At 34.1% G+C, this 72089-nt stretch overlaps 1 long non-coding RNA gene across 1 annotated transcript; it reads right to left on the bottom strand.

The window, feature by feature from the left end:
* Positions 1-6731: 6731 nt before the first annotated feature.
* On the bottom strand, positions 6732-30712 carry LOC102133505 (uncharacterized). Its single transcript, XR_006696636.3, has 3 exons — positions 30497-30712; positions 17813-17929; positions 6732-7102 (listed from the first exon to the last, which is right to left on the bottom strand). It is a non-coding gene; the product is annotated as an uncharacterized lncRNA (long non-coding RNA).
* Positions 30713-72089: the final 41377 nt, after the last annotated feature.

A 72089-nucleotide genomic window follows, 5' to 3' on the forward strand; every position in this document is an offset into this window, starting at 1 on the left:
TACACAGTAGAGGAAGCACTTGGCAGTAAGTCAACTCATCCTCTGAGGATCTGTGGCAGCTTTTACCAAACATTCTGTATTCATGGTGCCCTAAGTGTTTCATCTTTCACAGCACTCCTAGAGTAAAAGAATTACCTGAGTTGCTGGCTGTGGTGGCTCACTCCTGTAATCCTAGCACATTGGGAGGCTGAGGTGGGTGGATCACTTGAGGTCAGGAGTTCAAGACTAACCTGGTCAACAGGGTGAAAACCTGACTCTACTAAAAATACAAAAATTAGCAGGGCGTAGTGGCGCACACCTGTAATCCTAGCTACTTGGGAGGCTGAGGAAGGAGAATTACTCGAACCCAGGAGGCAGAGGTTGCTGTGAGCCAAGATCATGCCACACTGCACTCTAGCCTGGGTGACAGAGTGCGACTCCGGAAATAAAAAAAAAAAGAAAAGAAAAAAAACCCGATTTACCTGAGTTATGTTTATTAAGTACTTAGTTTCAAATAACTTAAGAATGTATACATCAACAATTTTGTAGCCTTTTGAAAAAAAAAAAAAACTTCACATTAATGGAAAGAAAACTAAATATTTTTATTTCATTGCCAAAAAAATCACAATTACTTACTAATGGGATATGTGTTCTTGAAGCCAAGAAATGAATTCACAAAAATGTGTCATCTGCTAAAGAAACGTAGTATGAGATAATGTTGAAACTGTGAGTTACCTGGAATAGGTAGTGTCCATGATATTTGGACATGTCAGATATTGCTATGATTCCCTTGAAACTTTCAGACATTCCATGATGTCCCTGTGACTGCCTTGACACACAGTTTGAGAACTGGAGGCATATGGAACGCAATATATTAATACCAAAGGGTATACTGGCAAAAATATAAATGGATACAGAAAGAGTCTAGAGAAATGTATCAGTGACTAAGCCATAAGAAGGAAAAATGCTGATTTTTAGAAAAAAAAAAATTCACTTTGGAAATAGAAGGTCATTAGTTAGCAAAACAATTGAAGTATTATGTAGAAGGGAAGGGAAAGACCCAATTTTACCTATTTACAACATGCGGAATCCTTGTTCTTAAATCTACATTCTATTATTACTAGGTCAAAGTACATTAATAACAGTCTTATTACAAAAAGCAAAAGAAAATGAAAGTATATTAGTATATTTAGAAAATATAATAAGGAAAGATAAAGTTTATTTAAAAAATAGCTAAATGTCAGCTTAGAAATCCTTAAAAGGAATTATAAATACAAAATAAATAAATTAAATAATAGTCAACACTATATTTAAATATTAAGCAATTGGAGATATATTAAAACTGTTTAAAGAAACAAAATTATGTAAAAGAAACAAAATAATTTAGAACATTTGAGGATTAGGAATATGAAACAAATGGTCTAGGAAAAAAAATTAAACAATGTAGCCAAAAAAGAAGCAATGAAATAAAACAATCCAAGGCATAAAAAATAATTCTAAGAGCAATGGGTACCCGTATGTAATGAACTGCTATTCCAAATGATCTCCTATACCTCTAAGCAGACTGCTTAGTGTCTGAAACTACAAAGAGTAGAACTAATTATCTTTTGCCTTTTGTCTTGCCTGACTAAAGATCATTCTGCTTGAAACACTTTGTATCTGAGGAGACAAACTCTCTTAGTAAGTACTTTGGATAGCTCAAATTATCAACATTCTAGCAGTGCTGGATATTTAAGTACAATCACTACTTAGTTGTTTTCTTCATTTATTAGAGAGAACAATATTTTCCTTCATGACTTTTGTTGTAAAAATAACTGTATTTGGGCCAGGTGCGGTGGCTCACGCCTGTAATCCCAGCACACTGGGAGGCCGAGGCAGGTGGATCACTTGAGGCCAGGAATTAGAGACCAACCTGGGCAACATGGTAAAATCCTGTCTTTACTAAAAATTCAAAAATTATCCAGGAGTGGTGCTGGGTGCTTGTAATCTCAGCTACTCAGGAAGCTGAAGCACAAAAATTGCTTGAACTCGTGTGGTGGAGGTTACCATGAGTTGAGATCATGCCACTGCACTCCAGCCTAGCCAACAGAGCACGACTCTGTCTTAAAAATAAATAAATAAATAATAAGTCATAAAGAAACTTTATTTGGTTATTTATATAGATTGAGGTTTAGTATATATGCAAATAGATGTGTATATATATTTGTGTATATAAGTTTTTGTATATATCTATGCACACACACCTTTACACAATCATCCATATTTGATCATTAAACTATACAAGGGAATAGAAGAAAGAAAATTTCTTAATTTCTTTCCAATAATATAATTAAGCTATTCAGTCTTATTCAAGGATGAATGTGTAGGTGTTTGTGATATCTTTTATGACGTAGAAGAGAAAAAAAATCTGGTGTTCCGAGTTCTGAAACACAAAGTGAGCTTAAGTAGTTATATCATTGAATCTCAGTTGCTTCAGTTTCGTTAGTGTTAGGCAAATTATTACCCCATCTTGAAATATAACCAGTGGGGGATTTCTCAACAAATAAAAATATTGTTTTGATATTAGGAAGGCAAAAATGAAAAATATATCAATCACAGTTTGTTTTGTCTGCCAAACATTCATCTATCTGTAGTCCCAACCATCCATCCATCCATCCATCCATCCATCCATCCGTCCATCCATTAAATCTTTAATGAAAACAAAACAAATGCCACCTAACATAAAGTGTTTATATCCAGAATTACTGGAAGTGAACTCACTTTCATCTCCAAGGGGAATGAGTGTACGTCTTATCAATGAGGCGTCAGGCCCTCAGTTTAGAATCTATGACTCACATCCAATACTAGTCAAAATATTTTACTACAAAATATGATTCTCCATATTATTAAGCCTATGTGTAAGCTTTTAAAATTAAGAACTATCAACATGATGCATCTACATGAAGGGAATGTAGAAGAGTTTAATGAGAAAATTAATGACATGCATAAATATACTTAGAACTAGCAAGGAAAAATACAGATCAGGTCTACAGTCCTCATTTTTGCAACCCTTCACAATCCTGTATCTCCTATTTATTCTCTGCAATATTACCTAGTCTCTGTTATCTTCACCTTCCATCCTTGGGTAAAATTATTTATCTGGTGGGGTGATGTTGGCCATCATAAAGCCGCCTTCTTTTAACGTTTTCTTTTGGACGTGTTACTATTAGAAGACATGTCAGAGAATTTTCTGGGCATCATGTTTCCTGATTCTGTTTAAAAGCAGCACTTCTATTATTTTGCACAGTCATAATCAGTAACTGAAGATAGTACGTTGTCCTGTTTTACCTGTTTTTTTTTTTTTTTTTTTTGTAAGATAGAGATACTGAAATGGTAAAGTATCTGCCTGATTTTAAATGGAACTGATTTTGTAGCATTTGGCAGGAGCATTTCTCTATTACACACCAAATGCTCTAAAACAAAGAACCTAGAGCCATGAGCTAGGTTTGAGAAGGCAGTATCTGCAAACAAGTTACCTAAGTACAATCATAAGAGAGGAACTCTTCCCAGGGCATGTATTATGGTGTTGCAGGACTTTTCCATTGTTCAACTACAGATGGGATCCTTGTCACATGGCCATGAAAATTTAGGTTTGCAGATTATTTGAAGGATGAGTAAAGCAGCGTTTTATTGGGTGAAAAGGGAAAAACAGGGTAACGTGCACCCTCCCCATAGCCAGAGGCTCTGCTGGTGTGCTTCCCGTCTTGCAGTTTGAATTCTAGGCTCCACCCAGGAAGAGGAGGAGCCAGGCTCCTCCCTGCTGCAAATGAAGTGAACTTCTGTGACTCCCTTCCAATGTGAGCTTCCCGGTGCACAGGTGGGTCAGAGACTCTGCAGGGAGCCCTTCCCACCCGGCTGTCTCAATGGTAATAAGAGAACAAGAAGCACCATATGGTTGTTATTCAGTGCATAGAGAACATTTTGTCAGGCAACCACCCCTATTGCATGCTGTCTCTCCTCTTTGGTATTGTAATTGAAATATCTGTAGGTTATTCCATGTAAGACCACCTTCCTTTGTGGGATGGAGAATATTTTTGCAGTAAAGGTATTTATCTTGATTAGAAAAAATGCTTGATGGAATACTGTGGAAATATATATGGTATTAAAAAGACCATGCATAGCTGTAGAGGAAGAAACCTGTAAACTAATTTTTTAAATATCAGATCTACATTATGTTTGCCCATTGAGAACAACTTGCATTCATCTATACAGTGGAAAATTGATTTACAATGAAATTACCACTAGATATAATTTATTCTTGTTGTATTGGTTTCTGCCGAAGGAAAATTAGGCTTGTGCCAATGAGCATGACTCCACGAGTAAGATACTCATGTAGCTGCCCTCCATCCAAGTGTTAAGAGACCCAGTGACCAATCACAGGGGACAATTGGAAAGATAGTGTTTAGATCCATATGGCAAGTCATCCTGACCGTTCTACTATTATGTCTCACCCACAGAAAAAATTTTTGATGAGCACTAATATAAGAAAAAGCATTATTATGCTCTAGGACTATAACGAAAGAATTATCCACACATGTCTTCTCCGAACCCCCTCATAATAAAATTCCCAGTGGACTCTCTACGTTAAGTGCTGTTATCCACCCAAAACATTAGCTATTGCCACAAATAAGTCTCAATCAACAAGACCAGGCTATTTTTTTTTCCAAGCAATGTATCATGGTACTTAAATTCTGTCCTTGTGATTTATTTTCTCCACGCCAAAAGACATTAATAATCAATGAACCAGTAAATAGTCTCTCCTTCTTCTGAATAACAAAAATTCAATTTTAACTAGACATATTTCTTCCCAGAATATGGCCTTACATCCAGACATGTCACATTTTGGGGGGCTTTCGTTTCTTGTAGCATTCTCTATTTGCCTGTAGACAAGGTGGATAGTCTACTTCTGTGCCAAGTCTTTAGAGCAGCAATTGGAGTTTTCTGGGTAGAATTGCTCTTTCCTGGTACCTAGCATTACGTGGAATCCAATTCTCACCTTTGTATGCAGATGTCTGCGCAATCATATTCTGTCCCCTGGGGATTCAAAATCACAGGTACCAAGGTGCTTAGTGAATCTAGCAGAGTTATCTCCAGGAAGTAAACAGGTTTAGTTTTATCTGTCTCCTGTGGGTATTCTTTATATTTGTCTCCTCGATAATTTTTTTGGCTTTTGATATCAGCAATGTGCTTATTGTTTTAAAATTATTATACTTCCTTTTAGTTTCATTATTTTGGATTATTATTTGTGGTGTAATTTTTGGCTCTTTCCAGCAAATCTCTCAATTTTCAGTGTAAATTTAAACTCCATTTATGTCATGATTTAAATTATTGTCTTTTTTTGGTTATAGAATTTTTTTCTTTCTCTCTCTGCTTCTTTCTCCTTCCTTCCTTCCTTCCTTCCTTCCTTCCTTCCTTCCTTCCTTCCTTCCTTCCTTCCTTCCTTCTTTCCTTCTTTCCTTCCTTCTTGCTTTCTTTCTTTCTTCTCAAGATGTATAGTCTTCTCTAAGAACCAGAGCTCTTTCTGACTCTGTACAAAAAAAGGAGGTATGTAGAGGATGCTATAATTCCATAAATTTTAGACGAAACTAAAAAAATTCATAGCTTTTATAAAGGGCTATGTTCTATATAAAATTTAAACAATTGACCAGCTGGTAGGAAGTGGAACTTCTCAAATTCCTTTCCCCAGCTTTTATTACAGAAATTTTTGGGAAGTTGGAATTATTTTGATTATCCTAAGAGGAGTGATAAATGTTCTTAAGATTTAATTTTCAAGGAATTGAAATTGTTAGATTCACATTTGAAGTTATGTTTGTCTTCTTTTTCAAAGGTAGAATCCATGGCCTATTTCTCTGTATGGGTGCTAGGATGTGGGTGTGGCTTATCTTTCACCTGCTGATGAGTAAATAAAAAATGCATGAGAAATGATTGTTGCCTCCTCCTCTCTTTTCCCTTCCCTTTTGAAAATTCTAGTTAGAAGTCACATGAGTTTTCTGCTTGCCTGTTCATTCTTTCACTTCATTTCAAATTTAGTACTTGAAACTAACCACACTTATTAAAGCAAAACCACCGGTCAGATAATGTCATTCTCTCCAGACTGTCTCAATCTGTTGTAAAGGAAAGAGTTAAGGCAGAAAAGCACATGAAATAGCCTTGTGAAAACTCAGCAATCTTTGGATAAAATCTTAATAAATGTGAAGTCTACAAATTTTAAAGTTTGTTTTATTCAAAAACATTTTTTACAGTGTTTTCTTTCTATACATTTTTTATTTAGAAGTTTAAAGCTTTTGGAAATGAATAGTATTTCTGAGAATTATGCAAGTGTCACAGTTTTGTTCTTTTTGTTAAGAGTCTTTTAATAAGGAGGTTGAGTTTACTGAGAATATAAATTTTGTTCAACTCTAACTCATTCATTAATTCAACACATATTTGTTCAGTGCTTGGTAATTTTAGGGGCCTGGGAGTAGAACCATGGTGAAATCAAAGTCTCCTTTCCTTCATGGATCTAACTCCACAGAGATTGGATTTGGGTGTTAGTGATGTCACTGGGGGGATGAGAAGGTGCAGATTCATTACCACCTTTTACTTCCAGCTCTTTGGGCTCACACACTACATAGTTTCGACGATCATGTGATTATCCATGTCATAATATTATTAGTTTGTCTACACATACATATACTCACACAATAATATTAAATGAGTGCCGAAACCAAATATCATTTATCTATCATCTTTATTTTTGGAGGTAAGATGGTGGCTAGTACATGATAAGTACTTAATGAACGTTCATTGAAAATTAATGGGCTAGAACCAAAAAACTTCATTGGAAAGATTAATCACTACTATTTAAATTTTGTTTTGCACACCATTTGCCCTCTACATTTTAGTTTAAGCTTCATTTCAGTTCAGGTTTAAAGACCAAAGGTGTGTGGCAGCAATGCTCAGTGCAGAGAACCACTGCCAGAGCATCAGCTGAGCTGAGACAGATGTAATGGATCATGGCCTTGAGGAAGCAGATGAACACAGAAGAACTCGGTGTAATGAGAATCTGCAGAGCATAACGTCAGCAACATGCATTGGATACAAGCTGCAAGAAATGAAGAAGCAGTAAGAGATGCTGGGAAAAATCCCTCTTTATAGCAGTTTTATGATAACTTCGCTCTTGATTTAAGTTTTAAATTTTGAAAGGAATATTTTTAAAGGGACTAATTGCAAACAATTCTGCCTGTTGACATTTATCTTTAAGAATTATTTCTACTTAGAATTCTTTTAAAAAATTATTCTGTCTATGCAGGTTACAAAGCCTGCTATTGTTACTTGCACTTTATTTACAGATAGCTTCAGAAATTCATCTTGTAAAACATTAAGAGATAGAAGAACATAGACAATAAATATACATTTTCCAATACTTTAAGGCCAAAACAGATGAAATATGTTCGGAATTATTTGTATTTGCTCTCTTCTTTTGTTGAAGAAGATATATTTCTAATTGTGGCTAAGGTTGAATAGAATTTACATTTTATTTCCTAAATGTGTAGTTTTAAAAATTATTAATTTACCATTGTTTGTTAAAGAAAGTACTTTCTGTCTCTTGGTAGATAAATTTTCTTCACACTAACAATAAAAACCACTTCAAATTATGTAAGAATTATGTAATTTTTTACATAATTCTTACAGAGTTTTTCTTTAAATACAAATGTTAAACACAAATTATTTAAGAAACCTTGAATGAAAAGTACTGTTAAATTTCTCCATCAACAAAAATGTCCTTTTTATATATATTTATATACAATATATATTTATATGAAATTTATATATATTTATATGTACATTATATATTTATATAAAATTATATATTATACATAAATTATATAAAATATATAAAAATTACATATATAATTGTATATAAATATATATGATTTATATGTAAAGATATATAATTTATATATAAATATATAAACAATATATATTTTTATATTATATATAAATATGTATATATTTTTTCAAGTAAGGAGAAAATAAAGAGGAAAATAGATATGAAGAGGAAAGGCCAGCTAACGAATGTATATAGAAAACCCAACAAGAGGCCGGGCGCGGTGGCTCAAGCCTGTAATCCCAGCACTTTGGGAGGCCGAGGCGGGTGGATCACGAGGTCAGGAGATCGAGACTATCCTGGCTAACATGGTGAAACCCCGTCTCTACTAAAAATACAAAAAACTAGCCGGGTGTGGTGGCGGGCGCCTGTAGTCTCAGCTACTTGGGAGGCTGAGGCGGGAGAATGGCGTGAACCCGGGAGGCGGAGCTTGCAGTGAGCCGAGATCACGCCACTGCACTCCAGCCTGGGAGACACAGCTAGACTCCGTCTCAAAAAAAAAAGAAAAGAAAAGAAAACCCAACAAGCAAGATAACACAACATTTAATAACTAGAAAGAAGGATTAATATAAGAAGAGCATATAGGAATTTAACAATGAACAAAGGAAAGGAAGGAAGGAAGGAAGGAAAAGAAAGGAAGAAAGGAAGAAAGGAAGAAAGGAAGAAAGGAAGAAAGAAAGAAAGAAAGAAAGAAAGAAAGGAAGGAAGGAAGGAAGGAAGGAAGGAAGGAAGGAAGGAAGGAAGGAAGGAAGGAAGGAGGGGGAGAGAGAGAGAAAGAAAAGAAAAGAGAAAAGAAAAGAAAGAAAGAAAGGAAAGAAAGAAATGAAAGGAAGGAAGGAAGGAGAGGGGAAAGGGAGAAAATCTTTGCTACAATTATTCATAACCTCAATAATTTTCAGGATGCAGTACGTTCCTTATTTGAAACGGTCCTATTTGAATCTGTGGATCATTCCATCTCTTAAAACTTTAAAATTGGCTTAGCTAACACAAAGTCATTGAGTTACGTCTAAAAAGACTTTCCCTTTCTGGGTTCTGATGTGTCTGACATGTTTATCACATCAGTTTTCTTCAATAACTCTTCTTCTCTGCTCACTCTGTATAATTTATGGTCATATGGTCTTGGTATCCCATTACAAATAAATCCAGTGACAATCCTTAAATTCATGTCTGCCACTGTGGCATCACAAAAGTAGTTCTTTTTGGCCATGATCATCAAAATATTACATGCAGGTGCAGTTTAACTCCACTACACACATTTTCACAGGTACCATTTCGATTCAGGTACTCACCTTTCCTGATCTGGAATCCCTCCTTATGATTCTCCTCATTTTCATGTTTTCCAATCAAAAAAATATTTTTAAGATCCGTCCAATTTATCCTACAACCACTTTCAGTCTTTTGGTGTATTGTCATTATTTCCAGAATAAACTCAATTTTTGTAGCATAGTATATAAAATCTCCATTAAAAATTTGTGACTCTTTTTCTAATCTTAGTTCCTATAATTTCTTGCACTATTCTACTCTTTCATTCTCTAACTTTATCGGACAAGTTACAGTTCTGTGAAAGAAAAAAATGCAAAAGAAAAAACTAATGATCTTTTTCATAATGAAGAAATTAACCTCCTTAGAACTTCCACATGATAGTTTATGTAACCATGGATGTTCAACAATTTGTCATTTTAAGAATTGTAAATTAATTAAATCCTGCACTTTGAACCTATTTAATGATTCAGAACCTATTTAATGATTTGAACCTATTTAATGAGAAAGCATACTCAGAAACAATAGTGTGTCAGGGGAATTAAGTAAATTCGTATGTCTCTGTTAACATAGCTGAGTAATACTATTTCCTCTTATTGGGAACTGCAGAGAATACAAATCATGACCTCTCTTTCAGGGTTTATTCTGATTCTAGCGATTAATATGTTAGAACATAGAATAAAAGGGAATTCTTTATATTAGTAAGAGTTTCCACTGAATTATTTGCAAAATTGTAAATAGAGGTATTATATATTATTGTATAAACATTTAATTATAAAATATAGGTCACTGTTTATGCTGTACTTTCCTAAAATAACATCCATTAAAAATACAATACTGATTCTATAATAAAACTTGCTTCCGTTAATGAGTTGACCAACTTTGTAATCGCAAAATTGTCAAAGAAATTGAGTAAAAATTCCCAGAAGAGATTATGAAAACATGAATGTTTTTTCATCTCCCATAGCATTTTAAATATTACAAGCCATTTCTCTTTCAAATAAAAGTGAAAATATTATGAAATGCTTAAAGAAAGTATGGCAAAGTATAATCTAAAAGATGTGCTTACCTCATGCTGAGGGAATGCTGAGGTAACTATAAAAACTTTTGCTTTTTTTAAAAATAATTTTTTTAGGTTATCAATCTACTCCTGGTTTGAGTATTGTAGAATTATTTCATCATTTGATATGATTTTTCACACTTACACTGTTATTTAACTAAGTATAAGGGCGTGAGTCCTATTCTTTTGCCTTTACATCCATGACAAACTAAATTGGTTTACTAATGTTCCCTGGAGAAGGCAAAAAAGAAGGGACTTGTTTTACTCATAACATCCCAACAATACATAACTCAAGGCAACTATTAATTTCATTTTTTATTTTGATTTTTCTTCCTTTTCCAATGCCAACTTCCAAGGTAATCATATGCATAAATAATACTTGTTACAAATATTAAGATTCTCAAAAAATTATTATCCATAAAATTATGAATGCTAAATATTCAAAAAATAAATCTAGAATAGCCATAATCAGAGATATCTGCTTGAAAAGATCTCCACTTTCAAATGTTGATCCAAAATATTCATTGAATGCCAGCATAGAATATGTTAGAATATTTAATGTAGCAATCATATTGCATTCAAAGAAACTTCTGACCTTTAGAATTTAGCTGGCCAGAACTTGAAGACTGCTTTTACACTCAAGCTAATAAAAGTTTTTGAAGAAAACATTGTGAATTTTATATTTTTATAGCTGAGAAAAAAATTCTGGAAATAATGTGATTTATTTTAATAACTAAAAACATTGAAAGATTTTAATATTGAGTATTCTTATTAACACAAATGACTTATTATCCTCTGGGTATATCCCCAGTAATGGGATGGCTGGGTCAAATGGTATTTCTGGTTCTAGATCCTTGAGGAATCACCACACTGTCTTCCGCAGTTGTTGACCTAGTTTACAGTCCCACCAACAGTATAAAAGTGTTCCTATTTCTCCACATCCTCTCCAACACCTGTTATTTCCTGACTTTTTAATGATCACCATTCTAACTGGTGTGAGATGGTATCTCATTGTTGTTTTGATTGCATTTCTCTGATGGCCAGTGATGATGAGCATTTTTTCATGTGTCTGTTGGCTGCACAAATATCTTCTTTTGAGAAGTGTCTGTTCATATATTTGCCCACTTTTTGATGGGGTTGTTTATTTTTTTCTTGTAAATTTGTTTGTGTTCTTTGTAGGTTCTGGATGTTAGCCCTTTGTCAGATGAGTAGATTGCAAAAATTTTCTCCCATTCTGTAGGTTGCCTGTTCACTCTGATGGTAGTTTCTTTTGCTGTGCAGAAGCTCTTTAGTTTAATTAGATCTCATTTGTCAATTTTGGGTTTTGTTTACATTGCTTTTGGTGTTTTAGACATGAAGTCCTTGCCCATGCCTATGTCCTGAATGGTATTGCCTAGGTTTTCTTCTAGGGTTTTATGGTTTTAGGTCTAACATTTAAGTCTCTAATTCGTCTTAAATTAATTTTCGTATAAGGAGTAAGGAAGGGATCCAGTTTCAGCTTTCTACTTATGGCTAGCCAGTTTTCCGGCACCATTTATTAAATAGGGAATCCTTTCACCATTTCTTGTTTTTGTCAGGTTTGACAAAGATCAGATGATTACAGATGTGTGTTATTATTTCTGAGGGCTCTGTTCTGTTCCATTGGTCTATATCTCTGTGTTGATACCAGTACCATGTTTTTTGGTTACTGTAGCCTTGTAGCATAGTTTGAAGTCAGGTAGCATGATGTCTCCAGCTTTGTTCTTTTGACTTCGGTTTGTCTTGGCAATGCAGGCTCTTTTTTGATTCCATATGAAATTTAAAGTAGTTTTTTTCCAGTTCTGTGAAGAAAACCATTGGTAGCTTAATGGGGATGGCATTGAATTTATAAATTACCTTGGGCAGTATGGCCATTTTCACAATATTGATTCTTCCTATCCATGAGCAAGGAATGTTTTTCCATTTGTTTGTGTCCTCTTTTATTTCACTGAGCAGTGGTTTGTAGTTTTCCTTGAAGAAGTCTTTCACATCAATGGTAAGTTGGATTCCTAGTTATTTTATTCTCTTCGAAGCAATTGTGAATGGAAGTTCATTCATGATTTGGCTCTCTGTTTGTCTGTTATTGGTGCATAAGAATGCTTGCGATTTTTGAACACTGATTTTGTATCCTGAGACTTTGCTGAAGTTGCTTATCAGCTTGAGGAGATTTTGGGTTGAGATGATGGGGTTTTCTAAATAGTCAATCACGTCATCTGCAAACAGGGACAATTTGACTTCTTCTTTTCCCAATTGAATACCCTTTATTTCTTTCTCTTGCCTGATTGCCCTAGCCAGAACTTCCAACACTATGTTGAATAGGAGTGGTGGGAGAGGGCATCCCTGTCTTGTGCCAGTTTTCAAAGGGAATTTTTCCAGTTTTTGCCCATTCAGTATGATATTGGCTGTGGGTTTGTCATAAGTAGCTCTTATTATTTTGAGATACGTTCCATCAATACCGAATTTATTGAGAGTTTTTAGCATGAAGGGCTGTTGAATTTTGTGAAAGGCCTTTTCTGCATCTATTGAGATAATCATGTGGTTTTTGTCTTTGGTTCTGTTTATATGCTGGATTACGTTTATTGATTTGCATATATTGAACCAGCCTTCCATCTCAGGGATGAAACCCATTTGATCATGGTGGATAAGCTTTTTGATGTGCTGCTGGATTCAGTTTGCCAGTATGTTATTGAGGATTTTTGCATTGATGTTCATCAGGGATATTGGTCTAAAATTCTGTTTTTTCTATTTATAAAATAGTTTTGTGAAAAACTAAAGTATAAGTTGTAGATAAAATAGGGGTCCTTTCAGAATTACAAATCAAGAATAATGAAAAAAATTAAAGTTGAAATTTTATATTCACTTATTTATTTTGCTGGTATGTTTTTTAAAGCAACTGTTTATGTGTCGATATGCCCAGATTTGGTGAGTGAATATTTCTTTAAGCTGGTTTTTGTGCCTTTATACAAAAATATTGATAGTAAAATGTTTTGTTTTGTTTTGTTTTTCCTGGTATGACAAGAAGTCCTGGGCTTACTATGTAACATTCATGTCCACAACTGCTATCAGCCACTTCCCCAAAGAGCCCTGGCTTATTTTCATACAGGAGCAATACTTGGAAGCCAAATTCTGGCCCGTTTGAGTGCCTGTTCATTGCTCACTAGGTGGACAGACAAGAGTTAAAATTATACAGACATGCACATTTATCCACAAACCCAGACACCTAGATCTGGTCAAAGATTTGGAGTATGAAAACGAGCTGATGAGTAATATTTAAATTTTGACTTTTTATCAGCATTTTCTAGCATGGCTACTTCTTATAATTTTTATGTAAGAAAGGCACATTTTGTATTGTAATGTAATCATCTGTGATGATTACATTTACATTATCTATCTCTAATCATTTTGTATTTAAATACCTATAAACACAAGGAAAGCTGAAATTCATTTTTTTAGTTACATTAAATCTCATAAACAATTCACAACTACCTTTTAAGATTGATGTTACTTCAGTTCAAGAGTAAAATACAATCTATTATTCAAATAGAAACCATGTGTAACATAAAAGGCTAAAAAATCTGATTAATCGCTAGCGCTGAATTCATAGGTTAATATTTATGGCTTAGGCCTGAACTAGTTCTTAGATATGAGGTATCGATTGAGTGATAAATGATAAACTAAAAACTTTAGGAGAAATTTGGGAGTATAGCCAAGACTTTCAAGCACAAATATTTGCTAGGCACTGTGCTTCTATATATCACTTAAATGTACTCTTAAGAATTCCAGCTGCTAAGCATTTTGCTGTTTTACAGGAAAAGAAACAGTATTCAGCAGATTAAAATCTATTTAAATATTAGCATGGTAGCTTAATGGAGATGTCATTGAATCTATAAATTACCTTGGGTGGTGTGGCCATTTTCATGATATTGATTCTTCCTATCCATGAGCATGGAATGTTCTTCCATTTGTTTGTGTCCTCTTTTATTTCCTTGAGCAGTGGTTTGTAGTTATCCTTGAAGAGGTCCTTCACATCCCTTGTAAGTTGTATTCCTAGGTATTTTATTCTCTTTGAAGCAATTGTGAATGGGAGTTCACTCATGATTTGGCTCTCTGTTTGTCTATTATTGGTGTATAAGAATGCTTGTGATTTTTGCACATTGATTTTATATCCTGAGACTGCTGAAGTTGCTTATCAGCTTAAGGAGATTTTGGGCTGAGACGATGGGGTTTTCTAAATATACAATCATGTCATCTGCAAACAGGGACAATTTGACTTCCTCTTTTCCTAACTGAATACCCTTTATTTCTTTCTCTTGCCTGATTGCCCCGGCCAGAACTTCCAACACTATGTTGAATAGGAGTGGTGAGAGAGGGCATCCCTGTCTTGTGCCAGTTTTCAAAGGGAATGCTTCCAGTTTTTGCCCATTCAGTATGATATTGGCTGTGGGTTTGTCATAAACAGATTGGATTAAGAAAATGTGGCACATATACACCATGGAATACTAAATACTATGCAGCCATAAAAAAGGATGAGTTAATATCCTTTGTAGGGACGTGGATGCAGCTGGAAACCATCATTCTCTGCAAACTATCACAAGAACGGAAAACCAAACACCACATGTTCTCACTCATAGATGGGATTGAACAGTGAGAACACTTGGACACAGGAAGGGGAACATCACACACTGGGGCCTGTGGTGAGGTGCGGGGAGAGGGGAGGGATAGCATTAGGAGATATACTTAATGTAAATGACGAGTTAACGGGTGCAGTACACCAACATGGCACATGTATACATAGGTAACAAACCTGCACATTGTGCACATGTACCCTAGAACATAAAGTATAATAAAAAAATCCCAAAAAAAAAAAAAAAGAATCCAACCCACCCTCAAAGTCATATTGAAATAGTGTTTACTTCCTGTTAAAAAATAAAATAAATAAATAATTATTAGTATGACCTGAAAACTTCCCACGTCTATTTAATTGAGATTTAATATGTAAACTTTAAAAAATTGTTATTGATAATACATAAACACAAATAAATAGTATTGATTTGTTACTAAGTGTTTTTACAATAATTTTCTGAAACTATTTTTTTTAATTTTTATTTTATTTTAAGCTTCCAGGTACATGTGCGGGATATGCAAGTTTCTTACATGGGTAAATGCGTGCCATGGTGATTTGCTACACTTGTTGACCCCTCACCTAAGTATTAAGCCCCCCATGCATTAGCTATTTTTCCTGATTTTCTCTTTCCCCCCAAGAATCCCCTTCCCTTTACAGGACCCAATGTGTGTTGTTCCCTTCCCTGGGTCCATGTGTTCTCATTGTTCAGCTCCCTCTTATGAATGAGAACATGTGGCATTTGGTTTTCTGTTCCTGTGTTAGTTTGCTGAGGATAATTACTTGCAGTTCCATGTCCTTGCATGTCCCTGCAAAGGACATTATCTCATTCTGGTACAATAAGAAGTCCCGGGCTCACTATATAATGTTAGTGTTCCGTAAATGAAATCAGACACTTCTGATGTGTGCATAGTATCCCATGGTGTATATGTACTCCATTTTCTTTATCCAGTCTATCATTGGTGGGCATTTGGGTTGATTCCATGTCTTTGCTATTATGCATAGTGCTGCAATGAACATACCGTGCATGTGTCTCCATAATAGAATGATTTATATTCCTTTGGGTATATACCCAGTAATATGATTGCTGGGTCAAACAGTACTACTCTAGTTGCATCATAGAGATTCTTTGTTCTCATTAGTTTCAAAGAACTTCTTGATTTTTGCCTTAATCTCACTATATACTCAGGAGTCATTCAGGAGCAGGTTGTTCAATTACTGTGTGATTGTGTGGTTTTGAGTGAGTTTCTTAATCTTGAGTTCTGATTTAACTGTGCTGTGGTCTGAGAGGTTGTTTGTTATGATTTCAGTTCTTTTGCATTTGCTGAGTGTTTTTACTTCCAGTTATGTGATCAATTTTAGAATAAGTGCCATGTGGTGCCAAGAAGAAGGTGTATTTTGTTGTTTTTGGGTGGAGAGTTCTGTAGATACCTGTCAGGCCCACTTGATGCAGAGCTGAGTTCAAGTCCTGAATATCTTGCTAATATTCTGTCTCATTGATCTGTCTAATATTGACAGTGGGATGTTAAAGTCACCGACTATTATTGTTTAGAACTCTCAGTCTCTTTGTAGCTCTGTAAGATACTTGTTTTATGAATCTGGGTGTTCTTGTATTGGATGCTTACATATTGAGGATAGTTAGCTCTTGTTGAATTGAATCTTTTACCATTATGTAATGCCCTTCTTTTTCTTGTTTAATCTTTGTTGGTTTAAAATCTGTTTTGCCAGAAACTAGGATTGCAACCCCTTTTTTCTGCTTTCCATTTGCTTGATACAGTTTCCTGCATCCCTATATTTGGAACCTGTGTGTGTCTTTGCACATGAGTTGGGTCTCTCTTGAATATAGCACATTGATTGGTCTTGACTCTATCCAGCTTGCCACGTGTCTTCTAATTTGGGCATTTAGCCCATTTATATTTAAGGTTAATATTGTGTGTGAATTTGATCCTGTCATCATGATACTGGCTGGTTATTTGGAAGACTTGTTGATGTAGTTGCTTTATAGTGTCATTTGTCTGTGTGCATCAGTGTGCTTTTGTAGTGGCTGATAAAGGATTTTCCTTTCTATATTCAGTGCTTCCTTTAGGAGCTCTTGCAAGGTAGGCTTGGTGGTGGCAAATTCTCAGCATTTGCTTGTGTGAAAAGGATTTTATTTCTCCTTTGTTCATAAATCTTAGTTTTGCCAGATATGAAATTCTGGGTTGGGAATTATTTTCTTTAGGAATGTTGAATATTGGCCCTGATCTCTTCTGGATTGTAGGGTTTTTGCTGATAGGTTCACTGTTAGTCTGATGGGCTTCCTTCTGTAGGTGACCTGGCTTTACTCTCTAGCTGCCCTTAACATTTTTCCCTTGGTTTTGACCTTGGAAAATCTGATGATTGTGTGTCTTGGGGTTGATTTTTCCATGATTTCTACTGTTTCTCTGGATTTCCTGAATTTGAATGTTGCCCTGCCTTGCCAGGTTGGGGAAGTTCTCCTGGATGATATCCTGAAGTATGTTTTCCAAATTGGTTCCATTTTCTCCATCTCTTTCAGGTACCCCAATCAGTCATATGTTCAGTCTTTTTACATAATCCCACAGTTCTTGGAGGTTTTATTCATACATTTTCATTCTATTTTTCTCAAATTTTGTCTCCCTGTCTTATTTCATCAAGATAGTCTTCAAGCTCTGAAATTCTTTCCTCTGATTGGTCTATTCAGCTATTGATACTTGTGATTACATTGTGAAGTTCTTATGTTGCGTTTTTCAGCTCCATTTAGGTTATGTTCCTCTCTAAACTGGTCATTCTGGCTAACAACTCCTATAATATTTTATCATCGTTCTTAGCTTCTCTATAGAGAAGATTGGGAAGAGTTCTGATTTGTATGTTTTTAACTTGAATATGCACATGTGACATTCAAATGAAATTACCATGAAGGCAATTGGCAATATGTGTAGAGTATATAGACATTAAGAATACTCACATGTAAATCTTCAGCCAGCATAGATGTATAAATATGTAAACTCGATTCACGAACTTCTTGTCATTATGGCACAAATAATTAACATTTGGTTGCACCTCTCCCTCCAAACAAATAACACTGTCAGATAAACAGAAAGATAGAAAAGAACAACTAAGCAAATATTGATGAGTCCTGAAGCAATACAAATATTTCCATGCTCAACAAATGGAATAGAAACACAGAGTGGGAGAGATGGCTGAAAAATGAATATTGGCATGTGCTGGATTACAGTTTCTAAAGCAAGACATGGATAAAGAGGAATAAAAATAAGCCCAAAGAGACAATGACCTGATCCTGTATTATCAACTGAAACCAGACTTCCTGGTCTTGAAATGGGACTGAAAAAAAGATACTGACAAACTTTCTAAGGATCAAGGAATAGTGAGTTTACGGCACACCTTTGCGAAGCAGAATGTAGCCACATGATCTGCTATATTTGTCCTTGGATGTGAAGAAAATAAACCTCACACACACACAAGAAGAAAAAGAAAGAGGAAGGAATGAAGGAAAGCTGTGACATGATCTCAGCTCACTGAAACCTCTACCTCTCGAGTTCAAGCAATTCTCCTGCCTCAGCCTCCGAGTAGCTGGGACTACAGGCATCTGCCACCATGCCTGGCTAATTTTTGTATTTTTAGTGGAACAGGGTTTCACCATGTTGGCCAGGCTGGTCTCGAACTCCTGACCTCGTGATCCACCTGCCTAGGCTTCCCAAAGTGCTAGGATTACAGGCGTGAGCCACCGCGCCTGGCCCTATTCAATTTCTTTAACACAATCCTTGGGGATTTTTGGCACCACTCTCTCTAGGAGGTGTTTTCATTTTTATCTACCCATTCCCTTGAGAGGTCTATGAATAGCTACAGGGGCCATAACATTTGCCTCATCAAATTCTGAATCACTTTACCATTTGTGAGATGGGAAATACTCTTCATGATACTAATGAAATCACAAAAATGATTCATTAATAGAAATATATTTCTATTAATTATAAAATTAAATGTGAATTCAAAAAAAGTGTCTCACATTTTAAATCTCATTTATTTATTTCAGTGTCACCTAAGGATCTTTTCTGTATACAACATGCCTTTGCAGGTTATGTCTTCTTGTTATTGAGAAAAATTCTCATCAAGTCCCATGTTAAGAATAAACATGTATGGTTTTGCTTTCCTGTCTACAGAGTTGAAATGGACACTACACAATTCAAGACGAGTTTTGTCTATGGCCATACCACCCTGAATGCATCCAATCTTGTCAAAACAGAGTTTTTCTGCTATCTCTATTTTATCCTAAGAATTGTATGCATTTCCTGTACACCTTACACCAATTTTTTTTTTTTTTTTTTTTTTTTTTTTTTGAGATGGAGTCTCCCTCTGTAGCCCAAGCTGGAGTGCAGTGGCGCAGTCTCGACTCACAGCAACCCCCGCCTCCCAGGTTCAAGTGATTCTCCTGCCTCAGCCTCCCCAGTAGTTGGGATTACAGGCATGTACCACCACACCCAGCTAATATTTTTGTATTTTTAGTAGAGATGGGGTTTCACCAAGTTGGCCAGGCTGGTCTCAAACTCCTGACCTCAGGTAGATCCACCCACCTCGGCGTCCCAAAGTGCTGGGATTACAGGTGTGAGCCACCATGCCCAGCCCCTTACATCAAATTTTAAAAAATTTTTAGTAGGATAAGAAAGTAAAAGAAAAAGAAAGTAGTATCTATCTCACTGAAACAGATATTAGTTAGGTTGAGAAACAGGATGGCTTTTCATGTGGAGTTTAAAATGCTCTTTTCCTATTAAGTTCATATTGTTTTGAAATATCTACGTCTTCAGTTTTCTTTTCTAATTACAAAGCAATATCACCCTTCAAATATCTATTTAAAAATAGGTTAATTTCTAAAATGTTAAATTTATCATCTCTATTATCTTTTAAATAAATAACTCTTTAAGTCATTGATTCAATACTTTAAAACAGAGAAAAATACACACACGATCTTGATCAGAATTGGACTTAACAACCATTTCATAAAGGCATATTAATAAAATATTTATGAATATGAAATCTACTCTTCAATAATTAACATTGGTCTCTTTTAAAATATCAGAGCATTGGATCCAGGTTGATTCATAAATGAATGAATTGTTGCTTTTTACAAGTGAGTCACTGGTATATTTGAATGAGAATATTCCTCAAATGGACTCTAGTGACCTTAAATGCTCACTAAAAATATGAGTAATTTAATCATTTCTAAGAGAAAGTCCATTACAATGCCAAGATAGAAGCCACAAAGAAGTTTATGTCAGGATAATACATGTCTTAAATTGAACATGAACATCCTGAAAGTTAATACAGTCAATGGAGCAATTATGTAATGTTCTCGGTTGGAATGATAATCAGGTCTCCATTTACATTTTTCTAAAAGCTAGCATAAAATATGCACGGTATTTACCAGTGTCCTTAATTGGTTCCAGAAAGTCTCTTGGAAGTCTCCCTCCATCTGGATCACTTGTTTTTAGGCAGATACTTTCCGTAGTTTATTGTAATAGTATCAATTAATATATGAATGAATAGGAGATACATTATACATTGATAATTATATGGCATATTCAAAAAAATAAGTGAAGTCTTTAAGCATGTTATTCTCTCCAAGGGAATAAAGAAAAATTAAAATTAATTAACATCAATTTTTAGGCATATTATGAACTTTTATATTTTTTTTATAAAAATATAAAAAAATAAGCTTAGTTTCATATTGTAAATAATTTGGACTTTTATCCCACTAATCATCAAGACGGCAATTTCTTCTTCCTAACTAGGAATCTTCTATCCAACATTTGAAAAGGGTGATAGTAATAGAATAAGGATAATAGTAATATCTAGATCATAGGATTTTCATGGGGATTAAATGAGAGAATGAACACACAGCGCTCAATTAAGTTTTTCTTTTAGATTCAGAAGTTTTTCAACTTTTTGCACTTAAGACTAAATTCACAATTATAGTCCCATTTGCCCAGATGAGACTCAGTTTAATCCTCTTGTTCTGGAATTCTCTCTAATAAGAGAGAATGGATCTTTATACTTCCCAACAGTAACAGCAGCCAACACTGCACAAGGTAATACTAAGAACCAAATGGTTACACCTGTGTATACAATGCAGTGATATTACAAGGAGTGGAACTCTGAAATTATTAATCTCAGAGTTTATATAGGTATGGAAATAACTGCCACTCTTCCCCTCTGAAAAAAAGACAGAGCAATTATTTTTACTATGGAATGTAAGCAAATCCTTTCTTAGGGATTGGAAGACTTGTCTCTATCCCGGGACATGGGCATTTGGCAACAGAAGAGATGAGAAAGTAGCATTACTCTTTGAATGAGATCAGTATTGGCCCTATCATAATATATTGGCTCCAAGTTTAATACGTGCAAAATATAAAGAGCAAATGTTTCAAGCAGAAAGGGGTATTTTCAAAAGAGTTCCAATTGGTATGATAAGTGAACAAATAAAAGCTTTAGGATAACCGGAGTAGCTTTTTTATTTTATTTTTCTGCACAGTGCATATACAGATGTACTGTATATGTGGCTCTGGATCTGGATGTCACATATAAGGATCTGGATATCACATATAAATCGATATGGACATGGATATCACATGGATAATGGTTGTTTTTGCTCAGTTATTGTTTTTCCACTAATTTTCAGTGCCACCTGTGTCATATATCTGGTTGTCATATATTTGGACTTCTTTCAATACACCATATATTCTGTTTACAAGATCAATTGCTTGTTTCACACTCATATTATACTTTTTAATTACTATAAATTTATTGTATATCCACAACTAGATTATCTCACCCAACTTTTGTTCCTTAAAATATTTTGGCTATTGTTTTCCATTCACTTTTCAAAACACATTTTTGAATTAATTAAGAAGCTTCATCCTGCTGAGCCTTATCTAAAATCTCATAAATTTTATAAATTAATTTAAAAAATGTATTTTCTTCTTTTGAACATATTAATCTCAATTATGATCATCTTTAAACATCTATAAATAATTTTTAAATTATTTTCTCACCAGTAGTCTTACACATATTATTTACTTGTATTGCTGGGTATTCTATGGTCTTAGTCCATATTATAAATAGTCCTATTTAAAATACTTGTTTTCTAATTGCTTCTGGCATACAAAAGTGTAATTAAATTTTTCATATTAATTTTACATTGAAATAAATTAATAAACTTTCTTATTTATTCTAACATTTTATTTGTAGGTTAAATGAAATCATCTAAGGAGAGATTTACATTATTCGTAATAATGACAAGTTTGCTGTTTTCTTTTGTATTCTCACACCTTTACCTCTTTTGAATAAGACCACCAGTATATTGTTGCATAGAAGCATTGATTTTGTTCCCATTTAAGAATTATCCTAATGTTCCAACATTTAGAATTAGATTATTGTAGAATTTGGTGTATACATTTCATCCATTCCAGAATTTGACCTCTATTTATGGTTTGACAATAATTTTTATTATAGCTGGTTGAATTGTATCAAATGTTTTCTCTGCCTGGGCTCAGGAGTTCGAGACCAGCCTGGGTAACACGGTGAAACCTTGTCTCTACTAAAATACAAAAGAAATTAGCCAGGCATGGTGGCTGGCATGTGCCTGTATCCCTGGTGCTCTGGAGACTGAGGCAGGAGAATTGCTTGAACCCGGGAGGCGGAGGTTGCAGCGAGCCGAGATCGCACCACTGCACTCCAGCCTTGTGACAGAGCAAGACTCTGTCAAGGAAGGAAAGAAGGAAGGAAGGAAGGAAGGAAGGAAGGAAGGAAGGAAGGAAGGAAGGAAGGAAGGAAGGAAGGAAGGAGGGAGGGAGGGAGGGAGGGAGGGAGGGAGGGAGGGAGGGAGGGAGGGAGGGAAGGAAGGAAGGAGGGAGGGAAGGAAGGAAGGACTTTTTAATAATTTCTCCTAATTTGAGAAATGTTCTAGTTATGAAACTAAAATTGTTCAGTCAGAAATTGAGAAGCATCTGAGATGTTACCCATTTGATATATATCCTCTGAATCAGGTTGGATCTTTATACCTCTCAACAGTAACAGCAGCCAACACTGCACAGGATAATACTAAGAACCAAATGGTTACACCTGTGTTTACAATGCAGTGACATCACAAAGAGTGGAACTCTGAAATTATTAATCTCAGAGTTTATATAGGTATGGAAATATCTGCCCCTCTCCCCTCTGAAAAAAAGAGAGAGCAATTATTTTTTTTATTTTTTATTTTTATTTCTTTTTTCTTTTTTTTAAAATTTATTTATTATTATTATACTTTAAGTTGTAGGGTACATGTGCATAACGTGCAGGTTTGTTACATATGTATACTTGTGCCATGTTGCTGTGCTGCACCCATCAACTCATCATTTACATCAGGTATAACTCCCAATGCAATCCCTCCCCCCTCCCCCCTCCCCATGATAGGCCCCGGTGTGTGATGTTCCCCTTCCTGAGTCCGAGTGATCTCATTGTTCAGTTCCCACTATTTTTACTATGGAATGTAAGCAAATCCTTCCTTAGGGATTGGGAGACTTGTCTCTATCCCGGGACATGGGCATTTGGCAACAGAAGAGATGAGAAAGTAGCATTACTCTTTGAATGAGATCAGTATTGGCCCTATCATAAAATATTAGCTCCAAGTTTAATACGTGCAAAATATAAAGAGCAAATGTTTCAGGCAGAAAGGGGTATTTTCTGCCTTTATAGGATGCTGATTTGTGTTGCTTAGAATGTTACGACCCTGTGGGAACAGTAGAAAAATATAGATAGGTAGGTAGGTAGATAGATAGATAGATAGATAGATAGATAGATAGATAGATAGATACATGGATGGATAGATAGATAGATGATTGATAGATAGATAGATAGATAGATAGACAGACAGATAGATAGATAGATAGATAGATAGATAGATAGATAGATAGATATAGATAGATAGATAGACAGACAGACAGATAGATCCAAGAAGAATCATCTTCTAATAGAAATCTGCCTCCTAAAGGCAGAAAGTAGAACCTAATTTGGACCAAGGCAGGGACATGCAACTTAAACTCTGCCATCAGAGGCATCCAGATTGTATTTTATCTAGGATAAAAAACATGTAGAATTAGATGCTACTCATAATCGACTCCTGGCATAGCAGGTAGAGCTTTGTAGAGGAACGTCCGACTTTTAGAGGCTCTTTACAGGTACAGAGCTCCTATTGTTAGTGGTCCACACTCAGAATTTCACTGTACACTGGGATCACAGCAGCAGGCAGTCTTATTGTTGAATCCAATTTTCTAACTTGGTTGCAGACTCTATACTTTAAAAGATTAACAGTTTGAGTACAAAGTTTTAGCTGTATACATCCTATCAAGTTGTAAATTTTGTTTCCTAAATAATGTATTTTTTCTCATTTTGTTTACTGAATATATAAATGACTGACCAACTATGTTTAAATATCCAAGAAATGTAGTAGCTTAGCCAATTACATTAATATGTAAATTAATATTTGACAATTATGTTTTAAAAATATCTTTGAGATCTATTATTAGGTTCCTTAGTATTTGGGATATGTTCTTGATAAATTGTTGTTCCAGTGCAGAAATCTTTATCCTTTAAAATTTTTGAAGTGCTTCTAATTGTGTCTGATAGTTATTAACATTCCCCAGCTTTCTTTTGACTTAGGTTTATCCTTTTCAATATTGTCATAAAAACTTGCTATGCCATGTTTATATATATATATAGTGTGTGTGTGTGTATGTGTGTGTGTATATATATGGTGTATATATATGTGTGTGTGTGTGTGTGTGTATATGTGTGTATGTGTGTCTATATAAATGTGTGTGTGTGTATATATATTTTTTCTTTTTGGGGGGATATGGAGTCTTGCTCTGTTGCCCAGGCTGGACTGCAGTGGCATAATCTTGGCTCACTGCAACCTCTGCCTCCTGTGTTCAAGCGATTCTCATACCTCAGCCTTCCAAGTAGCAGGGATTACAAGCATCCACCACGACTCCTGGCTAAGTTTTCATAGTTTTGGTAGAGACAGGGTTTCACTATGTCAGCCAGGCTGGTCTCGAACTCCTGACCTCAGGTGATCTGCCCACCTTGGCCTCCCAAAGTGTTGGGACTACAGGCATGAGCCACCACGCCTGACCCCAATTCATTTTTTATTCCATGATCTTCATGATCTTGTTGAGAATCTATCTTTCTGTCTATGTATTATCTTTTAATAATTATGTCTTTTACCTCTGGTGAATTTTTTATTTATTTTTATTTATTTTTATTTTTATTTTTATTGAGACGGAGTCTCGCTCTGTCGCCCAGGCTGGAGTGCAGTGGCCGGATCTCAGCTCACTGCAAGCTCCGCCTCCCGGGTTCACGCCATTCTCCTGCCTCAGCCTCCTGAGTAGCTGGGACTACAGGTGCCCGCCACCACGCTCGGTTAATTTTTTGTATTTTTAGTAGAGACGGGGTTTCACCGTGTTAGCCAGGATGGTCTCGATCTCCTGACCTCGTGATCCGCCCGCCTTGGACCCCCAAAGTGCTGGGATTACAGGCGTGAGCCACTGCGCCCGGCCAATTTTGTTATATGAATATTTTGGATATAATTGTGCAATTTATGTTTCTTCTTATTCTTATAGTTAATTGCTAATCCCATGTCTTTCAATATGTTTATGTTATATGGCTTTGTTTGTGGGAATGTTTCGAAGCCTGTATTTTGGGTGTTTACACCAAAGAGGTTTTGCTTCTACTGCTGTCAGATGCTTCAGGCTATGTACCATCTTACCATAAATGTCTACGCTGGAGTTACCCTGTCTTTGAAGGCAATGTAAATTTGAACACTGGGTTATGATAGGCCAAAGTTCATTAATTATCAGAGAGCCTTATTGTTGTTGTTATCATTAGTTCATTTTCAATCAAGTTTGAAGGAGACATATTCCTTTATTTTTTATACTTGCTGGTGAATGGAATCATTCTAGCTACTTTTTCCTGTGTGCAGTTTAGTACTGTGTTTATTCAGGAGTCTTATTTATAGCCCATCATCTTGCAGAGTCCAGAGTCTTATTTCCTGTCACATAGGTGCTAATACATAAGTCTCTTTGTTCCTACTGTGTCCACAGCAGGTAAAACGTCATCATCTGCATACCATTCTGTTTGTCAGGTTATTTTTTTCTATTAAGTTCTTGAGTAATGTCTCCTTTATTTTTGAAGACTGGGTTTATATATGCATAGCTAGCAATAGTCAAATTTTGTTATTTGCAGTATTTATGCTCTATAACGGTGTGGCAAACAAGACATTAGCAAACACTAAATCATTGCTTGCAAAGGAAATTTGGGGTTAATTTGTTGTGAGCCTCTGGTCACAAGATTTTCGTCAGCTGATCACTATGTAATCTTGTTTGATGTGTGTTTCTGTGTTGAGACACCCTACTTAAGATGTGTTGCTGATTTATTAACATCGAACTCTCATGAGCCAACAGCACCAAAACGCATGCCTGAACAAACCTTACCTAACACACATAACATCAAACGTTTGCAGGTCCCACATCTGTGAATTCAACCTACTGTGTATTGAAAATATTAGGGTAAAAACAATAATACAAGAAAAATAATGCAATTAAAAATATGGTATAACAACTACTTTCATAGCATTTGCACTATATTACTTATTGTAAGTAACCTAGAGATGATTTGAAGTATATAGGAGGATATGCCTAGCTTGTATACAAATACTACGCCATTTTATGTAAGAAACTTGAGCATCCCCAGATTTGGGTATTCCAAGGGGTCCTGGAACCAATCTCCTGTGTCAAATGAGATTGACTATATTTTTCTCTGTAAGACACATCATAGCCTTCTTGTTCTTGGGAACAATAGACAGAGCTTTTAGCAATATTCTGGGGTGTGGGAGGCATTTTAAGCAGCCATATCACCAACAAAGAGCACCAAATAGACTGTGAAAAAGATCCTTGTTTATAGCATGAAAAATGAAATAACAAAGTAGAGCATTACTTTGTTTAACCTCAACTGGGAGCATGCACATTGAGAGAATGAATTTTTTTTATTCTGTGCATCTTAAAAAAAAAAACCAGGAAAGCATGAGTGAGTATGGGTTTTCGAGATTACATATAAATTTAATGCATCTTGGAGAAGTTGCAAATATGGAATTCACAAATAATGGGGTTTGATGTAGACATACAGATGTAGGTATGTAATATACTGGTATTTTAAATTAGTAGTAATGAATGCCACAGTGTCAGAAATAATTAAACATGTGGTTTGTATTTTCAATAAAATATATCCAGTCCTGATAAAGACATTATAACTCTCATATATTGCTGTTAGAGTAAGTTGGTGTAATTTTCTGGAAAGTAATTTGGCAACATATGATAACAACTTTTAAAGATTTATAAAGATTAATTTAGTAATTATCCTCCTGGTAAGCCAATCTTACCAAATTCCAAGAAATGAAAATAAAATTTATATACAGCTGACCCTTGAACAACACAGATTTGAACTTCAAGGGTCCACTTATCCATGAATTTTCTTCAGCTTCTGCCACCCCAGCTACAGCAAAACCAGCCCTTCCTCTCTCCCTTTCTCCTACTTAGCTCACTCAATGTGAAGCTATGTCCAACAAGGATGATGACCTTTATGATGATCCACTTCAAGTTAATGAAGAGTAAATGTATTTTCTCCTTCTTATGATTTTCTTAGTGACAATTTCTTTTCTCTAGTTTATTTACGAATACAGTATATTATGCATATAACATACAAAGTATGTATTAATCAATTGTTAATATTATCAGTAGGGCTTCTGGTCATAACTTGACTATTACTAGTTTAGTGTTTGGAGATTTAAAATGTATACACAGATTTTCAACTTTGTTGGGTTAAGCATCCCAAACCTTTGCATTTTTCAAGGGTCAACTGTATGTAAATCATTACTGTAGCACTAAAATTACGCTATGAAGTTTGGGAAGCAATAAAATGTCCATCTGTAAGATAATGCTTACATAAATCATATTTATTCATGTAAACATTGTTGAGTAGGTATCACAGATTCTTTGAAAGTAGTTTAAATTTATTAATATGGGAAGCTTTTTCTGATATAAAGTTAGGACATAAAGTAACATGAGTATAATGTTATATATAATTGATCTCAGTTGTGTATATACTTTATAGGAACTAAATAAAATATTTGTAATAATTGTATACAGGAGTATGTTTTCTGTACTATTAATTTGTTTTTACCATAAGTATTTCTTTACTAATTAGACAAAGTTAATGGATAAAATGGAGTATAGAATTGCTACCAGGATAATAATGTTTAGATATTTCTTAAAGTCCTTGTTGATAATGATAGTTTTTGTGATAATAGAAATTGAGGTATGTGCTCAATATCAATCAGTGTAAAATAAAAACACTTGTGAGATCGATGTGGGAAATAAATGTAGAAAGAATCGCACATGGGGAATATTTTCTCTCCCATTTTATCTCATTTATACTATAACTGCAAAATCTCAAAGTACCTTCAGAGATACACAATGTGTTGAAGTTGTACAAAGTATTTTTAAATGAATTCTTTATACAAATAAAGAAATCCAATGTTCTTGCTTTCTGTGCATGCTAAAATTCTGAAAAACAACATATTAATTTTACATAGTATATTTTAAAAGAAATAATTTTGACATATTGTTTGTGTGCAAGAAAATATACATTTCAACAAAGGCGCCTAAGCATTATTAATAAGTTATTCAGAAAACAATTACAGATCACCTCTGAGTTGGTATAGTTGAATAAATATATATCAATTGTCTTTAATTTTTTATAGTTTTCATGTTAAACAGACAATACTCACAAAACTGTTGTGGGAAAATCTGCTATTACTTTAGTGATCTAAACAAGACTTCACAAGAAGAAAGGAATTAGTTGTTTACAGATTTTAAAAGTATTTACTTTGTATGTTACTTTATGCTTTAATAAGTTATGGTTTGTTAAGAGGTCTTAAACAAAGTAAATGGCCAATAAATATTTTATTTCTGTGAATATCCTGCCAGGTACCAACACAGTTCTCTCTATGAAAATTGATTCCCTGAGGAAATCACTCTGCCTGCAGACATAAAATTAATTAGTGCTGAATTTCACTTTTATGACAATGTTTGCTATTAAAGTGTAGAAAAAAAGTTGCCAAAAATTATGAAGAAAGATATTTTTAAGAATTGAGAAAAGAAGTGAAGGAAAAGTAAAATATGTATCAAAAGTCAATTAACATAGAATTTAAAAATTAAAATATTTTTGAAGAATACGTCAGTTTTTCCTTGAATATTTCTAATAATTTCTGTTATTTCTTTATATATTTAATAGCTTTAAGTCCTACAAATGCTGTCAGATATTTAAAAATTGTAGTTTATAAAAGATAGCATATTTTTATAAATAGAATAGGTAGGTATGTGACAAAAAACAACTTTTAAAACAGCAAATTTACTTGAAAGACATAAAACTGAAATTTTATTATTTTGAAGCTCTCTAAATTACTTTTATATTTTGTGTTTAAAATGTTTCTTTCTTCATCTTATTTTTCTAGTTAACAATATGTTAAAATTACTTAATGAAAAGTAAATACCCATAAGTCAAAAAAAAAAAACACAATCAAAGTCATTTATAGATCAATTCAAAATAGTGATATAGGTATATCAAAAGTAATTAAACATTAGTAATATAATAAGTATTCAAATTCATAAGTAACATAAGTAATTCAAAATTAGTGAACAGAGATGACAGTTTTATAAATTAACTTGAAAAGATTGCTGATGTTGGTAAAAGAAACAATAATTTCTATTATTTCCAAACATACTTAATGTTTAGTCTGAAGGCTTCCCTGCCTTTTTGATGAGTAATATCTTTCTTGTAAAAATACTACCGTTCTTCTTTAGGACATAGTTCACTGCAAAATTACCTTATTTGCCATTCTCTGTTTTAAAAAATATTATTAGTGTCTAATAAGAAATAAATCACCCCAAATTTATATCTACATCTAAATACATGGAGATTATTTTTTTAATATGGCTATTTTTTCCTTGAGTGTTATTTTCTGAACATAAGTGATCTCGCACCAGAGATACTATAAATTTATTAGCAAGATTTCCCAGAGACATTGGCCATTTTACCCATCTGTGTGTGACTTTGACATTGCCAATTATATCTTGGTTGGAAAATATCACCATAGTTGAACAAATATCATTAACAGAAAATGTTCAAGTTATTCAGACTGTATTTATGAACAACACATTTTGACTTAAGCTTTCCAAACCTTTGCCACCATTTCTTGTGGTTCCAATTTATTTCCCTTTTTGGATTGTGATATTAGGAGATGGAGAATGTATAGATATGTTTCTATCCACGCATCCGGCTTATGACTCTCAAAGCTCTCATTACAGTCTTTTCTTACAATGTCAGGGCACTTTGGGCCCCAGAAGCGGGCCTCAGAAAACAGAATTTCTCTTTCTGACTTTCTCCAGTCCTCCTTTTACCTGCTCCTTTCTCTCCAAAGGGTGGAAATCTTCCCCTACCTTTGTACCTTGGAGCTGGCCATAAAAAAAATTCTCTAACCTACCTTGTTTGATCACAGGTCGTGTGAGCTGTGTTTCAGAGGAGGTCCTGCCCCATACCGTGGAGAAAGGATTGCTGCGCAGAGGCCAAGAGGAAACCTCGGCAGACAGACCTTGCTGGATTTTCCCACTCAGCCTGCGGCTATTAGATTATATCCCTTTGTCCAATTGCATTGGTACACAGTTCATGCTTCAGTCCTGCCTACTGAATGCAATTTCCATAGAAGGCCCAAGAGCACAGAGTTTGAAGAGCTTCCAGAAAACAACACGTGGAGGTTCCTGGAGGGTAGCACGCCCAGACAGAACATGGAAGCTTTGTGCACCTTCCCTCATACCTTTCCCTATGCGTCTCTTCATCTCTACCCTTTGTAATATCGTTCATAATAAAGCTGTTTCCTGGAGTTCAGTGAGCTGCTTTAACAAGTTTATCAAACCCAAGGAGGGGGTTGTGGAAATACCAACTTACAGGCGGTTGGTTAGAAGCACGAGTTAAACAATCTGGGGCTTGGGATTGATATTGGAAGCGGGAGCAGTCTTGTGTGACTCAGCCTGTGGAATCTGATGCTAAACCCAGAGGGACAGAGTCAGAAGAGAAATGGAGGGCACTAAGCTAGTGTTGGCTGAATAATTGCTTGCCTGCTTGCTTGCTGGTAGGGAGACATCCCTACACATCTGGTCATATCAATCTTCTGTGTTGATTGCTGTGATGTGAGAGCAGAGGGAAAACAGTTGGATTTTTTTTTTTCCTAATAGTAGTATAAAACATATTCAAAATACAATAAAAATATTGCTGAGTTAATATAGTCTTTTCAATGATATGTTTTGTTTGACTTGTCATATCTTGTATGCCACAGCACAAATTTTCCGTCATCATACTGAAGCTCTTAACATGGTTTTATAACTTCTCCTGGGGTTATAAAAAATGTAAGCTCAATTAACTTTTTATTTCATTGCTGATGTTATTAACAATGCCAGATGAATTTTGCTGTCCACAACATTGAGCAATCGTATAGCTTTGCCAAAGACAAATGTTATGTGTAATTTGAAGGTCAGGGAAAGTGATATGATCGTTTCCAAGAAGCACTTAATATCACTTTACCCTTAATCATCTTGTCTGAGAGTGAAAACTTAAGAAGTTTAAAGGAATCAGTTTTGGAGATAAGAAGGCTCAGTGTGTTTTGAGAAGAGGCATATCACTGTTACATTTACATGATGCTGAATTGTCTTGAGATGAAGCCGCTTGGAAAATGAAATAGATGTATTACGTTCTTTATTTCTGCATTTTACTGCCGTTAAGAAAATAAAACAGGCCTACTTCTGAAGTTTTCTTCAATAATGAGTAGTAGTGTCAACAGAGTCCAGAACACCATAAATATCTAATGAAAAATTTTCTCCACTCGAGAGAGAATACTTACAGTTATTTCTAATTTTCTATGTTTTCTATAATTTTATCTCTCCTAATCGAGGCTATCCAATTATGTTGATTAATTGGCATGATTGTTGGCATAATAATTTAGAATATTTCATAGTTTCTATGAGTTTAAAATAATTTAAGGCAGTTCAGCATTTTACTGCCTCTTATATGCAATACACTTATTACAATTTGAGATGTATTTGATGATTTAAAAAATAAAGTTAGTTACAATATTATCTGTGGTATGAGATAGTAATTTATCTTTTTAATAAGGAAGTAAAAGGAGAGTGCTACTGTGACCTCTAACTTGGGGGGAGTGAAAACAGAATATGCAGCAACACCAAAAATAAGAAATTTCTACTGAATCTTCATTCAATAAGGTTGTTGTGTAATTCATCTTATTACTTTGAGACCCAGCATTTTAGGTAGAAACATAACTAGGCATTTCTATTTCCCTTAAATATATTCAGTGATTCTGTTTATTTTGAGACTAAAATGTGGTTTCACATATTAGGAATATCAGAAACCAAAGTTTGAATGAAATGCAGACGCAAACTACAAGTAGTATCAGGGATTCTCTATCATGTAATGTTGATTACCTCTACAGCTCTTTAACTCTGAGGAAAATATATGTGCTATTTCTGATGTTGTAGCTCTCCTTTCTTTAAGCTCTTTCTAACTGATCTACAGCTCATAACAGCCCTTGTCAGACTGTACTAGTTATACAGATATTTGTCTTTCCAAAGTACTCAGAATTTTGCTTGTGAATTATACTTTCACTATTCTGTAGTCTTATTCATTGTTCCTACTGTGTGAATCCAGAAAGCTATGCAGTTCGAATGCTTCACATGGCAATATACCACTTTCTTCTGAAAGTGAGTATTACTGAATTTCTGATACAGCTGACACTAAAGCTTTCCTTGATTATGTAATACAAGAAAAAGGAGAAGTTGAGTCTTACCTGACATTTTTTCCTCATTACTTAAAAGTCTTTTCCTATTGTAACTATCCATGCCACACTATTAAATCTCACTTTCAACATTACTGATAGTAATTTTGGTTCCTTAACTTAGAATGCTAAGAAGACAAATGTAGGCTTAGTTGAAAATAAGTGAAAGAAGATCAATATACATTTTGAAGTACAGTTAACTTGAGCATATCTTTCCTATTCATCTCACTGAATTTGGATTTCTCTAAATATGGCAATGTAAACAGGCAAATTTTAGATTACTCACTCATCTCTACAGCCACTTTAAATTCAAGTACAGTAACTCTGTGTAGAGGAAGCACATGTCTAATAAAAGCCTTTTGTGAGATATCGGCCCTCTGAGAGAATTTAGGACTTTTAGTAGAAACTTATTATTCTATGAATATGCACATGCTCAAAACTGGTATTTTTTCCAATGTGCAGAGGGTGCTGTGTGTTCACCAAAACCTATTTGCACTTTTGGGACTTACGACTAGAACTGTGATTCCCAGCCTCCCTTATGGATACATGTGTCCATAACCAATTACCTGCCAGAGTTATCTGCCACGTACTTTACTGCTTCTAATTTGATACAGATAAATTTGGAGCCTAAAAGTGAATTAGTTCAAAACATGGTGAAACCCCATCACTACAAAAATACAAAAATCAGCCGGGCATGATGGCGAGTGCCTGTAGTCCCAGCTACTTGGGAGGCTGAGGCGGGAGAATCACTTGAATCCGGGAGGCAAAGGTTGCAGTGAGGCAAGATCATGCCATTGCACTCCTGCCTGGAAGACAAAGCGAGACTGTGTCTCAAAAAAAAAGAAAGAAAAGAAAAGAAGAAAGAAGGAACATCAGAACCTGGATCTCTTGATCAAGCAGTTTCGTTTGGACTTGAGATGAATAAGCCACTCAGGTTTTTTTATTATTATTAACATTTTCAGCTGTAAGGTTTATACAGGTAATCTCGAATTTGCCCAGGAGGGTAGTCACGCTGCAACACATTTCTAAAATACGAAAAATTGTTTAGCATTAAGACAAACAAAACACTGACAGCCACTCCTTTACTTATGAGGAAAACGGTTTATAAAAGAGTAATGGTGTTGATATTTAATTTGTCCTTTTTTAGGAAGGCATTATGTGGAGTGACTATTTCAATAAATAATTGGTTGGTTTGGGGGAAAATGTGAGAAAGGCATAAAAAAATCCAGAGATTTTGAGCAATGAAGTCTTTGGAAAAGGAAATGCTTTTAGATACCAAACAGTAAGAGATAACTCTGACAAGAATCTTGAGGAGGAGAGGACGATGAGGACTCAGGTCTGTTGCAAAGATCAGATTAATAGAGTGCCTCTGCCTACTCACAAACTAGTATCACGGGTAGCCTTAAGTTAGCTGCCATTAAAATGAGAAACCATGAGATATGGCTTCAGAAATAAAGCAGGCTTGGAAATAATATCTAAGACAAAGTGTGGGTATATCCCTCTTATATGGTCTTATTAGAAGCAAAAATGAGAATCCTACTAATAATCAAGAAAATTGCCTATCCCAAAATGACACAAACTTAAACTACAAGTATCTTTAGCTCTTGGGATGTTAGGAAAAACAAAATAAAACAAAACAAAACAAAAACTCAGTCTCCCAGACACTCACTGCAAGTGCAGCTGTATGTGGAAATAGACACACACAAAAAGTATAATCTATGGTGAAAATAAACCATTAAGCTTTTATTAAAACCCTGCAATGTGAGGGCAGTCCCAGAGGACTATTCTGCATGGAGAAAGTAATCCAAAGACTTTAGAGCTTAAACTGGGAAAGATCAGATAAAGTAAGTTTTATTTCAATAATTTCTCACTATTCAAAATGTTGTCAGATGTGAGGAATTTAGATTGCGTTAGACATGGACAGCATTCAGCAACTGCAAAACTAAGACCACAGTTTAGCAGACACTCATTGATCAATTTCAGTTTAACAAGAGGAGGAGGAAGGAAGAGTTCCTAGAGTCAGTGATAAGTTTTTGGTCCATCAGCTTCTTCTGTAAAGCATATCTGATGGTTTTAGAAGGGTAGTCTGTAGTCATCTACGATGTGTTCACCTCCAAACCCGCTGACTTATTATTTTAATGATTGTAATGATTGCAGTTTGAATCCATGCTGAAATTTGGCTTTCTCAGTGTTCCTATGCACTATGGACTGAAGTGTTCACTTACTAGCAAATGTACCTACTGAAAATCCATAGGGTCAGTACGTTGGGCCATGATGCATATTCCTACTTCTTAAGATCTAGTCCAGTCCTTCTGACAAATTTCAATGGGCAACATGGAGAGAGGGAAAGAGAGGCAGAGGGAGCCAGAACCGAATGATTATGCTGAACATCAGCAGTCACCTTTACCTACCATCCCCTTGGATAACTCACTTGTACCCTAGTTGGGGGAAAGAGTGGGTAAGGGATTTAGAAAAGCACGGTAAAAGTCTCTCTTTGGTAGTTCTCTCCTGTATGATTGCATTAATTGAAATGGTTAAGTTTGCAAAAACAAAGCAGATTATAAAGGCTTTGTTTATAATCAAGTCCGGGAATGGCAAGTCCAGGAATAATAGAACTGGCTTCAAACTCATTATTGTAAAGACTCTCCTATTAATAACAAAAGGACTCAATTTCCCTTCATGTCTTAATGCTTTGTATTTTCCATTGGCTCTGTTGGGTGCTTTTGTAGGTTTTTACGTTATTCAGCCGTGGGTTTTATTAGTCCCAGTGCTACTTGCATACTTGGAAGGAGAGGACTGTCGCTCTCTCAAAGTCCCAGCGAAATCTCATCGCATCACAATGGCTCTGACTGCTCATTTGAGCATCCCTGAACTAGTCTCTGAAGCAAGGAAACATAGGGGGAATACTGTCTCCTATAAGCACACACCCTTTCCAACAGCTGTGTTCTTGGGGGCAGTTGTAGTTGTACAAGGTAAATTATGATATTATGATAAAAAAATAGAGTAATGAATTATAGATATTCAAATCCCTATTTTTGACTACTAAAGGAGTGAAACGTATTTTTTCATGAAATTATGACAAGCAAGGTAATTCATGTTTATCTTTCATCATGAAATAGAAGTGTCACATTGTTAAAATTTGAGTAGGCTGGTTAGGTTCTGATCACTTAACATTTTCAGGTCCTAAAATGAAAAAATGGAGGCTCATAGAATCTAAATATTTAAAATGAATAAACTGATTTAACTGATAAATAATATATGTTCTGTTCTACTACCTTGAAAATATTACATAATATTACATTAAATATATACATATATTTAAATAAATGCCTTTTGTTTTACTGAAATTGGTGAAGATGACTTATATATTTTTATTTTGGCTATCAGACCTTTCAGTTGATGAGATATCAATGTCTGAATAAACAATAAAATAAAGACATGCACAATCCTGTTATACTTAATGAACTAAATTTTTATTGCTTTTGATTGGATAAAAGTAATAATTTGATGAATTTTATTGATTTATTAATCAAAATTTGGCTAACAGGTTGCATTAATCAAAATTTTCATGTGAGTTTTTTTACTACTGAGTAACTAATTTAAAATAACAAAAGCAAATAAAATTTTACATATTTACAAAATTTCAATATTTTTATCAAAATATAAACTGATAAATATAAAAGATCAAAAGTATTTATAACATTTTTGTGTAAAATATACAGAGTTATTAATTAAAATTAAAGACAAAATGCCAGTTATAGTGGATGGATAGCAACATATTAAATCAAATTTATGTAAAATTTAATAATTTTTAATTTATAAATTTTTGTTATATATTTTCTAGAACAGAACTGCTGCTATATTTTTTAAAATTTAATGTCAATGTAATTGCTGATGTAAATAATTAGTATCAGGCTTTATATGTTATTTTCCAAAACTACATATACAACTTCGAATAGCATGCGTGTTACCCCATTGAAAATGATCCTCACTGGCAGTGTACAACTCTTATGACTATTCAGTAACTCATAAATTCCTCTTTCTGGGTCCAGTTGCAGTACTCACAAGGGTATCTTTTAAAATAAAACATGTGCAAAAATATTGCAAATTCATAAAATATTATCATTTAACTCTAAGTTAGAAGTTATTCACAAACATGTTCCATACTCTGAGCTGACCTCAGCCTTCATGCTTTCTGAACTTGCCAAAGTAATCACTTTAAACTCTCATTCGTTATTGCCTGCATTAAGCTCTGTGGTTTGTGTCTTACTCAGATCAGGGTTTATAACAGATGCTTTTTAAAATGCCAATGCAGTTTTCAGCCACAATCACTGAGGCAGGGTTTTAATTCAACATCTGGCACTATATGTCAGCACCTGAGGTAAATAACACTCTTAGTGATGTACTTGTCTGGCCCAATGAACGTGTTCATTTGAAACTGTCATTGGTAGATGCCATGATTTATTATAGCCTGTGCTTCTTCAAAATATTCTACCAGCCCTTGTTCAATAGAATATTTAGACTAATAACAATGCTAGCTTTTCCAACACTGTCTTCTCTGCTATTTGGGTACTGGAAGGAGAAAGTAGAGAACAAAGACTTGAGTAATGGAATAGAGAATGCTGCAAGAAGGCTAGTCATTTACTGACAGAGAGAGATAAAACAGCAATCAAGAAATAAGAAATAAGCAGCTAATGGCTGCTACCACTGCTTCTAAACTTCCTATTTGTTTGTTTTAATGCAGACCAAATCACTGGGGCTTACCTAGCTGACAGGCTTATTAACCACTGTTACTATCAATACTCATGTGAAATATGTATCTGAGTTTTTATAAAATATGATTTCCAGAAGTAATTGAAATAAGAAAATGACTCCTTTCAGCAACATGATTGATAGAACAGAATGCAGTCAAATGAACCAGTGTATTCTTAGAATAAAGAAAACAAAACTTATCTTCAGGATAACCAAATAGAAATAAGTTAGAATTGTCTAATTATTAACAGCACATAGATATCCTTTTTGTTTTTGAAAGAACACTATATTTAAGGTATCTAAGTGATTTGTAATATTTTGATTGTGTCATAGTGAATGAATCAAAATTCAAATAGGTGTTTAACTAGACCAATATGTTAAAAAATAAAAATTTACCCTTCATGGTAAAATCGTTACAACTTATATACAGAATATGTGATTTTATTAGTGGCCCAACTATTTGATATATTAAAATATGATACTTATTTATTCATCTCTTTGCCTCATACTTTTTAGGTAGCTTTTTTTTAAAACTATTTCAGAAGCTAAACTTTCTTCTTGGTTAAGTATTTCCTTGTGTAATAACAAACGCTCTGTAGTAGTATCATGACTATGCTTCCAGGTGAGCCAATAAAGGAAACTCGGAAAATATGCAAAAATTAGTTTCTTATTAAATTATATTTTAGTTACAAAAAGTATTGAACAGAAATATCAACTATAAACATGAATTGGCAGAATTTGTACCAACAAATTAATAAAATTACTAATATGTACCATTAACTTGAGGTATGTTGAATGAAAAACAAAATATATTTTTTACTTCTACATTGTATATGGTTATACATGCCAAATGAGCAGAAAGTTGGCATGAAAATATTAGGTAATACACACACACACACACACACACACACACACAGAGGCTCTTGTTATGTTAGTTATCAGTGGAAGATCAAATAATCTTGTTTCGTTGACAGTATGACGAATCATCAAACATAAATCAGGCTTTTCCAGCAGTAATCTCTTTCTAACTTATTGACTTAACTATGCTTAAATATGACTGGTGTATTTCATTTTTCACAGTTTTCATCTGATATGAGTGTGGTTTGTTTGAGTGTGTGTGCGTGTGTGTGTGTGTTAGAAATTGGTGTGAGTTTTAGTAAATCTATTTGGTATTAGTAAAGCTGAATGTACTTTAAGATACATCCATGTAACTAAAGAAGTAATTTTTTCAGTCCTTGTTTTGATAGGAAAATAATATTTTTACAACTCCCTGATCCCAATTCTTCACACTTAAACCATTTTTATATTCTTGATAATATTGTGGTGAAGGCATTTTATTAATCAATGATAATCCATTAAAAGTCATTAAGGCATATGGTCGGCTATATTTTGTTGGAGAGGGTTAACTAAAAGTTTGAATAAATAAACTTACTACCAGATTATTGGAAACACCAGGGACTATCTTAAATGTATTGAGTGCCTTTAATGCCAGAAGTTAGTAAAGAAAAACAAGGAGTTGTTTAAAGGCTTTAGTTATTGCATGATCTCCTATAAATCCATTGCTATGCAAAGTCATGCATTCCTAGGGGAGCAATGCCTCTGAAATACACCTTTGGTTTTGAAAACAGTCCATTTTAAACTGTGCAGATTTAAACACCAAAATGCTAAACCTCAATTCCTGAGACTAATGCTCTTTTGTATAATCAAATTTATGAACAACAGATCATGATGGATTACTTTTTAAAAAATCAATAGAAGTATTTCTATATTATGTAGCTAAAAGGTAACAGTCAACAAGTTCTGAAAGCATAAAATATTTCTAAAGCTACTTACAACATATGCCTACTATGAATTACATATGTGTGTGTGTGTGTAATAATCTGTAGCTAATTATTTCTGTAATGTCATGTTATATTAAATCTATTCAATATATATTGAATGCAACATAACATTATAGAAATAATGTTTAACAGGATATAGCATTTTTGTTTTTCTGTTTTTCTTTTTTTTTTTTGAGTCGGAGTCTCCCTCTGTGGCCCAGGCTGGAGTGCGGTGGTGGCCCGATCTCGGCTCACTGCAAGCTCCGCCTCCCGGGTTCCCGCCATTCTCCTGCCTCAGCCTCCCGAGTAGCTGGGACTACAGGCGCCGCCACCTCGCCAGGCTAGTTTTTTTTTTTTTTTTTTTTTTTTTTTGTATTTTTTAGTAGAGACGGGGTTTCACCATTTTAGCCAGGATGGTCTCGATTTCCTGACCTCGTGATCTGCCCGCCTCGGCCTCCCAAAGTGCTGGGATTACAGGCGTGAGCCACCGCGCCCCGCAGCATTTTTCTTCTTTAACCCACGTTTCTGTAATGGAATGGCTAAGAAATAACTTGCAGTTAGCAATATAATGACATGTAGTAGTTTTAGAGATCTCAGAATCTATTTACTTGAGAAAGAATGTCCCACATGAGAACTTAAAATATGCTACCCAGATGCACTTCCTGTTTTGGTGAGTATTTAGTGATTTTAAAGTGTCATGTTAAACAGGTGCAAATACAGATAATAAAATTATCCACTAGAGTACAAATTATAAACGATTAGACTCTACAAAAGAATGTCTTTACTAAAATAGCCCAATCATTTTGTATAGAGTCTGTTCATTTTTATCAGTCTAATATATTCTGTTGTTTCTTTTAGAGTTACACTGTTTGAGGATAGGACCCCACATTCCATAATTTTATAAACTAAAACATAATTCCACTATTACTTCAGGATTTTCAGGATAATATTTTGTATATGATATTGTGTCAATCTTTCCTTCAAAGTTACTGTCTGGGAAACCCTACAGAACGGAGTGGAAGCTGATGTCACCACTGCATAACCTTTTGCAAGACCTGTCCAGTAAAAAACTGAAAGACTGAGGCACCAGAAACATCCACAATAATAGAGTCAAGAGACAAGTCAAGTACAAATAATACTTGACAGAGACCTGAAAAGTATGAAATCAACAACCAAAAGCCCTGGTCAGTGGAAGTAGGACACAGCTAGTTATGCACGTATAAAGGGGTGGCCTGCAGATGCTTGTGGAAGCCTATTTTCTTTTGAATGCCATTTTGAAATTTGAATGTGTCTCAAATTTCCATTCTCACTTCCCAACATGGAAGTCATAATTACCTGTTGTAGACTCTTTTGCATCTAGGAGCTAGGCTTATGATCTAGGTGCTGTCATTTGGAGGTTTCCACTAAAAATTCCAATACAGCAGAGAGTCAAATACCCCAGTGTTATTTGTAATCAAATCCTTTCATGAAGTGAGGTGGAGTCCCAGGAGTGGTAGTGATAGAAACACTGGACACAAAGCCCCATGTTTGGTGTCTGTAATGACACAGAGAGAACGTACATGTACTCCTCTGATGATACTCATTTGTGCCTCTTAGAAATAAACTATCCAAGATCCTTTAATACATTTTTGGGTTAAATGAAGTAAATATATTTCCTAGTTAAAAATATTCCTTACCAAAGATATACAGATGGTAAATAAGCATATGAAAAGATGCTCAACATTTTACACCATTGGAGAAATGCACACTAAAACAACAATGAGATTCCACTCCATGTTTATTAGAATGTTCTATATCCAAAACACTAACACCAAATGCTAGTGAGGATGTAGAACAGAAAGAACAATCATTCTTTGCTGGTAAAAATGTGAAATGTTGTAGTCATTTTGGAAGAGAGCTTGGCAGTTCCTTATAAAACTAAATAAACTCTTACCATATGATTGTACCTTGCTATTTATCCAAAGGAGTTAAAAATGTATGTCCACCTAAAATCCTGCACATGGATGTTTATAGCAGCTTTATTCATGATTGCCGAAACTTACAAGCGATCAAGATGTCCTTCAATATGTGAATGGATAAACTGTGGCACAGTGGATCAATAATGAAATATTATTCAGCACTAAAATTAAATGAGCTATCAAGCCATGAAAAGACATGGAGGAAATTTACATGCATGTTACTTAGTGAAGGAAACCTATCTAAAAAGGCTTCATACTGTATGATTCCAAAGATATGACATTACGGAAAAGTCAAAACTATGGGAAAAGAACAGTGGGTACCAGGAGGTGAGGGGAAAGAAGGAATAATTAGGCAGAGTACAAAGAAATTTTAGAGCAGTGAAAATATTCTGTATAATAATATAATGACAGATACATGTCATTATACATTTGTCCAAACCCATAGAATGTGTACAACATCAAAAGTGAACTTTAATGTAAAAATAATAATGATGATGGTAATAACAATAATATTAACTGAGATAGTATGAGGCCATGCAAATATATAGATATGTATTTGTAGAAAATATTTTTACCTTCCCTTCCAAATAAGATAGATAAATCTGTGTTTCTTTGGTAATAGGTTAATATTAGAATGAAACTCACAATAATATTGCCTGTATAATTCTGAGTCATTAAGAGTGACTATTGGGTTCTTATATCTTCCCTGATTTAAACACACACACACACACACACACACATACACACACACACTCTCAGAATTTGAAAACCAAGTGAAACAAAGTGGAGTTCCATGTTCCCCACCTTAAATGGTAAAAGTGATCTAGGATCTCAAAACAAGGAGAGTAAGTATTCCACAGTTTCTTGTTAAAACTGCAAATACTTTACTGTTGCTTAAAAAAAAACATACAATTGTGTTTGCTTCCTGTCTTGGACTGTTTTGTGTTGCTATGAAAGAATGTCTGAGACTGGGTAATTTATACATAAAAGAGGTTTATTTAGCTCACGGTTCTGCAGGCTGAGAAGATCAAGGACATGACCCTGGGTTCTGGCGAGGACTTTCACGCTGCATCACTGGATGGGAAAGAAGGTCAGAAAAGAAGCAGATGAGTGAAGAGGGAAAAGCCTGAAGGAAGTGCTGGCTGTATAACAGCATGCTATCACTGGAACTCATTCATTCCCAAGATAATCCAGTCTTGCAACAGCAGGAACTCATTCACCATAAGAACAGCATTAAGTCAATCATGAGGGATCAGCCTCCTGTACTTACAAATCTCCCACTAGGCCGCACTAACATTATCACATTGGTGTGATAATTGTATTTGAAAACAAATACAAATACAATCTCTTGAATAGAATTTAATAGAATTATTCTATTAAATTATTCTATTATTCTATTAATAATAGAATTATTAATAGAAATTAATAATTTCTATTAAGTTAATAGAAATTGTATTTGTATTTGTTTAATAGAAATTATTAATTTCTATTAAATTAAAAATAATATTTCAACATGAGTTTTGATGGGGACCAACAAACCATATTCCATAGCGCTTTCCTCATAGTCTTATAGTTAATTTGTTTCCTCATAGCCGGAGTTTGACTGGAGGAACAAAAAGTAAATAAAATTAAAGAGTATGTGGTGGGGACCAAGGAGAAAGAAATATTTCACCAAGTATTTATTTTGGAGATTTTCCTCAAGCTTTTCCTATTTGGTTTTTCTTAATGTGTAATATAAAAAAAGAAAGCTATCATAAAAAGACACAGTTTCTTTTCTTATTGCCACACTTTCTTATTTCTAATATGTACTTTTTTCACATTTTTACATTTCTGAAAGAAAAATCAATTAGATCAATGAATATGTATAATACAGTCTTTAATTTTTTTCTGAAATATCTACTATTTTATCAATGAGTCTTCTTCCTGTCTTAAAAACAGGAAAATAACAATTTGAATAATAAGCTATTCTATTGATAACGATGAAAAAATGATAGAATATGTAAATCGTATTGATAATCATGTTACCAAACATCAGCATTAATTGACAATGCTGACATACGTATGAATTAAAGTCCCCAAGTGGAATTGCAGCACTTTCCATACCACAGCAGATTAAAGATGCTGTCTTCTCTGAAACCGTAATATACTCACAGAACATGGGGTTATGCAACACTTTAATTTTGCAAAGTACTCTGTCTGAGAGCTCTATTGAACAAGAACAAGCCATTTCCAATATTTGCTATGTAATTTAATCTTTTTTAAAAAACAGTTTATATGCCACATTAATAAATGAATTAAAAACAGCCTTATATTTATTTAAAAATTAATACAAAACTTTCAGTTTATGTTTTACTATATGGTGGAATACCAGTGTCGAAAACAATTTTTAATGGGAGAGGAACTGGTTTTGTGATTGTCTGGCTGGATTTTGAAGCGAATACAATTTATATTAATTTTATTGTTATTTTTATTATCATTAAACATCACACATTTAAAATTAAAAAGAAATAAATCCTCTTTAGCTAATAACATAACTGGAGGCCCAAATTGTTACTATACTATGCTTCATTTAAGTTAATATACTATGTTTTATTTATGTTACCATACTGTTTCATTTATATTATGATACTATGTTTCATTTATGTAACTATACTGTTTCATTTATGTTATACTATGTTCATTTTTTTCTCTTAAGTAGACTAATTTAATATTACCGATTTAATTCCTACTTATGCTCTGAATTTGTTTTTTATACTTAGTTATTTTTACATTGTTTCTAATAAAATCTAATCTAATAGGCATGGAATATTAAATTTAGTCTTACTATGTTAAGATCGCTTAGCTTTCTTGCCCCACAAGATACTGCATGCGATTGGCATGGAGGTTGTGTGTGTTTCAGTGCCATCCAAAGAGAACCCTTGCTGCCTACACTCAGCAGAGGCAGGTGACCTCCATGACATCACACTTTGTATTGGTTGCCTAGGGATGCTGTGGCAAAGTATGATAAACTTACTGACTTGAGCAACAGAAATGTGTTGTTTCACAGTTCTGGAGGCTAGAAGCCTGAGGTCAAGATATTGGCAGGGCCATCCTCTGTGTAAAGGCACTAGGAAAACATCTGTTCCAGTTCTTCCTCCTTGCTTTTTGTGGTATGCTGGCAGTCTGGCATTCCTTGGCTTTTAAATGCATTACCCTGGACGGGCACAGAGGCTCACACCTGTAATCCCAGCACTTTGGGAGGCCAAGGCGGGCTGATCTCCTGAGGTCAGGAGTTCGAGACCAGCCTGGTCAATATGGTGAAACTCCGCCACTACTAAAAATACAGAAATTAGCGGGCTGTGGTGGTGTGTGCCTGTAGTCCCAGCTACCCAGGAGGCTGAGGCAGGAGAATCGCTGGAACCCAGGAGGCAGAGGCTTCAGTGAGCCGAGATCGTGCCACTGCACTCCAGCCTGGGTGACAGGGCAAGACTCTGTCAAAACAAAACAAAACAAAAGAAAACAAAACCCACATTACCCTGATTTCTGATTTCTGCTTTGTGTTGATGTGGCATCCTCTCTATAAACATTGTATTTATAAGGACACTAGTCATACGATCTGAAGTCTCATACTAATGGATTTGACGATTACATGTACAATGGTCCTATTTCAAAACAAGGTCACATTATGAGTTACTTGGGATTTGAATGTCAATATTTGGAGGACGCAATTCAGCCTAGAACACACTTCCAGAAAGTAGGTCGTGGTGCTTTCTTATTCACTGTATAGATTCTAAGCCTTATTTTCTCCTGGCATTCTTAGAAATTGTATTTGCTTACAAAATGTTAAAGGCTCTAGCCAATGGATGACAAAGATTTGCTTTTTTTTTTTTCTGATACAAAAGAATTAAGGAAAAAAAACTTTAAAATAAGAATGATTTCTAATTATATCAATTTCTTAATGTCCTTTTTAAGGTTTCTTGTGCCTGTAGGTGGCATTGGAGAGCATTGGGAAGACCGTGGTGTTAGGTGCGATATAGATAATTGATGACGAAGGGGTTTGAAAATTACCTATAAATGTAAAATTGCTCTCACTAGTTTTGTTGGAAGAAAAGTTTAATTGCAAAATTTTTGTTATTGATAAAATTTTCTGGATATCTCTGATTACCTGCTATTGTATGTCAGTCAACATCCCTTTCTATGTACATGTTAAGAAAGGTAAAATGTAATTGATTCTGTACTAAAAAAAAAACAAGAACATGTAAATCTGCAATTAAAACATTTCTTCCCATGTATTTTCCCCCTTTTTTGTAATTTAAGCTTTCAAAAATAAAGTTTATGGTTTTTTAAGTTTAAATAACATAGCATATTTTTAGTACTTATTTAAAATTACATAATATTTAAAATGAACTGGTATAGTAGCTCTTAAAAATTACAGAAATAATAGTCTAGTTCTTTCATAGAGAATACTTTTTTTTTTCTGAAAACATTTTGCCCTGAAAACACTTCTGTAGGGCACCTAAGTGACTACAGTTCATGTTACGTAGATTGGAAAAAGCCATGCTCAAGCATCTCTTTCATTACACAGCCCATTAATCAGGAAATCGCTGCCTAGCTCTAGTTCAAGGCTTTCGATGTTAGAATGGTGTGTGTGTGTGGGGGGGGTTGGAAACTTTTTTTTGTCTTTTTTTTTGTCTTATATTCTCTTCAAATCTTGGTAGCCTGAACAAAACTACTTGTGCCTTTTTGAATGTAATTGTTGATAGATGTGTCCTGCTGAATTATTATGTTCAATAAGCTCTGAAGTTTTATCAGCGCCTGTGTGTATGAATCCATACTTATCTTTGTCACATCCATGTGTCTTCTGAAGATGGTAACCGGTGAGAGTAAAACCACTGAGCAACTACCGTATCACGTGACCAGCAGTGTATGTCTTTATGAATTTAATACTCAGTATAGTGGGAGAAATCATTGGTATTTCATTCCCCTGAGTCAGTTCATTCCCTTTGTACTGATGTAAAATTTTATTTTTACCTTAAACCGTTGTTTTATTTTTAAATCATTTGCTCATTTTCTTTCCCTCTTTCGTTAATCATGAAAGGGTTTTAGATGATAAACTAATCCCTTTTATAATATCAAGGGGTACATGCAGCTGGTGTGATAGAGGAAGTCATTGTTTTGTTTTATACATATAAGACTGTCATGGGGAATATAAAAAAAGACACAAATCCTACCTCTTAGACATTTCAGGTAGACAGCAACTCTGCATATTAATTCTATACCCTTGATTATTGCGTCTAATTCCCCTCATCAGTCCAATGCTAGATCATTAGCTTTAATTTATTTGTCTACAACGATACATATAAATTCTATTCGTAAAACAACTCTATGCCCTCAAGAACTTTAACTGTATTTATTGTATTATTCCTTAGGTTGAAAAATGACTGCAACTTATAAAATTATTGCATTAATTTCCTTTATGTTGGAAAGGCTAAATAAAACTCACACAATTGTACCTAATAAAATATATGTAATTCCATTTTACTTGACACTGGTTTATATAATAAAATAATTTCCAAAATAGAAGGTTAGTAAGTGGATGTTATTCATGTAGTTTGTATTTTCTTCTGGCCATTGTCTGGATAACCTATGTCATCATTAAAAATGTTTTTCATGCTTTGGAATACAATGTTTAAGAAAATTTCCTTTGGCTGCATTTTCTCACTTCTGTCATATTATTTGTTTTATACATAAATGTTTCTGAAAACATATTAAGTTCTTCTATGGTTCAAAATTCTCGTGGGCTATATGTTAAGTATACTATAGCTACAAATTAAACTGAAAAACATTGATTCCTAAACTTAGTCCAAATATAATAGAGGGTCTAAAGAGTATGAAAAAAATTCAAATAAATATTATGAAAACACACACACTATATATATGTACACATATAAAAATAATTGAATTCAAGTATTATTCAAATAAATATTATGAACAAATAAATATAAATATTCAAATGTGAATAAATTTTATATTTATATATAAATTTAAATAAATATTATGAACACACACTATATATATAAATATATATTTAAGATCACGGTTTATCCATTTATTCCAGCTCAGGTTCGCAGGTGGCCAGAGCCTATCCAGGAAGCTCAGGACGCAAGGCAGTAAAGAGTGCAGGTCAGAACTCCATAAACACATACTATATAAATATATATATATATTTATATATATATGTTTATGTATATAGTGTGTGTGCACATTATATTTATTTGAATTTATACATAAATATGTTACTTGAATACTCTGAATACTTCCTTCTCCTCAAAATTCGTATGTTAAAATCTTAACACTGAAGGTGATGGTATTCGGAGCGAAGACTTTTGGGGAAAAGATTAGGTCATGGATGTGGAGTCCTCATAAAGAGTCCCAAGGGAACTCATTTGTCCCTTCTGCCGTGTGAGGTTACAGTGAGAAGACCTCTACCTATGAAGCCAGAAAGCCCTCACCAGACATCAAATCTGCCGGCAACTTATCTAGGATTTTTCTAGCCTCGAGAACTGTGAGAAATACATTTCTGTAATATCTGAGCTTCCCAATCTAAGCTATTTTGTTGCAGCAGCCTGAATGGACTAATACATGTATTAATATGTGCACACATGTATAAAATATATATTATATTTAATTATATCATATGTATAATATATTTTATAACATAATAATTATTAGAAGTATATAATATATATTTATACATGTTATATTTAATTATAATTACATTTCATAGAATTATATATTACAATTAAAATTATATGAAACATAATATATTTTATAATTTTATTATATATTATATAGTTTATATTAAATAATACATTTAGTGTATATCATACAATACATATATCATATAAAATATATTATATTTACATATATAAAGTATATTATATATTATGTAACAATATATGTAATATATCTACATATAGTAAATCCTCACAACCTCTACAATAGATATGAAAACTTTGATTTTAAGCTAAACAGCATATAACAACACCAATTTTTTTCATAGGCTAATTGATATAATCAAGGGCTAAGTTCCCATGGCATATTTGTAGTCACAAAAACATCTATACACTTCTAAATAGATAACAAAACACTACAAATATTAAACATTAAAATGAACGTAACCTGTATATACATTTAAGACAGATAAATACAAATTAAGATCACGATTTATCCATTTATTCCAGCTCAAGGTCGCGGGTGGCCAGAGCCTATCCAGACAGCTCAGGACGCAAGGCAGTAACCAGTGCAGGTCAGAATTCCATCCCATGGCAGGTGCCCTCACACCCATGCCCACACTCACTCATCCTACATTGTTATGGCACGATGTACACACCCCAATGAACCTGATACGCACATCTTTGGAAAGTGGGAGGAAGCCAGAATACCAGAGCAAACCTGCACAGACATGGGAAGAACATGCAAACTCCACACACACTGTAGCTCCAGCTGAGAATCAATTTTTTTTCTCTTCATCATCGTAATGAGATGACATTGAACAAAGTGACATATTTGAAGACCTGCTGTATGTATTACGTATGCATGTGTGTGTATGTCTGTGTGTGTTCAACTAGAAATAAAATTAAAACTTGATGGAAGATGTTAAGAAATAAAAATCATATCAATAACACCTGGGCACGTTTGTCCAAGATATGACTGCACCTCAGCCGTGTAGTCTCCCATGCATCTGGGAGTCTTCCTTCTGAGCTGACAGGTACAATCCAGACTTCTGAAGGGGAGTAGTAAGGCTGATATTGAAAACACCAAAATAAGCTAGATAATAAAGCCAACTGCCACTGCCAGAGTGAAGAGTGCTTCTGATGAGCCACTGCCAGAGTGAAGAGTGCTTCTGAAGAGCCACTGACAAGAGGAGAATGCATACAGGAAGGAGAAAGTTCCTGTCCGTCCTCCTGCTTCCGGTCTCTCCAAACTCTCTCCATTGTTCGCTATTAGCATAACCTAAGGAGAAGCCAGCTGGCAAAGAAGAAAGACAGTTTGCAAAGTTCCATCTCTGGCATCAAAATTAGGATATAGATCATCAGATTTAGAGTTGAAAGAAAATAGTTTAACAGCTGGCAGACTAATAATAAGCCAAGAACTTTATTGATGTAGCAGCCACAGCTGCCTTCACCACTGCCTTCTGTCTTTGTCCATGCACTTGTTCTTGTCAAGCTTGTCAATATCCCCTTGGCAGTAAGGCAAGAACAGTGTGCTTTGGGCCTTAGCCATCATCTCAGTGCCCATTTACCCATCTCCTCTCTAGCAGTGTCCTTGGCTAAGACTAATTCTCAATCTAGTGCAGACTCTGGAGCTTGAGGCAATTTTTGTAAGATATCAGTTTTTGCCAAATTAATCACTAAAATTGATGACCTTTTAGTTACAATTTTATCTACATGTATTTATGAATGAAAAAATTGATGTAGCTGGACCAGCAAAACAAAATAAAAATAAAAAACGTTTTGGGAAAACGAACAGGATCTAGGTCTAACTGATACGAAATCATTTTATGAAGAAAGAATATCATCTGAAATTGGCCAAGAAATAGACAAATTAATAAGTGAGGGAGATTACAGAGTTCAGAATGGTAGGGAACATTTCAGTGTCATAATCCAAAGAGTGTGTATTGGTGTTTATCATGAGGTTGTCTGTCTTATAAAAATTAAAATTATGTAAGATTGGAATGAGAATGTTTTGTGTCAAATTTGGTATTCAGCAGTGGACAACTACTTTGAGAACATTCATATAACTACTCCAAGGATGAGTTTACTCACATTAAAAAAAAAAAAAAGGGAATTGTAACAGTAACTCAGAAGTTTGGAGAATGTATATTCTTTTCCATATTTTGAGGTATTTGACACATTATGTAACATGGATCAGACTTCACAATTAAGGGGGCATGATTGTTTTTAAAAATATAAAACTGACTAAAATTAAAAAGAGAATTTATAAAGTTAAGTAAATTAAAAGTCAATAGACTGGCCAGGCTTCAGTTACATTATTGAATAAGAACCAAAGGCTTTTCTTTTTCTCCAGGTCTCTGAGCTCTGCATCCTTCATCTTTTCTTTATTTCTTACTTTAGCAAACTTTCTTCAACAGTCTTGGGCTAACATACATGCTGACCATCATACACAAAAAAAGAGCTTTTTCCGCAAGCAACAAATAAAAGTCTTACAATCGTCTCTGTTGGGGCCATATTAAGTCAAATACACTATCCAGAACCAGCAGGCATAAAGGGAATATCATGGTGGATTTCCTGAAAATCTCAGAGGAAGTATGAGTTTTTATTAGACTTTATCAAAATTCTCACTCTGAAGAGACAACCATAATATCATTGCAACTTTGTACATAAATAGCGATTACAAAAGTGATCAACTGTTGTGAAAATTTGCCCATAGAAGACCAGTCCTGAGTAGGAGCTAAATACCAGCCTATCCCATGTGAGAAATCATCATAACGGTAAAACGAAAGAATTATTTTTTTAAAATCAACTTTAGTTTCTCCCCGTTTATTTAAACAATATTTTGGACCAGAATAAACAGGAATTACATTTATTCCATTCTCATTATGTGTCAGTTGATGTGCTATGTTATTAATATTAATGCTGTGATCAAATCCTAATAGGACCCATCCAAAAGTAGCTTGCAATCCAAAAACTTGTTTTAAAGATTAGGAAAAAATATAAGAAAAAAAATGAACAGAGGAAATCCATCTATAAGTAGAACCATTGGCTAATTGGATATATGTGCGTTCAAATTCAGTGAATATGGCGAATCAGGATCCAAACAAATTTATTCTCTACTATCAGTATATGATATTAAGGAGATGGCAGTGTATATCTTAGTCTTTAAAAATCTTGAGTATTCATAAGAAAGGAGAGACATGAAATTCCTGGAGAAGAGGCAGAGACAAGGTTGAATGTTTCACTGGAAGACAATCTTATGTTCATATTTTATTATTCAAATCTAGAGAACAATATTGATCATATCCTTTTATTAATATGTACTAATATTTATTCTGTATTTATAGGATTAGTGTAAATTACTCATTAGCTCTAACTTTGGAATGTTATTGAATAGGAATGCTTAAAATGTCATAGATATTTAATATGTACATGTACGTTTAGGTAATTGCTATAGTATCTTACATATTAGCAAGTTTACAATAAAGTTATTATCCTTATAATGAAATATGTATCCAATCTCATAATTTGTTCTTTTTATTTTGTGCCACGCACTTCTACATCCATGCAGTTACAACATAATAACTGTCTTGGAATAGCTATGAAAGATATTTTGCTTATGTGAATATCTGTAGATGTATCTATCTGATGATCGCACTTATTTTAAAATATATTAGCCTCTTATTTCAAACTTCATAATTTTTGTTAAATTATATATAATTGTATAGCATATATGTAAATATATGCATATACATAATTTTGGCATATATGTGTATGAAATGCTGAAGTTCAAAGATTGATAAAATGATCAATGAACTGTAGGTATATATATGTAACCACAGATTAGTTTAAGAAATGGCTAAATTTTAAATATTCTAATAATGAAAATAGCAGTGACTAAAATACTTGCTGAGGAGGCATTTAATATCTACTTTTTAATACTAAGACTCTTTTTATGATTTCATTATGTCACATTTTCTGACGTTGTATTACATGTTATGAATAAGAAAGGAATACACAAGTTTCCCTTTAGTCTAGGTGGAAACGTGCAGTAGCCAGGTACATTTATTTATGAAATATAGAGCATATGAAGTCATTTATTATACGCTAAAATTATAAGAACACAATACTTGCATTAAGTTATACATTCGAAGGGCTTGTAAGTCACATGTTGTCTACACTTTAATGGTCAATTTTAATGTGTTGAGAGAGAAAACTAAAAAAGCATGAATACGATCTTAACTACTGAGGGCCAAACTCCACATAAAGTTGTAACAAATAAGATTCTCAAGCTAAGGGAAAACCAAAAAGGAAATCAGTTGCTTAAGACACAATTGCTCCTAGAGCAAATCATGGAACTATCTGCTGTTTGCAAATTATTTGCTTGCAGTATTATAGAGGTATTTACTAAAATTAGAAAGTTTTTCCAGTACAACATCCTTTTATCTTCACAAAGGCTGATGTAAGTGCAGCCTGTATTATGTTGTTTAAACACTGCCAAATGCTTTAGCTCACCTTCGTCATTTACCTCTTTGTGCTTTTCTTATTAGATTTAGCTTACTATTGAACAACCAGGGGAAATGTGGAGGCATATGGCAAGCAGTAGATATAGATCATAGTCTGTTGCTCTTTTTCCAGAAACAGTGAAATACACCTTATTTGTCTACTTAAATTCAAGTCCCAACTTTCCTTAATATTACGGCGTATGAACTATTTGTTGTTGATTTATTTCTGTCTCTTCTTTCAAACAACAAGGACGGCTTCTCTATCTTACTTTTCCTTTCTTTGTTTCTTTTTGTTTTTCTTTATACATTGACGGTTTTACAGTAAACACTTTTACTATTGAGATTCTCACAGATTATTAGCATTAGGAAATATAGCCATGCACAAAAACTGTTTTTGTACCTTACGTACAATTGGCACACATTTTGGTATGATATAGAATATGCTTATATATTCAACTTACTTTGTGATGAGGAGCTGATACTAAGAAATTCAAACTTTCGGATTCTTGCAAATACTTGTAGTATATGTACATACTCGCATCCATTATCTTTCATGAATTATTAGTTTTGGAAAATTCTCATTATAAATGTATTCTCTCTTCATTAAGTGATTTCAAAAGCATACATGAGCATATATACCTTCTCTTACAACTCTCCTCTGAAAAAAAATAACATGAACACTAGTTATCTGTGACACAATAATAGAGTTGATGCCATTAATTATCCCCTTGGAGGTCCAAAAATGTAAAATTAGGGACACAGAAAGCATTTATCCCCCAAAGCAATCAGACATATAATTAAGAAGTTGGCCGCATTGATGCATACATACAGCCCACAACTGAAGAAAAATGATAATGTTAATGATTAGAACTGGAGATGTCATCCTTAGCATACATATTTATTCGTTCTCTCAAAACTGATCAATATGCCTTGGTTACTTTTTATGTACTAGGTTGTGATATATTGATATCTTAGAGGGACTAAATGTCTAGTGAGAGGCAAAGTTATATAGGAAGATAAATTATCATACAATGTAGTGTTAGTAACACTAAGTGCATGAACAAAAGCTAAGGACACAGAAGACAACAACTAGGAGAAAGGTACGAGGACTTCAAAAAAAAGGACATCTTCTGAATTTTAATTAGTTGTGTTAATTTGGTGTACAATTAACTGGATTTTTACCTAACAAGTTTTCAATCTGCTAAATTTGTAAAGCAGATACTGTCTTTTTGTCTACAACAGTAATAAGGCAAAAAAATGAATAATCACTTATGTACTAGTCCCTCAATCTCTGCAAATGGCAAAGACTCCACCTTCTCTTAGCCTTTATAAAGCAAATCAGTGGAGGGAATGTGATTAATGGGAATGGATCTGTGGATTCATTTACTACCTTTGATAATGAATCTGTGGTAATTTACTACTAATTGCTAAGGTAGGTATGTATAGAGGCATGCTCCTCCAAAACTATTCATTTTATTTTCATACAGTTCTACAGGACTCGAGGTATTGTATTTGTGCTAAATGGAGCAGAGTAGGGTGGAATTGGTATTGGTTGTGGTCTTTAGTTGGCTGGAACCTAGATTCCAACTTCATAAAGTCAGTTTCACTGTTGTTGGTTTGCCATTGATAAGGAGATTATACTGGAAGATGGAGATTAAGGATGTATTTCTTCCTAACAAATTTGCTCAGAAGAGCTAATAATAACCAAATTCTTATATCTACTTAGTAATCATCACTGAACCTATATGAGAAAAAAATGCATGTGCTAGTTTATGAGAGTTCATGATGGTGCAATTGGTATTCCAAAAATACAAAAAAAATGTGCATCTTACACTCTACTGATTAATGTTTATAATGCATGATGTAATAAGTGTTCCTGATTCTACCAAGACCATACTATTACCAGTGAGTTTGGGGTAAATCTTATCATTTACTCCATACGATGGGCATTCTTCCCTTTTTCCAGTTCTCAGAGGGAATGCTTTCAACTTTTCCCCATTCAGCGTTTTGTTGGCTGTGAGTTTGTCATAGATGGCTTTTATAAGATTACGGTATCTCCCTTGTATGCTGATTTTACTGACAGTTTTAATCATAAAGCGACGATGGATTTTGTCAAATGCTTTTTCCGCATCTATTGAGATAATCACGTGGTTTTTGTTTTTAATCCTGTTTATGTGGTGTATCACATTTGCTGACTTGCATATGTTAAACTATCCTTGCATCCCTGCTATGAGACCCACTTTATCATGACGGGTTGTCTTTTATGTTGTTGGATTTGATTAGCTAGATATTTTGTTAAGGATTTTAGGATCTATGTTCATCAGGAATATCAGCCTGTAGTTTTCTTTTTTGGTTATGTCCTTTCCTGGTTTTGGTATTAGGATGATACTGGCTTCATAGGATGATTGAGGGAGGGTTCCCTCTTTCTCTATCTTGTGGAATAGTGTCAATAGGATTGCTACCAACTCTTCTTTGAATGTCTGGCAGAATTCTGCTGTGAATCCATCTGATCCTGGTCTTTTTCATGTTGGTAATTTTTAAATTATCATTTCAATCTCGCTTCTTGTTATTGGTCTGTTCAAGGTATCTAATTCTTCCTGATATAAGCTAGTGGGGTTGTATCCTTCCAGGAATTTATCTATCTCTTCTAGGTTTTCTAGCTTATATGCATAAAGGTGTTCATAGTAGCCTGGAATGATGTTTTGTGTTTCTGTGTTGTCAGTTCTAATATCTCTGTTTCATTTCTTATTGAGCTTATTTGGCTTTTCTCTCTTCTTTTCTTGGTTAATCTTGCTAATGATCTACCAATTGTATTTATCTTTTCAAAGAACCAGGTTTTTTGTTTCATTTATCTTTTGTATTTTTTGTTTCAATTTCATTTAGTTCTGCTCTGAACTTGGTTATTTTCTTTCTTCTGCTGGGTTTGGTTTGTTCTTGTTTCTCTAGTTCCTGGGGGTGTGACTTTAGAGTGTCTGTGCTCTTTCACACTGTTTCATGTAGGTGTTTAGGCTATGAACTTTCCTCTTAGTGCCATTTTTGCTGTGTTCCAGAGGTTTTGATAGGTTGTGTCACTATTGTCATTAAGTTCAAATACTTTTTTAATTTCCATCTTGATTTCATTTTTGACCCAATGATCATTCAGGAGCAGGTTATTTAATTTCCATGTATTTGCATGTTTTCAAAGGTTCCTTTTGGAATTGATTTCCAGCTTTATTTCACTGTGGTCTGAGAGAGTGCTTGGTATAATTTCAATTTTCGTAAATTTATTGGGGCTTGCTTTGTGGCCTGTCATATGGCCTATCTTGGAGGAAGTGCTGTATGCTGTTGAAAAGAATGTGTATTCTGTGATTACTGGATGAAATGCTCTGTGCATATCTGTTAAGTCCATTTGTTCCAGGGTGTAGTTTAAATCCATTATTCTTTGTTGATTTTCTGTCTTAATGACTGTCAGTGGACTATTGAAGTCCCCTGTTATTATTGTGTTGCTTTCTGTCTCATTTTTTAGGTCTATTAGTAATTGTTTTATAAATTTAGGAGCTGCAATGTTAGGTGCATATATGTTTAGGATTGTGATACTTTCTTGTTGGACTAGCCCTTTTATCAATATATAATGTCCCTCTTTGTCTTTTTAAACTGCTGTTGCTAGAAACTTTTGAATGGGAAAAGGAACAGTCAGCACAGTAGACAGACAACCCACAGAATGAGAAAAAATCTTTACAATCTATACACCTGACAGAGGACTAACATCCAGACTCTACAATAAACTCAAACAAATTGACAAGAAAAAAAACGAGCAATCCCATGTAGTGGACATTCGAGAGGGACACATTTACGATGGAAGCATAGCCGATGCCAGAGAACGAAGACCAGATCCTTTCCCAGTAGGTAATGCCCCCTTCAGAGGTGTACTGGCCTGTGATGATCTCCAAGAAAAACACAGGCAGGCCGCTCCAAAACAGGAAAGTATGAGAAATTCTCCTTGCCATTCTTGTAGCGGAGGTACTGAAGCGCCAGACGTGGCCCAGGCCCACAAAGCCGCCAGCCACGGAGATCACCAAGTCAATCTTGCTGGACCACTGCTGCCTCTGCGGAGGTTTTCCCTCGGGCTTGTCCTCAGACCGCTCTCAGGGTCTTCCCCAGCGAGGGCTTCAGGATGTCCTGTGGAAATCTTTCCAGACACTGCAGCTTCTCCTTGTTGGCCGTCTCCTCGCTTTCCCACATGGAGATGAGGAACTAAGGCTTAGAGACGTTAAGCAACTTAACCAAAGTTGCACAGCCAGAATGTGGTGGTAGAAAGGTTTTTGACATATGCCTGAATAGTGATACAAAAAAAGGAAGGGGTCTGTCTGTGTTTACATAATGTTTTCCCTTCCCTAAGAAAACACACAAAAATAAATAATGAGATACAAAAATTAGCATTAATAGCTACTTTGGATGGTACTTTACCCAGGTTAGCACTAATTATTCCTTTGTGGAAATGAATTTATTGTTATGCAGCTTACAGTGAAAATGTTAAAGAGAGATTAATATCTCTCAACCACAAATTAAATGCCTGGGGGCCATGACCTCTCCAAGGAGCTAAGAATAATCTATCAGTGAAAACTAATATAAGGATTTAGAATGGTATTCTTTTCTATACTTGGTAGCATTTTAAAATACAGGGCTTCTATTTCAAATATGAATAATTATTTTTAACATCTCACACCATATGGGTTTTTTATTATGATAGCACCAATACAATTTATGTCTGTAATAGCACTATATTAGGATTTATAACTATGTTTTAAGCTCTATAATTTTAAACAAATTCTACAGAACAAGAAAAGTAATTAATATTCCTTGATATTCTTTTCTCTAATAAACTCAATGCAGCCTTAGTAGAATAAAGGAAAAGGTAACTACATAGATAGTAACATGACTTTTAAGCTCTGAATTAATTTGAGAAGAATAATAATATAATTAATGATGGAGATTAACAAATTTTTACACCTCAGATTGCCAATAACGCTTGTCTTATTAAAATTTAAATTAGCCTTACTGAGCTCCCAAATAAGACTCTTTCATGATTCTATCTATTGTTAAGTATAATGTATTTTAGATTTTTAAAAATGTCAAATTATATTATTTTCATTTTCTCTTTGGAAATGAATTTTCTCAACTTCTTTCCAATTTTCTCTTTGTCTGTTACAAGTTTTGTATATATTTTTATAAGAGGAGGAAAAATGTATACGGAGAGTGCCTAATCCTAAGTACCAGACAACCAGGGAATGTTCGAAATACGTATTATCCAAGAATTCCAAGTGTCAATGGGCTGGATTAATATAGGTCTCTGATGAAATTTTTATGATGGAATATTGTGTTGTCACTACATTATTCTTCACTCAGTTAAGTAATACTTTTGAAATTTCTTGTTCTAGTCTTTTCTTTCTTACACAATGATCCCGTAGGAATTTGCCCTTTGCTTGCTTTACAGAGAGCTCAGTTTCCCTTGAAGAGTTCCTACTTCTTCTAAGAGTGCCTCGTCTTTTTAGCCTTTATGAACCAAGCAACCTTTACAGAAGGCTACATAATTTCTAACTTTATCTTAACTCTCTGGTCAGGAAACACAAACGTCCCTATCTTTCAGCAGTTTGTAAAACTCTTACTTTATTGTTGAATTAATAACATCGAAATGTCATGTTCCGAACAATTTTTTGACTTGTTCTTTGATTCATTCAAGAGAGTAAAGTTAGATACAGAGTCTTTGTGTTCCAGCTACTATGAATTATTTTTCCTGAGATAGATACCAAAGAGTTTATCACCACACTTTGAGCCTGGTAATTATTTTAAAAAAGGTTAAAAACAATTTGTATAAAAATCCATGCTACCTACTTTTCTCATTTTTCTTTATAATCGTAACTAGAAGTACTTTTTTTTCACGACTTGTAAATTAAACATTAAAATTAAAAGAAAAATCTAAGTTCGTGTCCTCAAAGTGATAAAATGAAAATAATGGCAGCACATAATCATTGATGAAATATGGGCATAGAGTAGCAAAGAACAGGGAACAAAATAGAAATCTAGATAGAGTTTTGAGTAAAGTATATGTTAGAAACTTCTGTTTTAAGAGTGATAAGAAAGTCACAATGAAGTTTTATTATTTTATGCATATGGGGAGAAATGTATGTTTTTGCTTTGTACTCCCTTTAGAATAGAGGTACTTCATCTCCGGATTTCAGTTTTGACAAAAATTGTAGACATGGACATCAATCAATTCTCAGTTCCTGGCCGAGCATGGTGCCTCATGCCTGCAATTCCAGAGCTTTTGGAGGCCAAGTCCAGAAGATAACTTTTGGCCAGGAGTTCAAGACCTACCTAGATAACACAAGTGAGACCCCGTTCAGGGTTGCAGTGAACTATGATCATGCTGCTGCACTGCAGCCTGGGGGGTTGGTGCAAGACCCTGTCTCTTAAAAGAAAAAAAAAAAAATCTATGAGTCTCTTCTGTGTCAGGTTGTGCCTTGGAATATGAGATACTAATATTAACAATTACAGATTTTTTCTGGATCATTAAAGGCACTCTGGTTTCTATGAACACTACGGCTTACATAACTACTAGTTCTTATGCATCAACTCTTGGATCATCTACATTTTTCTTATGATACTGCCTTTAACACATCATTCTGTGAAAAGGCCTTGAAACTTATAGTAATAATTTGAATCAACATCTATTCCAGCTAAAAATCATCATAGAGGCTTGCAAAAGGGTCTGACATTAAAAAAAAAATGAAATTATCTATTTAATGGTAGAAGAATCATTTAAGAGATGACATTATTGGTACGAAGATGAAAGGAGAAAAAATATTCAAGAGGAGGATTACCTTTTGAATGTGTATTTTCATCATAAATAAAAAAGTAAAAGGTAAATGTAGGGCAGAAAGAAAATTCTACTTTAGTAGGTACACATTATTATCTTCAGCCACTTTTAAAAGATAAAACATAGTTCAAAGCAGCAGACCTCTGTAAAAAGAGAACTGTCACGTTGCTTTAAAAGACTTGAAATGTATTATAACTGAAAGATTTTATAAAATTGTCTTCCCTGTAGTTCTCAGAATGAAGTGGAATAATAAAGTGTCTTAAAGTGATCAGGAAAGGAGATAGAATAATTGCATTCTCAAGGTCTTTCCCAAACCTATAATTTTATGAATACTTCATTAGCTGTAGTCATATTCAATAAAAACTGTCATAAAACAAAATTTATTTCGTGGTCACAGAAGTTACACTTTTACTCACAGTACTTCTCTTTCTGAGAATTTCAGAAAAATACTTCATTACATAGTCATATGTAAAATGTACTGTTTGGTCAAAGTAAAACTAAGTTTGACATTGACCTTCAAATATTTAACTAAGATACAATATTTTTACATGGGTTCTATTTGTTAGAAGATAATAAAGCAGAAACAAGCAGGCAGTATATGTGAATATGATTCGATTTCACTAAAATTCTTATTTATCCAGAAATGGAATTCCTTTAATAGTGCTTGAACATGTCTTTTATAATGCTTTCTAATTAAGTGAAGTGCTTTACATATGTTTCTATATGTAATTTCATTTAAATGTCCTCTAGCCCCGCATTCCAAAGAGCCGTGTACATTAGGAAATACATTAGGAGCCACCATAGCAGGTTGGTTGGGGATTTTTCCACTTAAAAACAAACAACAAAAGCACCATTTGGTATTATTAATAAAATTTTATTTGCAAAAAGTACAACTGCATAAAAATTAATCCAACACGACTTCTTTAAAATGATCCTTGTAATTTCCAATGCAAACGAAATATGCAAATGTATAACTACACTTGCACCTATGGAAAGTGTAAACTTCTTGAATAGAAGCTTTAATATTGAATTTTGCGTAAGAGTAAGAATATCTTCATATTATATAGCACCGTATTACTTCCCAGAAAACCACTATATGTGATTTATGGAACTCCGAGCATAAGTATACATACTGTTCTAAATTATTCCTAAAATTATTAACAGATGATGCCTTATTTACATGCAAAATTTCCAAATCGGTGGCTACACTTTCTATTATGTAATGTTTTGAAGAAATTGCAGCAGTTTTTTTTATAGTGAAGGCTTAATCCTGTCTAGCAAACTTTATAAAGATATAATCATCTTCATTAATTTGAAACATTATAAATATGTAATGAGATAAGTGAAGATGGCTTTAAATAATTAGAGGAAATCCTCAAACTGTTCCATTTCCTGGTCAATCAATAAGAAATGATCCTGAACAAGAGTCAGATGACCTCTGAAAATTTTATCCTTTTAGTAATTATGCCGATGTTAATAAAGTTAGACAATCTCCACTCAATTTGACCTTATAATAGAATTATAATTGAATATTAAATTAAAAGATGCAATTAAGATTTAAACAAAATGCTTTCATATTTTGGAGCTGAAATATCTTTTAAATCTAAATTCTTTTAGAATTCAGATCTCTTAGTCACCTAATTAAAAGCAATAGTAAAGATTAAAATACAATAAACAAAGAGAAAGACGGGGCTGTTAAGAAGCAAGGAATGATTTGTAAAGAAAATAAAATTTTTAACCTATAAAATGTGTATTTTAAAGATATAAATACAATAATTCTACTTTTGTGTTGTGATAGGATTCATTATTTTATCAATGTTCAGACATTTTTATTTACATATGATATTTTTTAGAAAGAATCGTCCATCTTGTCAAGAACAGAATTAATTAATAGGTTCTTTTTATACTGCATCATGTAAAAGCTTTGTAGTTAAAACATGTTCCTAACACAATAATCCAGGCACAGAAAAATAAACTTTACATGTTCTTACTTATTTGTGGGAGCTAAACATTAAAAAAATTAAATTCATGGTGATAGAATGATGGTTACCAGAAGCTTGAAAGGGTAGTTGATGAGGAGATGTGGGGTATTGGCTAAGGTTAATGGGTACAAAAAAATTAGAAATAATGAATAAGATCTAGTATTTGATAGGAAAACTGGGTGACTATAGTCAGTAACAATTTAATTGTACATCTTAAAATAACCAAAAGCATATAACTGGATTCTTTGTAACACAAAGGATAAATGCTAAAGTTATGGATACCACATTGACCCTGATGTGAGTATGATACATAGCATGGCTGTATCAAAATATCTCATGTACCACATAAATATATGCACCTGCTATGTACCCACAAAAATAATTAAAAATTTTAAAATAAAAATTAAATTTCAACTAATAGTATAGGTAAGAAATAATATAAAATGGAACATACTATATTCTTGTATATTTTAAAATATAATTTAAGGGATAACCAAATAGTAGTATTATTGGACACCAGTGCTTTGTATTTGACACCTTTTTTGAATAAGTTCACACATCAAACAGAAATGAATACCTACTCCCAACGTACCTATCACATTTTATGTGAGAGGAAAATTGAATGGTCCTTTCATAATCATGTTCTTTAGGCAAGACTGGACATTGCTTCTCTCCCTTAGTACCATGACCTTCTTTAAGTTTTGAAATGAATCACATTGAAGATATTTAAATACATCTTCTCCTTTTCGTTTTGGGCTTTTGTCTATTTTTCTATAGAAATGTTATGACATAGCAAACTTACTCATTCTTATGACACATTAAAAAACATATCTTAGGTTCAATCCCTTCTGTGTTTTAGATTTTTGAAAATATATTGTTGAGAAGCAAAGAGCCCAATCCTTGATGTGCTATATACTCCACTAGTGAAATGTTTTCAAGCCCAATTGTTTTTAAGTGAAAGAAGGATGCAGGTAGCATTACCTAGGAGGATTCTGCATTAGCTACACATGGGCTGGCATACGTCAAAAAGTCAGCAAAGCTTTTAGAACACAGTGCCAAATAACTAACTTTCAAATCTACTGAGAATGTTTTTCCTCTTTCCCTTGGGAGACTGGTACACACGATGTTAATTTGGTGTGAATGAGACATAAATAGAAACAAATTGTGAGATGCTTCCTATATTGATACATGGTTACTCAAAGAGAAAGCTATGACCATTAATATGAATGACATAAGAAAGCATTATGATTGTTACAGGTGGGATTAATAATTTAAAGACTAAAGTCACCATATTTAACCATTATATTTTAGTCCATATAAAATAAAGGTGAATTGTTGGATTTATTACAAAATGTAGCTTTGTTAAAACCAATTAAGGCTGGGCGTGGTGGCTCAAGCCTGTAATCCCAGCACTTTGGGAGGCCAGGGCGGGCGGATCATGAGGTCAGGAGATCGAGACCATCCTGGCTAACACGGTGAAGCCCCATCTCTACTAAAAATACAAAAAAAAAATTAGCCGGGAGAGGTGGCGGGCGCCTGTAATCCCAGCTACTCGGGAGGCTGAGGCAGGAGAATGGCGTGAACCCGGGAGGCGGAGCTTGCAGTGAGCCGTGATTGCGTCACTGCACTCCAGCCTGGGCGACAGAGTGAGACTCTGTCTCAAAACAGAAAAACAAAACAAAAAAAAAACAACCAATTAAACAAGAACTGAATTAAGGGAATTTTTAAAGAACAATTTTCTGTTTTGAATTTATAAACTCAAGGTAAACGATATTATTATATAGCATATATGCATCCTAATAGAGTTTGTTTTATATTTTTGAGAAATACAAACCGGATATTTATAAAAATACTGTGACAATATATTAGGTGGCGCTTATAATGTAAAAATAATTTTGCTGCTGCTTTTTTTCTCCTAAATTAGAAGCTTAGTTTTTTTGTTTGTTTTGCTTTTGATACTTGGACGTTAGAAAACATGTGAGTTCTGGTTGGCATTTTTGGTGAACTTTTCCATTTTGAGTTCATTTTTATGCTGCTTTCTAATTTCTGAAAATACTTCCCACATGACATATTGCACACATTCGGTATCCAGCTCATCCGTAGATCAATGTACACTTTTCTTGGCTGAGAATCATTTTCTGTTTTGCAGATAATTTTAAAACTTGCCATTTTGAGAAAAAGGGAGTGAAGGTCAAGTGTATTAACTATCATTTTTAAAAAACCATACTAACAAACTTGCTTGCCAGATAATGTCACCCTCAAATAGGCCTTGCAGCAGAGTGACTTCTGTTCCTTAAGGGTTTCAGGCTCCTACATAAATTCAGAGCCATGTTCACTTACAAAGAATTGATTTCCAGCTGAGTGGGCAGAATCAATGGATCAACTGTTACAGATTTTACTACTTGTACCCTTGGCCAGAGCCTGTGATTTGTGTTTACAATCCGTAAGAGTTTTCAGGCCCTTCAGATCTGCCTGTACCTAAAAATTATTTATAGTAAAGCGACACTTTTAAAGCTATACCTCTGCCATTAACATCACAGCCTATTTATCTGGGTATTTCAATTCATTTTAAGTAATTATGAAAATATTATAAATATCTTAATATTTGTCTATTCACAGAACAGATAATTTGAATCATTTCTAACCTTTAGCCAAAGAAAATATATATGTGTGTACATATGTATCTATGTATCTATGTGTGTATATATATAATGTATATTGTTAGTGAAGAATCTAAAAGAACATGGTTTTTCTTAACTTTATCTGAAAAAAGAAAATGCATGAAACACTGATATATAATTTTTTAACATTTTTATTGAAAAAGATTGAGAACTGAATAAACAGTGAAATGTGGTCTTAACAAGGTTGAGGAAAGGCAGTTTTTAGACAGAAAGTTGTTTTCCCTTCAAATAAAATATTATGGTCTTAGATCTTTTTTGCTTTCAGGGAAATGTTGATAAAGTACAAAACGTATGTTAATGAATATAAAAACCAGTAGTATACAATGAATAAGATATGGAAAATTAAATATCCCTTTTAAGGAGATAACTTAAATACATTATAGTATATTTATGTAATTAAAAGTTTAAATGATTAAGACAAAAGTATTAAAATGTTAAATGAAAGTGGTGTCTGTGTATGGACCAGACAGAATCCTTTAGAGATAGGTAAAATATTAGCAGGCAAAAGAATGTATAAAATGATTGCTTTTAGCTTCTTTGTTATCCTAAAATATAAGCACATAAATTAATTCTGGTGGATCATATTTCTAAAATTTGCTATTTCTTAAGGATTGGGTTGGGTGGTGGTCTGGGTCGGGTACGCAATTGAACATTTACTTTCTCTTTTACAATGTCTTGTATCATCTGACATTTTACATCTACAACGTGTGTTAGGGTTCTCCAAAGGGGCAGAACTAATAGGCTATATGTAGACATAAAAGGGAGTTTATGAGGGAGAATTGGCTCATTCAATCACAAGTCCCATGATAGGCCGTCTGCAAGCTGAGGAGGTAGGAAACCAGTAGGGACTCGGTCCAAGTCCCAAAGCATTAAAAGTACAAAACCCAACAGTGCAGTCTTCAGTCTGTGGCTGAAGGCCCAAAAGTCCCTGGCAAATCACTGGTGTATGTCCAAGAGTCCAAAGGCCGAAGAACCTGGAGTCTGATGTTCAAGGGCAGGAAGCATCCAGCACAAGAGAAAGATGAAAGCTGGAAGACTCAGCAAGCCAGCCTCTTCCAACTTCTTCCCTCTGCTTTCTCTAGCCTCGCTGGCAGCTGATGAGATAATGCCCACCCACATTGTGAGTGGTTCTTCCACTCCCAATCCACTGACTCAAATGTTAATCTCTTCTGACAATGCCCTCACAGACACACCCAGAAACAATACTTTGCATCCAATCAAGTTGATACTTAATATTAACCATCACACAACCAGAAAATGAGATCAAGATTTTCCACTTTAAAAGTGAAATAAAAATTCTTAATTGTGATTGCTTAAATGCATGTGCCTGTGTTTATATGAACAGCCAAATAATAGTACAAAAATGTATTTGTTTAGCATATATATATATATAAATTATTATGAGGCTTAATGTCTATTTTTTACTTTAAGAAAATGGATGGGGGCTTTTGCTCAGTTGTTAATAGAATGTATTTTTGTTCTTTTTCTGAAGAATTTTGTTCTGTTCTGTTTAGTTTTTGTTTGGGGCGGTTAGTCTTAGAACTAATTACATATTTATCATTGCTAGACTTAATCAAGTAAATATTGTGTCCCAACTCATGCAGGTATGTTCCAATTCATGGCATAAATTATGTTTACCAGACAAGCTTGTCTCTACCTTAATTCCTTTTGTTTTTATTCCTTACCCTCATCTCTACCTTATGTGTCATTAATTTCGGTAAATAAACTTTAAAAAATTGTTAAAACAGTTTTAGATTTACTGAAATACAGCAAGATTGCGTATAGAAAATTTCCATACACTCCATACCCATTTTCTCCTATTATTAATGTCTTACAAATAGTATGGCACATGTGTCAAGATCATTGAGCCAAAATTGGTACATTATTATGTAGTCTGTAGGTTTTTTTCAGATTTCTTTAGTTTTTATCTAATGTCTCTTTTTCTCTTGCAGGATTACATACAGAGTATTACACTATATTGAGTCATCATATGTTCCTAGGCTCCTCTTGACTATGATTGTTTATCAGAGTTTTCTTGTGTATCAGGATATTGACAGTTTGAGAGTATTGGTCAGACATTTTATAGAATGCCTCCCAGTTAGAATCTGTCTGATTATTTTCTCATGATTAGACTGAGGTTTCTCATGATTAGACTGAGGTTCTTGGGAGGAAAACCACAGAAACAAAGAAGTACCACTTGTATTACATCATATTAGAGAATACACTATCATACCACCAGCATTCTATTAGTCTTGGACAACTGGTTGAAGTAGAGTTTATCAGGTTCCTCTACTGTAGTTTTTCTGGCCCCCAGCCCCATTGCATCCTATAGTATTTGGAAGGAATTCACTTGTGTGTCATCCACTCTTAAGGAATGGGGGGTTATAGGCCACATCCTTGATGGGGGAATATCTATATAATTTGCTTGGAATTCTTTTTTTTAAATGGGAGATTTGTATTTTTGTATCATTATTTAGTGAATTATTTATTTATAATGGTATTTATATCAGCACGGACTTGTGAATATTTATTCCATGTTTTGGTTTACATTCTAATACTTACATTTTTAGGAAGTATAAATACATTATGAGATATTACTGTAAGTGCAGGAATGGGAATCTCTTGAGTTGGGTCCATTAGGAGACACTCAGTGTTTGTTTAACCAAGGAATATATGTATAATCATTAGAGTTCACATGTTATAGGGGTTAATGACAAAAAAAAAAAAAAGGTAACATCAATCTGACCTCAGACAACTTTATTTTAGACAAGGCAACTTACCTAGAGCAGAAGCTATTGGAGCTATAAACTGGTAGGAAAACTTAATGGTAATTTTGATGAATTGCTGGAGGCTGAGTATGGATTGTCAGGAACACAAGAAACTCCTGGGTCCTCACAGTCTTGAGGTGGTACCATAAACAAAACAAAAGGACAAGTCAGAGACTGAGAAAAATATTTGAAAACCATACATCTGATAAAGGTTTTGTATCCAAAAGTATACAAAGAACTGCTAAAACTCAACAATAAGAAAACAAATAACACAATCAAAAAATGGGCAAAGGTTCTGAAATGACACCTCACCAAATAAGACACACAGATGGAAAATAAGCATATGAAAAGCAGCTCATTATCATTTGGCATCACAAAAATTGCAAATTAAAACAGAAATGAGATATCACTAGAAACCTACTAGATGGGTGAAAATAATAATAATAAAAACAATGACAACAATAAAATAAAAGGCTGAACATAGCAAACACTGGAAAGGGTACAGAGCAAAAACAACACTCATTGCATTTGGGAATAAAGAATGGTATAGCCATTTTAGAAGACAATTTTGCTGTGTTTTATACAGCTTTGAAACATAGCTTCTTAATATGACCCAGCAATTGTATATCTAGGTGTTCAACGAACTGAATTGAAAACATGTTCACAGGCCGGGCATGGTGGCTCACATCTGTAATCCCAGTACTTTGGGAGGTCGAGGTAGGTGGATCACCTGAGGTGGGGAGTTCAAGACCAGCTTGACCAACATGAAGAAATCCCGTCTCTACTAAAAATATAAATTAGTCAGGTATGGTGGTGCAAGCCTGTAATCCCAGCTACTCGGGAGGCTGAGGCAACAGAATCACTTGAACCCAGGAAGTAGAGGTTGCAGTGAGCCAAGTTCGCACCATTGCACTCCAGCCTGAGCAACAAGAGCGAAATTCCATCTTAGAATAAATAAATAAATAAAACATGCTCACAAAACACTTATGCATGAATGTTTCTAGCTCTTTAGTCTCACCAAAAACTGGAAAAAAGAAAGATACCCTTCTAGAGGTGAATGACTAAACACACTTGGTATATCTATATGTAGGATATTATTCAGTGATAAAAATAAACGAGATATCAAGCTATAAAAACAGAATGAATCTTAAATGCATATTGCTAAGTGAAAGAAGACAATCTGGAGAAGCTATATACTTTATGATTCCAATGATAGGATATTCTGAAAAAGGGAACATTATAGACAATAAAGAAATCAGTGGTTGCCAAGGCTTTGGGAGGCAGAAAAGGAGAGTTGAATAGGTAAAGCACAGAGGAATTTTTAGGAAAGTGAAACTATTCTGTAAATAATGTAATAGTGGAAACATGATGCTATTCATTTGTCAAAATTCATAAACCTTTACAGGGAAAATAATAAACCTAATGTTCAAACATTTTAAGAAATCCTTCAAGAGTTCAGAAGATGGGAGGAGAGAATGCAAAACATGTAAAAAGAAAACCTAGCTATATTACAAATCTATAAAACAATTTTATCGATCATTGAAAATGAGTAAAATTTTGAAGATTAAAAGTTCAAAAAATTTTACGTAAGCACTGTATTCACATTGATAATGTTGTTTCCTATGGACATACTGTTTAACAATTCTGATACCACTAGACATCAGTTAAATGAATGACCGGTGATGGCAGCCATATTTCTCACAGCTGGAGAGGAAGCTACAAATAAACAAGGGGACAAGGCTAGAAAGATCCTTGTAGCAATGGATCAGAATTGGATGCATTGCTATTCACTCATGTTTACCTTAATACGGATACAGATGGTTACATATAGACACATTTGTAGATATTGTATATACATGGGTTAATATACACACATATATTTATCTGATGTCTGCTCAGTAGGACTGTAAGCAATGGCACCACAACAGCAATGAGCACACGTAGTGCCACAGATCTTGGTATTTAATACCACTCTCTAACAAAGAAACCAGGTTCATGAAGAGATGGCAGACTCAGGAACAAGGAAGGCACAAAGTAACCCAGAGCATCTTGTAGAAAGCAAAAGTAGTGTTTTCACACACACACAGACACACACACAGAAAGAAAGAGAGACAGAGAGAGAGAGATTTTTTTAAGGAAATAAATGGTAAAGGGTCAGAACCATGATAGCTATTCTGAGAGTGAAACCAAAGGAATTGATAGGGAAATATTACGGAGAAAGACTCTATCAGCTTTTGACTTATTTAAATGTGAAGACTAGGAGGAAGAGAAGTACCCTAAAAGTGCTATTCTCCATTTCAGACTTCTGTGATATCATCCTGAAAAGCATGTCATAGCCTCCTAGTATTACAACACCAATGTTTCCCTTTAATTTTTCTAAACACAGACCTTTCTTTCTGTAGGTAGTACTTGTAACCTCTCCTTCTTCATTGACAGCTTCTACTTTGTCTTTATTAAACCCTCTCAAACTCTGACACCACTCCAGTATGCCTCGTTATAGTTAATGAAACCTTTACCCTAGGAGGGCATGGAATGAGAGTGAGAAGTGTGGCGAGGAAGAACACATTAGAGGGCTAAAGGAAGTCCAGTGTGGCTAAATTGAGAAGGTCAAATAAAGATTGGCTCTGGAAGCAGTTGGATAACTAGACAAGAAATTGAATACCTGTCTGAATGTGAATTGTATTTACAGTGACAAGAAAAAATAGAGGAGCCACTAAGTGTAGTTGTTGCGAGGATAGATTAGTTCAATTATAGATCCGTTCATCTGAGATGCCTGTGAGAAATCGAAAAGAACTGATATAGGAAGAAGTTGGATATTCTAGTTTTCAGTTCAGGAAACAAACAAGATCTAGGTTTAAATGGTGTATTTCAGAGTCATCATTCCCTAGGTATATAATTGAGGCCAAAGTTTAGGTACTTCTCTTATACTCCCTCAAATCCTTCCATGATCTCCATTGCTCCATTAAGCACATAATATAGTAATTGGCTCTTTTTCTTTTTTCATTAAACTCTATGAGTCTTAAGGATACCTTTAACAAATTCTTTGAGGGCAGGATTTGGTCTTATTCATCTTTATCTCTCCAGCACATTGTGCAATATTTATTTAATAAATAAATTCATCCTTTCACGTAAACTGCCTAAGTAGAAATTCTGTAGGTTAAGTCAGCCATAATTAAGGTGAATAGGTATTATAATCCACACATTTTGAAACATAAAGTAACTTCTGAATATTTACATGATTTACTCACTATGACACAGTTAAGAAGTTACAGAGTTGAGAGTAGTAATCATCTTTTAACTTTTACCTTTTCTCTTGGCTATACATATTTCTTAATTATACTACGGAGAGTTTAATTTTCAACACTTTAGATATGCATGATTCCTAGCAGAGGACGGCTTCATCGGGCCCTTTAGTTTATTATTAATACTGAGTGCTACAAAATATATATAACATTGCAAATGAATTGTCTCTTACAATGTGTCTAGAGTAAGCTGCACTAAGGATATACAAGCTTCAAATTTATTTTAAAGTGTGGAAGCTGCATAGCCAATATCCACTTGGGAATGAATGAATCCCAGTCTAAAAGTCCTTATTTCCAAGACACACATAATTACAATCTCTTACCAAATACCATGTTGGTGTTTAACAATTTTATTTGTAGACCAAATAAAGAAGTCAAACAAATCAAGCTTTTTAGGGCATTATAGTTTAAGTATGGTTTTCCTAAATATGTTCCATGGAACCATTCATTCTTGTATAAAACGTGAATGAGATGAATGTGGCCAGAAGAGACAAAGGTCGTAACACCCTGGGTGGTTGTCTTGCTGGCCCTGTTTATATCCTGATGTATTAAAAACTTATCGGTAATAAAAAGTATTAAAAAGACCTGACAATTTTCTAGGCAATTTTCAATTTAGAAAATGTCTACAATATGCTGATGATAGCTTCTCTGTAGGAATATTTTAAGCATTTTGGAGGAGAATTAATTTTTATAGAGATGCAGGTAACCATTGCTTAGCACATAATTGCTGAGGTGTGGTTAATCACCAGTTGTTTTATACAAACAAAATAATTTGGAATGTTTTTCTGTAATTCTATTTTTTAAATAATTACTCTTATTTCCTTCCTAATGTGATAAACTTCATCAGCACTTTTCACAGCATCACAGCTGTTTTGCCTATGGTAAGTTATAACCAATGGATGAAGTGTTCAAAGTTATTATTTGAATTTTTATCATCATTTTGGTATGGTTCCATGATTTTATTTTTTTCAGTATGATTACCTTTTCAGCAAACAGGAATAATATTGAAGCAATCCTATAAAAGTTCACCTAAATTTTGGAGACTGGGTCTTATTTTTGATCACTCAAGACTCAACTAGAAGTGATTTTAATATATAACCCAATGGTAGGGTCAATGAAGCTTTGATGGCTTTGTAGTTCATTCTTGCATATAAAGTAGGACTCAATGGTAAACTGTGTAAATTGCACGTTTTAAGAATTTATATATAGTACTTGAAATCTGTTTCCTTCTTCCTACCTTACTAACACCTCTACATCTTAACTCCTTGCTTATTCTTTACTCTATTTTTTGTCCGTCTTCTTTCTTCCTCCTAAATACCTAGGTTGCCCTGTCCTACCTGAATATTTACTTACGTAGCTACCTCCTAATAATACCAGTAACAGATTAAACATCTGTATTTTGGGGTCCCATTATGTATTACTGAAGATGGACAAGAAATTAATAGAATTTAAGTGTCAGGAACCATATTAAGTATCAATTCACACCGATGTGACAAAGAAAGCATGAATTTATGTCCCAGTTTGCAATCATTTCCTATATGACTGCCAGCAAATTATTTAACATATCTGCCTTTCCTTTTTCTGACCTGTATGTGGTGGTCATTAGACAACTTATTGGCTATTGGTTAAAAAAGAGCATCATAATATGATGCCCAGGAAATATTTGTAATAAGAATATGTTCCTATAATTATGATTTTGTCATTATTGTTTCATTCCTTTTAACCATGATTTTATCTCTTATGTTTCTGTAGTTAAGGTACAAATATCTCGGAGAAGTTATCAATTCTTAAACATTTTTCTTTAGCCTTAGTGATGAAGCACAAATTCACAGGGAGAGTTTAAGGAAAAGGAGCACAGAATAAGGAAGATGTGACTTATGTTTGAGAAATACGGT

The sequence above is a fragment of the Macaca fascicularis genome, chromosome 3 (assembly GCF_037993035.2).
Source record: "Macaca fascicularis isolate 582-1 chromosome 3, T2T-MFA8v1.1".
NCBI lineage: Eukaryota > Metazoa > Chordata > Mammalia > Primates > Cercopithecidae > Macaca > Macaca fascicularis.